At 36.6% G+C, this 72,089-nt stretch overlaps 1 protein-coding gene across 1 annotated transcript; it reads left to right on the top strand.

Annotated features, from left to right (window-relative positions):
- Positions 1-18,400: 18,400 nt before the first annotated feature.
- Positions 18,401-49,071, top strand: LOC145121501 (mitochondrial inner membrane protein OXA1-like). Its single transcript, XM_079057237.1, has 7 exons — positions 18,401-18,525; positions 47,822-47,903; positions 48,274-48,332; positions 48,444-48,519; positions 48,627-48,758; positions 48,849-48,932; positions 49,051-49,071. Exons 1-7 carry the CDS (start codon positions 18,401-18,403, stop codon positions 49,069-49,071), a joined length of 579 nt encoding a protein of 192 aa, XP_078913363.1.
- The last annotated feature ends 23,018 nt before the right edge of the window (positions 49,072-72,089 follow it).

The raw sequence follows: 72,089 nt of genomic DNA, 5'->3' as shown, positions 1-72,089 counted from the left end.
AATCAACTTAATACTTGAACAAAAACAACAGTCGTCCCATGCTCCTAGCATGTACACTTTGTTTTTCTAAACAATAGTTATGCCATACTCCAAGTATGCACACTATGTTTGTCTATGATCTTTACTTTGTGAAATAGATCAATTGAACATGATTCCAATGATGCTCATTTCACAATCCCAAATCCTTATTGTAAATGTAAGAATTCCTAATTCCTACCATTTACCAAAAAACTGTTAGATTTTAAACTTATATGCACTGATCCTCTCGTAATGATTATGCACAAGGTCACCAAAACCTTGTCATCAGTCATTACAGAGGATTCCAAAGGAGATCAACTCTATGGAAACGAACTCTCATATTCAAAGTACATTGCTTTGAACATCCTTCTTGCACTAAGGTTTTCTAATCTTACACAGATTGAACAACTTCCACCTATGGAGACATTTCCATAGTCCCATTTCGACTATCACTTCCGAACAAGAGTCACCTCTTTTCAGAATATGTCAATATGGTCCTTTCCAACAATTTACATCATACTTCCAACTGTCCCTGAGCAACCAATCTTTGGTGAACCTTAGATTGTCCTCGACAATTGCTTAATCATTTTAGTCATATCCGGTTCTATTCCTTTTTCCCTCTTAATGCTCTAAGCATTTTGAAAAAAATTTAGAACGGATGAATATTATAGCACATGTGACCGATCCTATACCCGAAGCATATAGGACACGATTCATGATGTCTCACATAAAGACCTGATACTAGATTAGTCTTTTGCTACAATATTTTTTATTTGCCATGTTTTCAAAAATCGACTATGAAGAGGGATGCCGTAATCATAATCGAATTTGAGAACGCAATATATATAGAATTTCCTTATGTTGAACCATTCCAAAATAAAATTCATATATATATCCTTGACTAAAGATGATTAAAAACTCAATCTAAGCTTTTAGAATTGAAATGAAGTATAATTTCCTCTCCCTTAATTATAGCAAAACAACTTTTTCAACCCCTACAACATTACGAATTGAAACTTTTGTTTTTCTATAATTAACATTGCTAACTTTCAACACTAAACATAATAATCATGCTCCCACTAACATGATGATTATCAGCATAACACTTATGCTCCCACTAGCTCTGACATATTTCCAGAAATCAGCTGGACTTCTGAAATTTAGATTCGTACACCCTTTCTTAGATAGCTCACATGTGTGTCTAAACAATTTCCAGAACTATGAAAAGTGATGCCGTAATCATAGTCTTAATTGTTTAGACCTTTGCCATTTCTCACAAGTCCATGTTAGTGTGCCGGTTAACCACACACGCTCCACTAACGACTTTGAGAATTCAAACATCACAATTGCTATCTACTTAAAATCTTCTTAGTGAAAGCATTTCCTCACCATCATTTTCATGAATCGGAGAGAAACCTTATGACACTTAGATTTTATGGTGTATGAGTTCCTATCCATGTGAATTTGTCAAAACCATAATCACAAGACAAGGTTAGTAACAAATTCAGCCTTACATGGATTGAACTTGTTCAATCTTAATTTCTTGTCATCTGGTAGCACAAGGCCCACCAATGCTTCCAAGCTGTTATGCACACAGTTTAGAACTAACAGAACTCATATGCATAGTCAACTTAATAGGAACAGACACAGAAACAAGAATTATGTCAACTTAATAGGTTGCAAACCTTAAGTCGTGTGCTAGTGATAAAACTCAGGTTTTACTCTTAATATCTTGAAATCCTTTCAGGATCTTAAAGACTCCCACTGTCCTCTTTGTTGGGTTTTGAGCATTCTAACACTCCTAAGTGTACATGCAACCCTAAATACCTTGGATCTATGTTTTCTCTATTATACATGCAAATATGATTATCCAAGGTATTATCCTAACTAGCATACCAAAACATTGATACTAGGATAATAAAATGGATAGAATACATACCTTGTTGTTGTTGCTTGACTCCATGAAGCTTGAGAGCCTAGTGCCCCAAACATCATGAACTCTTGGAATAACCATGAGAAGAAGACATACATGTTCAAATTGGCTAGCCCTCAAGATATGTATCACTAGTGCCAATTTCTTGAACTAAAGGGGTTCTTATATAGTGTGGCTATTAGGGTTACACCATGTAACTCATGACTTTACCCATTCCTTATGCTCCATGGGTTTTAACCTCCATGGAGTATCCATGGATCACCACATGGGTTAAACCCAACATAAAGGAATCTTGGATCATAAGCCCACATATATAAGAATGAATGATTTACACAATCAATCCCCATATATTTAATTAGTCTCTTTTTGATCACTAAATTAAGTCCAAATTAATTCTTGATCAATACTAATTAAATAACATGATTTCATATTAATATATTAGAACTTATAATATATTAATATGTCACAAAATGTCTTTTCCTCATAAACGGTCTATCCAAATGTTCTGATGCCATGCAACCCAAATGGACCATGCCGAGTCGGGTCAAGTACATACCAATTATAGTTATGGACTTAGACACTAATCCAACAGTCTCCCACTTGGATAAGTCTAAAACTATTATCGCGTATGACTTCAGGAACCAACTGGCAATCGTAGCTCTCAAAAGCCGATGTCGAACTTTGACCTTGTAGATGAACTCTGACCTTTGTCAATGACTTGTCCATTAGATAAGGGATCATATATTCCTCCATTCTAGATATCATATGGATTGAGACATGGATTATAATCATTCTCTCTGTCCATTTGTTGTTTCCCGATTTCCGATTTATGACGACTGACTAATTGAACAAATCAAATCAGTCCAGGCCCGGCCGAGCACTTACATTTGTCATCACCAAATCATCGAGGGGCCCACAGATATCGCTTTTATCCCGAAGGTAAAAGGAATGGATAAACTTCAACTCATATGGCTTGTTCTACTACTTGTTGAATCATACACAAAGGCACGTTTTATAACACCGAGTTACCGAATGCGTTTTCGTGCAATCAATGTACAACCAACTCATAGTAACAACTCATATCTCTAGGTTTGAAGAATATAAGATATTATCGTCTCATGATCACTCGTGATAAAATCTATGAAGTGATTCCAATGAGCGCGGGTTGAATCCAATACTCAGAACTTATGAGCACTCATGAATGTTGTAGCAACTCTTGCTATGTCTAATGCACATTAGACAAATCATACAAGCCAAATTCATGACAGTCTTGATTCATATCTACTTCCAACATATGACTGACTGTGGATGGTTTGAATAACTTAGTCATTCAGGGAGAACGACCAAGTTATTCTGGAAGTCAAAACATGCAAAGTGAAACACAAAATAATACTAATCCTATATGGCCCCAACACTTTGAGTGTAAATAAAAGATCTTTTATCTAAGCACCATATTGATTACTCATTATTCATGTTTCGATTAATCAACTTAATACTTGAATTGAAACAATAGTCATGCCATGCTCCAAGCATGCACACTATGTTTTCTAAACACTAGTCATGCCATACACCAAGTATGCATACTATGTTTGTCTATGATCTTCACTTTGTGAATTAGATCAATTGAACATAACTCCAATGATCCTCTTTCACAGTCCCAAATCCTTTTTGTAAATGTAAGAACACCAAATTCTTGTCATTTACCGTAATCTTGTTAGATTCTAAACTTATATGCAATGATCCTCTTGTAATGAATATGCACACAAGTCACAAAGACTTGGCAACAGACATTACAAGGTGTTCCAATGGAAAGCAATTCCATGGAAGTGAAGTCTCAAATTCAAAGTACATTCCTTTGAACATCCTTCTTGCATTAAGTTCTTTAATCTTACACTTATTCAAATAATAACTTCCACCTATGGAAACAATTCCATATTCCCATTTTGACCATCACTTTGAACAAGAGTTGCCTCTTTTCAGAATATGTCAACATGGTCCTTCCAGAATTATCACTATACTTCCAACTGTCCTTGAGCAACCAATCTTTGGTAAACCTTAGATTGTCCTCGACAATTGCTTAATCCTTTTAGTCATATCCAGTTCTAGACCTTTTCCCTTCTTAATGCCCCAGGCATTTGGAAAATTTAGAAAGGATGAATATAGCACATGAAATCGATCCTATATCCGAAGCATATGGGACACGAGTCATGATGTCTCACATAAAGACTAAACCAGTCTTTTGCTATAACATTTCCATTTCTATTTGCCAAGTTCTCATAATTCAGATTATGAAAAGGGATGCCGTAATCATAATCGAATTTTAGAACGCAAATAATGGACCCATATATAGAATTTCCTTATGTTGAGCCATTCCAACATGAAATTCATATATATATCCTTGCCTAAATACGATTGAAATCTCAATCTAAGCTTTTAGAATTGAAATGAAGTATAATTTTCTCTCCCTTAATTATAGCAAAACAACTTTTTCAACCCCTGCAGCCTCACGAATTGAAACTTTTGTTTTCTATAATTAACATTGCTAACTTGCAACCTTTATCATAATTATCATGCTCCCACTAACATGATGATTATTAGCATAACACTTATGCTCCCACTAGCTTTGACATGTAATCAGAAATAAGCTGGCCTTCTAGAAATCAATACTTTATTGACTTTCTTACCAAAGTTCAGATTTCTGATACTAGATTGCTTTGATAAAACTTTATCAATATCATACACCTTATCTTAGATAGCTCACAGGTGTGTCTAAACAATTTTAAGAACTATGAAAAGGGATGTCGTAATCATAGTCTCAATTGTTTAGACCTTTGCCACTTCTCACAAGTCCATGTTAGTGTGCCGGTTAACCACGCACGCTCCACTAACGACTTTGAGAATGCAAATATCACAATTGCTATCTAGCTAAAATCTACTTAGTGAAAGTGTTTCCTCACCATCATTTTCATGAATCGGAGAGAAACCTTATGACACTTAGATTTTATGGTGTATGAGTTCCTATCCATATGAATTTTGTCAAAACCATAATCACAAGACAAGGTTACTGACAAATCCACACTTATATGGATTAAACTTGTGCAATCTTAAATTCTTGCCATTTGGCAGCTCAAGGGCCTGCCATTGCTTCCAAGTAGCTGTGCAACCAATTGAGAACTCTAAGAACTCATATGCAAAGCCAACTATAATTGGAATGGACACAGAAATAGTCAACACGATAGGTTATAAACCTCAAGTCGTGTGCTAGTGAAGAACTTCAGGTTTTATTCTTGATTAGTTCTTGAGACTTTCAAGACTTTTAAGACTCCCACTGTCCTCTTGACATATAAGACTTTCTTGTCAGATATTCAAGAGATAGTGTGGATTCTAATCAAGACAAAACACTTCACACAATTGGCCTTAGTTGGTCTTTGTTTTATCCAAAACATCACAACTTACCAATTTCAAATGTACAAGAGTAGAAAACTTTTACTCTTACATTTGACAAGTGTTTTAAACCTTCTTTAAGACATGTCACTCAAGTTACAATCTTAGAGTATAACTCTAAGAATTGTTTTTGGAACGAAGTATAAATCATCTTCTTGATTTAACCACTTCAACAATTCATAGCTCCTCTTCTTAGCTACCAGAATGCACTTAGAGGATGAATTGTGATAAGGTCTCTTAATCATTAAGATGATTATATAACATGATACTAAAGTACTCTCCCATCTTTTCAGATTTGAGAAACTTTTATCTTTCTGCCTAAGTTGATTCTTCTTATTCGCTCTGCCATACATTGAAACCTTTTTCCAATGATTCAGAATTATACTTAAGCCTGTAAGTATAACCATATTTACTAAACTTTAGTAAATAATGACGAATAGTCTTAACGATTATTTGTGGTGGGCTTGATCAGTACACAATAATGTGTACTCGATCCTTTACTTGACTCACACATCCATGTGAACAAGTAGTTAGTCTTAATTTTTTCAATGCTTGAAAGTTCTTATTCATCATGCTATACAATTCGCATGATTCCAAGTTTCTATCCAACTGAAACTTAGGTGATGAGAATCTTTCCTTATTTGGTAAATTTAGACACTACCACAAATGAAAGAATCAAATTCATATTTCCACTCTTGCTCTTAATGGAATCTTATAAGCAACAATTTTTTCCTCAAATGCCATTGTAAGGATATTTTAAAATAAATAAATAAAATCATCATTTTTTCCTTTTATTTTAAAAACTTTGCGGAAAAACTATCCTTACAATGCAAAAGCACATGAAAACTTTGTTGTTATCTAATCCTATGCAATATATCATAACTCCTAAGATGTAGCTTAAGAATCCGATCTTCAAACTATGCGATAGAAATCCATCTACGCGATCAGATTCAGCACAATCTTTCTTTAAGTTTCTTCACTTTTTTCTTTGATTCTTAAAAAATCAACATGTGACCCAGTCACATCATGTATCAAGAATCTCAGAATAGAAACTTAGTAGAGTTAGATAGTGGACTTTACCTGAAGTTGAGTCAAACTTATTGATTTTAACATCCTTAGGTAAATTTGGCAGCTTCGCAACTAATGCCCCTTTCTTTGGCAATGGACCCTTGATAATGGGACTATCTCAGACTTAGCCTCTCTCTTTACCATTTGGTCAACCGAGTTGACTATGGGCGATCCCTTTCCATTGGGAAGAGAGAGCTTTACTGGATATCCAACGTCATCATTGTCAATGTCCATAAAGTTTTAGGAAGTTGATCTTAGCAAATAGATAAGATAATTAAGGGTCTTGTCATAGTCTGTTTCATAGGAGTCCCAAAGGAACTCACTATGTGACTTAGAAAGTGATTGATCATCAGCTTCCTCTAGACTTTGACACCCAACTCTCCCGGCTTGTCAATATGTGACTACATCTCCAAGATGTGATCACACATAGACCTTTGCTTGCCAATAGGGCTTGAGTGACCTTAAAATTTTCAGGAACTTGTGGGTTAGGGAGAATAATTGGAGGAGGTGAAAGAAGTATGATTTCCATGGGGGATCATCTTCATTTAGGAAAGCTTGTTTCAAGAGATTTGGGAAGATCATAGATGTCTGAACTTAGACATCTTTTGGGAGATATTCAAGTTAGTTGATTTAGAGTCTTTAATATAACACCCAATATGAAATATTAAGGCTAGGACCCAATAACCTATTTATAACTGGAAGAGGGATGCCGTAATCCAAGTTATAAAATAGTTAAAGGTAGGTAAATGACGATTTACCAATTTCCACCATAGAAAAACGAAATATAATTAAGTTTTAATTGGATTTGAAACTCCTAGATCTTTTGAGATACATTGAACTTTCAATGGCAAGTTTGAATCTCGATTGTGCCCTCTCAAGTTTGTGACTGGGATGCCGAGGATCACAAACAAGGTGTGAATAACCATACAAATTGACTTGGTACCCTCAACAATATTACCTAATCGATGTGCCGGTTAACCACACACGCTCCACCGATCTATAATAAAGTTAAGTTACCCTTTGCCACTCTTACTAGTCCATGTTAGTGTGCCGGTTAACCACACACGCTCCACTAACGACTTGGTAAGGTACAAAGTGTAATTTTATGGGCTAGCACCAATTTCACATTTTCCTAAGTAACTAAGAATTGGGAATTTATAAATGTTTAGTTACTTAGTATTTATCATTAATGCTTCCAAGCTGTTATGCACACAGTTTAGAACTAACAGAACTCATATGCATAGTCAACTTAATAGGAACAGACACAGAAACAAGAATTATGTCAACTTAATAGGTTGCAAACCTTAAGTCGTGTGCTAGTGATAAAACTCAGGTTTTACTCTTGATATCTTGAAATCCTTTCAGGATCTTAAAGACTCCCACTGTCCTCTTTGTTGGGTTTTGAGCATTCTAACACTCCTAAGTGTACATGCAACCCTAAATACCTTGGATCTATGTTTTCTCTATTATACATGCAAATATGATTATCCAAGGTATTATCCTAACTAGCATACCAAAACATTGATACTAGGATAATAAAATGGATAGAATACATACCTTGTTGTTGTTGCTTGACTCCATGAAGCTTGAGAGCCTAGTGCCCCAAGTGTGACACCTCAAATGGTTCACACAACATCATGAACTCTTGGAATAACCATGAGAAGAAGACATACATGTTCAAATTGGCTAGCCCTCAAGATATGTATCACTAGTGCCAATTTCTTGAACTAAAGGGGTTCTTATATAGTGTGGCTATTAGGGTTACACCATGTAACTCATGACTTTACCCATTCCTTATGCTCCATGGGTTTTAACCTCCATGGAGTATCCATGGATCACCACATGGGTTAAACCCAACATAAAGGAATCTTGGATCATAAGCCCACATATATAAGAATGAATGATTTACACAATCAATCCCCATATATTTAATTAGTCTCTTTTTGATCACTAAATTAAGTCCAAATTAATTCTTGATCAATACTAATTAAATAACATGATTTCATATTAATATATTAGAACTTAGAATATATTAATATGTCACAAAATGTCTTTTCCTCATAAACGGTCTATCCAAATGTTCCGATGCCATGCAACCCAAATGGACCATGCCGAGTCGGGTCAAGTACATACCAATTATAGTTATGGACTTAGACACTAATCCAACAGTCTCCCACTTGGATAAGTCTAAAACTATTATCGCGTATGACTTCAGGAACCAACTGGCAATCGTAGCTCTCAAAAGCCGCTGTCGAACTTTGACCTTGTAGATGAACTCTGACCTTTGTCAATGACTTGTCCATTAGATAAGGGATCATATATTCCTCCATTCTAGATATCATATGGATTGAGACATGGATTATAATCATTCTCTCTGTCCATTTGTTGTTTCCCGATTTCCGATTTATGACGACTGACTAATTGAACAAATCAAATCAGTCCAGGCCCGGCCGAGCACTTACATTTGTCATCACCAAATCATCGAGGGGCCCACAGATATCGCTTTTATCCCGAAGGTAAAAGGAATGGATAAACTTCGACTCATATGGCTTGTTCTACTACTTGTTGAATCATACACAAAGGCACGTTTTATAACACCGAGTTACCGAATGCGTTTTCGTGCAATCAATGTACAACCAACTCATAGTAACAACTCATATCTCTAGGTTTGAAGAATATAAGATATTATCGTCTCATGATCACTCGTGATAAAATCTATGAAGTGATTCCAATGAGCGCGGGTTGAATCCAATACTCAGAACTTATGAGCACTCATGAATGTTGTAGCAACTCTTGCTATGTCTAATGCACATTAGACAAATCATACAAGCCAAATTCATGACAGTCTTGATTCATATCTACTTCCAACATATGACTGACTGTGGATGGTTTGAATAACTTAGTCATTCAGGGAGAACGACCAAGTTATTCTGGAAATCAAAACATGCAAAGTGAAACACAAAATAATACTAATCCTATATGGCCCCAACACTTTGAGTGTAAATAAAAGATCTTTTATCTAAGCACCATATTGATTACTCATTATTCATGTTTCGATTAATCAACTTAATACTTGAATTGAAACAATAGTCATGCCATGCTCCAAGCATGCACACTATGTTTTCTAAACACTAGTCATGCCATACACCAAGTATGCATACTATGTTTGTCTATGATCTTCACTTTGTGAATTAGATCAATTGAACATAACTCCAATGATCCTCTTTCACAGTCCCAAATCCTTTTTGTAAATGTAAGAACACCAAATTCTTGTCATTTACCGTAATCTTGTTAGATTCTAAACTTATATGCAATGATCCTCTTGTAATGAATATGCACACAAGTCACAAAGACTTGGCAACAGACATTACAAGGTGTTCCAATGGAAAGCAATTCCATGGAAGTGAAGTCTCAAATTCAAAGTACATTCCTTTGAACATCCTTCTTGCATTAAGTTCTTTAATCTTACACTTATTCAAATAATAACTTCCACCTATGGAAACAATTCCATATTCCCATTTTGACCATCACTTTGAACAAGAGTTGCCTCTTTTCAGAATATGTCAACATGGTCCTTCCAGAATTATCACTATACTTCCAACTGTCCTTGAGCAACCAATCTTTGGTAAACCTTAGATTGTCCTCGACAATTGCTTAATCCTTTTAGTCATATCCAGTTCTAGACCTTTTCCCTTCTTAATGCCCCAGGCATTTGGAAAATTTAGAAAGGATGAATATAGCACATGAAATCGATCCTATATCCGAAGCATATGGGACACGAGTCATGATGTCTCACATAAAGACTAAACCAGTCTTTTGCTATAACATTTCCATTTCTATTTGCCAAGTTCTCATAATTCAGATTATGAAAAGGGATGCCGTAATCATAATCGAATTTTAGAACGCAAATAATGGACCCATATATAGAATTTCCTTATGTTGAGCCATTCCAACATGAAATTCATATATATATATCCTTGCCTAAATACGATTGAAATCTCAATCTAAGCTTTTAGAATTGAAATGAAGTATAATTTTCTCTCCCTTAATTATAGCAAAACAACTTTTTCAACCCCTGCAGCCTCACGAATTGAAACTTTTGTTTTCTATAATTAACATTGCTAACTTGCAACCTTTATCATAATTATCATGCTCCCACTAACATGATGATTATTAGCATAACACTTATGCTCCCACTAGCTTTGACATGTAATCAGAAATAAGCTGGCCTTCTAGAAATCAATACTTTATTGACTTTCTTACCAAAGTTCAGATTTCTGATACTAGATTGCTTTGATAAAACTTTATCAATATCATACACCTTATCTTAGATAGCTCACAGGTGTGTCTAAACAATTTTAAGAACTATGAAAAGGGATGCCGTAATCATAGTCTCAATTGTTTAGACCTTTGCCACTTCTCACAAGTCCATGTTAGTGTGCCGGTTAACCACGCACGCTCCACTAACGACTTTGAGAATGCAAATATCACAATTGCTATCTAGCTAAAATCTACTTAGTGAAAGTGTTTCCTCACCATCATTTTCATGAATCGGAGAGAAACCTTATGACACTTAGATTTTATGGTGTATGAGTTCCTATCCATATGAATTTTGTCAAAACCATAATCACAAGACAAGGTTACTGACAAATCCACACTTATATGGATTAAACTTGTGCAATCTTAAATTCTTGCCATTTGGCAGCTCAAGGGCCTGCCATTGCTTCCAAGTAGCTGTGCAACCAATTGAGAACTCTAAGAACTCATATGCAAAGCCAACTATAATTGGAATGGACACAGAAATAGTCAACACGATAGGTTATAAACCTCAAGTCGTGTGCTAGTGAAGAACTTCAGGTTTTATTCTTGATTAGTTCTTGAGACTTTCAAGACTTTTAAGACTCCCACTGTCCTCTTGACATATAAGACTTTCTTGTCAGATATTCAAGAGATAGTGTGGATTCTAATCAAGACAAAACACTTCACACAATTGGCCTTAGTTGGTCTTTGTTTTATCCAAAACATCACAACTTACCAATTTCAAATGTACAAGAGTAGAAAACTTTTACTCTTACATTTGACAAGTGTTTTAAACCTTCTTTAAGACATGTCACTCAAGTTACAATCTTAGAGTATAACTCTAAGAATTGTTTTTGGAACGAAGTATAAATCATCTTCTTGATTTAACCACTTCAACAATTCATAGCTCCTCTTCTTAGCTACCAGAATGCACTTAGAGGATGAATTGTGATAAGGTCTCTTAATCATTAAGATGATTATATAACATGATACTAAAGTACTCTCCCATCTTTTCAGATTTGAGAAACTTTTATCTTTCTGCCTAAGTTGATTCTTCTTATTCGCTCTGCCATACATTGAAACCTTTTTCCAATGATTCAGAATTATACTTAAGCCTGTAAGTATAACCATATTTACTAAACTTTAGTAAATAATGACGAATAGTCTTAACGATTATTTGTGGTGGGCTTGATCAGTACACAATAATGTGTACTCGATCCTTTACTTGACTCACACATCCATGTGAACAAGTAGTTAGTCTTAATTTTTTCAATGCTTGAAAGTTCTTATTCATCATGCTATACAATTCGCATGATTCCAAGTTTCTATCCAACTGAAACTTAGGTGATGAGAATCTTTCCTTATTTGGTAAATTTAGACACTACCACAAATGAAAGAATCAAATTCATATTTCCACTCTTGCTCTTAATGGAATCTTATAAGCAACAATTTTTTCCTCAAATGCCATTGTAAGGATATTTTAAAATAAATAAATAAAATCATCATTTTTTCCTTTTATTTTAAAAACTTTGCGGAAAAACTATCCTTACAATGCAAAAGCACATGAAAACTTTGTTGTTATCTAATCCTATGCAATATATCATAACTCCTAAGATGTAGCTTAAGAATCCGATCTTCAAACTATGCGATAGAAATCCATCTACGCGATCAGATTCAGCATAATCTTTCTTTAAGTTTCTTCACTTTTTTCTTTGATTCTTAAAACATCAACATGTGACCCAGTCACATCATGTATCAAGAATCTCATAATAGAAACTTAGTAGAGTTAGATAGTGGACTTTACCTGAAGTAGAGTCAAACTTATTGAGTTTAACATCCTTAGGTAAATTTGGCAGCTTCGCAACTAATGCCCCTTTCTTTGGCAATGGACCCTTGATAATGGGACTATCTCAGACTTAGCCTCTCTCTTTACCATTTGGTCAACCGAGTTGACTATGGGCGATCCCTTTCCATTGGGAAGAGAGAGCTTTACTGGATATCCAACGTCATCATTGTCAATGTCCATAAAGTTTTAGGAAGTTGATCTTAGCAAATAGATAAGATCATTAAGGGTCTTGTCATAGTCTGTTTCATAGGAGTCCCAAAGGAACTCACTATGTGACTTAGAAAGTGATTGATCATCAGCTTCCTCTAGACTTTGACACCCAATTCTCCCGGCTTGTCAATATGTGACTACATCTCCAAGATGTGATCACACATAGACCTTTGCTTGCCAATAGGGCTTGAGTGACCTTAAAATTTTCAGGAACTTGTGGGTTAGGGAGAATAATTGGAGGAGGTGAAAGAAGTATGATTTCCATGGGGCATCATCTTCATTTAGGAAAGCTTGTTTCAAGAGATTTGGGAAGATCATACATGTCTGAACTTAGACATCTTTTGGGAGATATTCAAGTTAGTTGATTTAGAGTCCTTAATATAACACCCAATATGAAATATTAAGGCTAGGACCCAATAACCTATTTATAACTGGAAGAGGGATGCCGTAATCCAAGTTATAAAATAGTTAAAGGTAGGTAAATGACGATTTACCAATTTCCACCATAGAAAAACGAAATATAATTAAGTTTTAATTGGATTTGAAACTCCTAGATCTTTTGAGATACATTGAACTTTCAATGGCATGTTTGAATCTCGATTGTGCCCTCTCAAGTTTGTGACTGAGATGCCGAGGATCACAAACAAGGTGTGAATAACCATACAAATTGACTTGGTACCCTCAACAATATTACCTAATCGATGTGCCGGTTAACCACACACGCTCCACCGATCTATAATAAAGTTAAGTTACCCTTTGCCACTCTTACTAGTCCATGTTAGTGTGTCGGTTAACCACACGCGCTCCACTAACGACTTGGTAAGGTACAAAGTGTAATTTTATGGGCTAGCACCAATTTCACATTTTCCTAAGTAACTAAGAATAGGGAATTTATAAATGTTTAGTTACTTAGTATTTATCATTAATGCTTCCAAGCTGTTATGCACACAGTTTAGAACTAACAGAACTCATATGCATAGTCAACTTAATAGGAACAGACACAGAAACAAGAATTATGTCAACTTAATAGGTTGCAAACCTTAAGTCGTGTGCTAGTGATAAAACTCAGGTTTTACTCTTGATATCTTGAAATCCTTTCAGGATCTTAAAGACTCCCACTGTCCTCTTTGTTGTGTTTTGAGCATTCTAACACTCCTAAGTGTACATGCAACCCTAAATACCTTGGATCTATGTTTTCTCTATTATACATGCAAATATGATTATCCAAGGTATTATCCTAACTAGCATACCAAAACATTGATACTAGGATAATAAAATGGATAGAATACATACCTTGTTGTTGTTGCTTGACTCCATGAAGCTTGAGAGCCTAGTGCCCCAAGTGTGACACCTCAAATGGTTCACACAACATCATGAACTCTTGGAATAACCATGAGAAGAAGACATACATGTTCAAATTGGCTAGCCCTCAAGATATGTATCACTAGTGCCAATTTCTTGAACTAAAGGGGTTCTTATATATTGTGGCTATTAGGGTTACACCATGTAACTCATGACTTTACCCATTCCTTATGCTCCATGGGTTTTAACCTCCATGGAGTATCCATGGATCACCACATGGGTTAAACCCAACATAAAGGAATCTTGGATCATAAGCCCACATATATAAGAATGAATGATTTACACAATCAATCCCCATATATTTAATTAGTCTTTTTTTGATCACTAAATTAAGTCCAAATTAATTCTTGATCAATACTAATTAAATAACATGATTTCATATTAATATATTAGAACTTATAATATATTAATATGTCACAAAATGTCTTTTCCTCATAAACGGTCTATCCAAATGTTCCGATGCCATGCAACCCAAATGGACCATGCCGAGTCGGGTCAAGTACATACCAATTATAGTTATGGACTTAGACACTAATCCAACACTCTTGACATATAAGTTTCCCTAGTCAAGAACCATTCCTTGACAAAACAAATATTCAAGGGATAGTGCAGATTCTTATCAAGATAAACACTTCACACAATTGGTCTTAGTTGGTCTTTGTCTTATCCAAGACATCACAACTTACCAATTTCAAATGTACAGGAGTAGAAAACATTTTACACTACATTTGATAAGTGTTTTAAACCTTACTTTATGTCACTCAATGTTACAATCTTGGATTATGACTCTAAGAGTTGTTTTGGAACGAAGTATGATCCATCTTCTTGATTTTAACCATTCCAACAATTCATGACCCCTCATCTTAGTCATAACAATGCACTAAGATGTCCTTAGAGTATGAATTTTTGATATGGTTTCATAATCATTAAGATGATCATAAAAACATGTATGATCCATTTTTTTGATTTTAACCATTCCAACAATTCATGACCCCTCATCTTAGTCATAACAATGCACTAAGATGTCCTTAGAGTATGAATTTGTGATATGGTTTCATAATCATTAAGATGATCATAAAAACATGATACTAAAGTACTCTCCCATCTTTTCAGATTTGAGAAACTTTTATCTTTCTGCCAAATTTGATTCTTCTCATCCGTTCTGCCATACATTGAAACTTTTCCAATGTTACAGAATTATACTTAACCTTATAAGTATAACCATATTTACTAATCTTTAGTAAATCATGACGAATTGATCTTTGTGGTGGACCTTGACCAGCACACACAGAGTGTACCTAATTCCTTAGTCCTTCAATTGACTCACATATGCATGTGATCAATGAATTAGTCTCAATTTTACAAAGATGAAAATTCTCATTCATCATACAATACAACTTGTATGATTCCAAGTTTCTGTCTAACTGAAGCTTGGGTGAAGAGAACCTTTCCTCATTTGGTAAATTCAGACACTACCACATATGAGAGAATCAAACTCATATTTCCAATATTGCTAGAAACATACAAACATCAATTTTCCATAAATGCCATTGTAAGGGGATATAATATAAAATAAACTAAACAAAACTTTTATTTCTTTATTAAAATGCGGAAAAATATTCCTTACAATGCATCTTCAAATGAAAACTATGATATTACATATTTCCTAGCAATCTATCATAACTTTTAAGTAGTAGCTCAAAAATCCGATCCTCGAACCATGCGATAGAAATCCATCTTCGTGATCAGATTCAGCACAGTCTTATTTTAACCTTCCTTTTGCTCGATCCTGCTTAACATCAAGATGCAACCTAGTCACATCATGTAATAAGAATTAACAATTAGAAATTTTAACAAAGTTAGATAGTGGACTTACCTGAAGCCGAGTCAAACATTTTGTCTCTACTTGCTTTCAAACATTTCAGGTATTCAGGGCAGCTTCGCTTCCAATGTCCCTTCTCATGACAATAAAAACATATAGACTCTTTGGGAATGGTACACGAGACAATCACAGACTTAGCCTTTCCCTTTACCTTTTGGTCAACCGGGTTGACCAAGGCCGATCCCCTTCTATTGGGACGAGAAAGCTTTTCTGGACTTCCAATGTTACCATTGTCCATGTCCATGGAAGTTTGAGAATTATACCTTCCATCAATATTTGCTTGACCATTGCGCCAAATCATTGCTGATTCAGCAGCAACAAGCAAATAAGAAAGATCTATTAGGGTTATGTCAGGATCTGTCATATGGTATTCTTTAATAAACTCACCATACGACTCAGGAAGCGACTGAAGAACCCAGTCAACAGCGAACTTCCTTGGAATAACAGCACCCAACATTCTCAACCTGTCTATGTGTGACTTCATTCCTAAGACATGAGAGCACACAGGTCTTCCATCTTTATGTTTCATTTCTAGTAGAGCTTGAGTGATCTTGAACCTTTCAAGTCTTCGGGCTTGTGGGTCAGGGAGAATAAATGGAGGAGGTGGGGGGAGTGAAGCATGATGTTGAGGGACATCATCTTCAGGAGGAAAGCTTGTTTCAAGCGATTTGGGAAGATCATAGTTGTCTGAACCAGACATCTACAATGGGAGAAAATCAAGTTAGTTGATTCAAGTCCTTAATATAACACCCAATATGAAATATTAAGGCTAGGACCCAACACAATATTTTATAACTTGGAAGAGGGATGTCGTAATCCAAGCTATAAAATATTTGAAGGTAGGTGAATGACGATTCACCAATTTCCACCATGAAAAACGAAATAATTTATTAGGTTTTAATTGGATTTGAAACTCCTAGATCTTTTGAGATTCATTGAACTTTTCAATGGCATGTTTCAATCTCGATTGTGCCCTTCAGGTTTTGTGACTGGGATGCCGAGGATCACAAAACAAGGTGTGAATAACCATGCAAACTCACTTGGTACCCTTAATATTATCACCTAATCGATGTGCCGGTTAACCACACACGCTCCACCGATCTATGATAAACATTAAGTCACCCTTCGTGATCCTTACTAGTCCAAGTTAGTGTGCCGGTTAACCACACACGCTCCACCAACGACTTGGTAAGGTACAAAGTGTGAATTTCATGGGTTAGCACCATATTCACATTTTCCTAAAGTAACTAAGATTGGGAATTTATAAAAGGTTTAGTTACTTTATAATATTCATTATACTTTTAATGAGAATTTAAAGTCATTGTCCTACCCGTTCGGCTAACGACCCTCCACCGATCAAGGAAGCGGTGGGTGAGAATGGACACCCATTAAGTTGCCATTTTATAGGCAACAACCTTATACCCCCCTTATAGACCGGCTTCGTGAATGAGGCCTACTAACGGTAAAACGACTTGATCTTATACATATATATAATAATTAACCATTAATGTTATAAATAGTATAAGGGTTGAATTTTAACTTTTAAAACTCTAAGGGTTTGGAATTAAAGTTTATTAAAGTGTGTGAAACTTTACAAATTCCAAAACTTGAGGGCAAGTTTTGTAACTATCCAAAACTTTTCATTTCATAACTTATGAATTAAAGGTTCATAAAAATGAAGACTCTTCATTTTATGTAACTTATGTGTTTTAAGTGTGTGTTTAAAAGAAGTGACCTTTGGATATCCATAACTTGAGGACAAATTATGGACTCCATTAAAACACATAAATGATCAAGAATTAATCCTAAACAATTCAGCAAATAATTCCCATCATCTTCTAAATTCATAAGAACATGAATATGATCATCAAAGTTTCAAGAATTATATGAACACATACAAAGCATGAAATTTTGATATAAGCTATTGTAAATGGATTAGAACAACCATTACACCAACTAAAACAAGTTTTAAAACACCAAAACAGTTTAAGGTAATGTTTCTAGTCCATTTCCAGCAGCAAAAGTCGAAAATCTGCATTCTGAGGCTCCTACTCGCCGAGTGCACGAACCTACTCGGCGAGTAGGATGAGTTTACACATGAACTCGGCGAGTCCCCCCATGGACTCGGCGAGTTCATCAGTCAGACAGCAAAAAATCGACTTTTTATCACTTTTTTGCATCAAGTATCAAACAAACAAGCCTAGGCTCTGATACCACTGTTGGGTTTTGAGCATTCTAACACTTCCTAAGTGTACATGCAACCCTATTAAACCTTGGATCTATGTTTGTCTAAGATACATGCAAAATATTATTTCCCAAGGTTTATAACCTATCTAGCATGGCGTGGGCGGCTGCCAAACACTATGACCGCCGCTTTGTTGCTGTTGCTGCCGGAAAAACCCAAGGAAAAACCACCATGGCTGCCGGCCATGGTGGCTGTCGCCTTAAGGACAGCCACGGCGGGTGTGTATGCTGCTGTATGGTGTTAATTTTATGTGTGTGTGTGTGTCGTGTGTGGGTGGTTGTCTTAGCCAGAATTACAAGAGGGCCACCACCACCACCGTGAGGTGGTGGCTGACACCATCTACCACCACCTTCCACCACAAGGGTGGTTGTGGGTGTGTATTTATTATGTTATTTTGAGTGTGTGTGTGTGTTATTGTATTGTTTGTAATCGTGCCGGAATAATCAATAGAAAAAACCATAACCACCACCGTAAGGTGGTGGCTGCCGCCACCAGCCGCCGCGTTGGGTGGCGGTGAGCCTCGTTCGCGTTTTGACTCATTTGAGATGCTTGGACAAAATGGGCCCAATGAAACCCTAGTGGGCCAAAATGAAACCTTAGTGGTGTAACGCCCGTAGATCCGGGCTAGTCAATTTAGAGACGATAAGCATCAAAACTAACTTTTTGATGGAAGATTATTTAGAAGGATTAATCTTAACCAAGTTGTAGTATATGTCTCGAGGTTTCCGAAAATATAAAGAACGCCGAAATCCGAGTTATAACGAAGAAGTTATGACCTGTCGAAGTTTCGCGACAAAACCGGCACGGTGCCGAATGTCGTAAAAAGTGAGTTTTTGATAAACTGCTTTTTAGCCTTAGTGATCTAAACAAAAGTCGTAGTATTCGTTAAACCGAGAGTATGTATAAAAATAACGTCCAAATCTGACTTCGTATGAGAAAGTTATGATTTTTCGAAGTTTCAGCTTAGCAGTAGACAGCTAAAAACTCGAATTTTAGATCGAGTGATTTTTAGCCGACACGACCTAAACGAGAATCGAAGGTCTCGTCAATAGTAGCACAACGGTAAAAAGTCTGACGAACACGGACGTCAGATGAAGAAGTTATGAATTTTTAACGAATTTCCTGTCCCGGTCTGTTAAAAATAATAATATAAAAAATAAACTCAAATGTAGCCGACGGAGTCTAAACGAAAGTTGTAGAGCGTAATTTTACCTACGCGTGCATATAAAGAACGTCAAAAACGGAGCTCGTATGCGAAAGTTATGGATTTTAGAAGTTTTGGCGCGAAAATTGGTAAAAATCCCCAAAACCGAGGAATTTCGCATAGGTGGACTTCGGCCACGTGTCCTCGCTTAGAACATGCCACGTGTACGAAATGGTGTTGAGTCATCCGAGCTGCTGATCTGATCCGAAGTGGTCCAGTGAGAAGGCGACACGTATCCTCTATCACGTGTCCGAACCCTCGTATGAAGCCACGGAACCCCCTACTTCGGACCTAGACCTCGGTCCAATCACAAGAGGACAGCAGCCCCTTCGCATGCGCAGCCCATGTGCGAGCCCTCCCTGCGAGCCCTCGGATCTGCGCCACCTGGAGCCTTCTCAGCCGTCCGATCAGAAGCTTCCCCCTATAAATAGAAGGCTGCGAGCCTTCTCAAATATTTTTAAGGAATTGCCACTTTTAGCCCATTTCTTCATATTTTCTTCATTTTATCATCCCCCGAAGCCCCGGTATCGATTATAACCCCGGAATACGCCACGAAGTGCCCGAGAAGCCCGGAAAATTTATCTTTTCGCTTTCGAAGCCCGACCCTTCGCAGAGCCCGGTTTCTCAATAAAACTTTCGGTTTTATTAGAAACGATCGTTTTAGGAAACGAATTGCTGCCCGATTTTCATTAAATCAGGTGAGTGTGTAGTCACTTTCATCTAACACATAGATATGAAGTATTTTATATAAAATACGTGCTATGTGTATATATGTTGTTTGTTTATTCGAGATGGGTGTTAAATGAATGTTTTATACATGTTTAAAATGATTTAAAATGTATATATATTTTATCTTGAAATATGTTGGGTAAAACATGGATAGATAAAGTATGAGAGATAAAAGTACAGTATAGATGTACGTTAGTAGCCGTGAATTTAGTACATTATAGATGTACGTTGGTAGCTATGTATTTAGTAAGTTGGCAGCTATGGACTTAGTGCCTGTTGTATAAACCGTGGCGACGATGTAACTTCGTGCCTATTAGATAAACCTTGGCGACGATGTGACTTCGTGCCTATTGGATAAACCTTGGTGACGATGTGACTTCGTGCCTATGAATTTAGTACAGTATAGATGTACGTTGGTAGCTATGTATTTAGTACATTGGCAGCTATGGACTTAGTGCCTGTTGTATAAACCTTGGCGGCGATGTGACTTCGTGCCTATTAGATAAACCCTGACGACTATGAGACGTAGTGCCTATTGTATAAACCCTGGCGACTATGTGACGTAGTGCCTGTTGTATAAACCTTGGCAACGATGTGACTTCGTGCCTATTTGACATAAATTGCTGAGGGAAAGCAATGTTGTCACCCTGGTGTTTGTTTTATTTGACATAAATTGCTGAGGGAAAGCAATGTTGTCACCCAGGTGTTTGTTTTATTTGACATAAATTGTTGAAGGAAAGCAATGTTGTCACCCCGGTGATCATTTTATTTGACATAAATTGCAGAGGAAAGCAATGTTGTCACCCTATTGGTTGTCTTATTTGACATAAATTGCTGAAGAAAGCAATGTTGTCATCCCTAGTGAAAATCCTTAGGCTAGGTCCCTTGTGATTGTTGTTTTAGGGACGTAAAGTGAGGATAATGGGAATGGGTAATTAGGGTTATTTTGGTTGATGAAATTAATAAATTTATTGTTGATTGAGAACTTAATAAGTTTATTATTTATTGTGGGTTGAAAACCCTATATGCTCACCAGGCTCCCAAGCCTGACCCACTCAGTTTAATTGTATCACAGGTATCGATACGAAGTTGCTTTACACTGAGAGATTAAAAGAGAAGTAGATCACTAGTGTAAATGAATGTAAGTTTTGTTTATGCTTATGTTTTTGTATTGACAATGACATCCCAATGGTTTTAGTGAATAAAATACATTTCTTCGGAAATAATTTGATAACATTTTATTCATGTTTTTCTGGGAACAAATTCCGCAACACTTTTAATCAAATGATTACTCTGAAATTATTTTAAAAGCATAAACGAAATCGGTCTTTTCTGGCCGTGAAATTGGGGATGTCACAAGTGGGCCCAATGAAACCCTAATGGGCCCAATGAAGCCCTAATTGACCTAAAATCCCAACCATTTGATAAATGGGCTAGTATTTGGGTTGGAAAGCCTAATGCCATGAAACCCTAATTTTGGGATTGATCGGGACCGCACGGGAATTATGTATTAAACTTAAAATAATAATTAATAATCATGTGCAAATTAACCTAAGGCAATATTGGACTTAATGGATTAAGTCCTTAATGGATTAGGTCCTTAATGAGTTAAGTAGGAACACTTAACCCTAGTCGTCATTTCATATGAAAACCCTAATTTCACTTGGGCCTTGAATTGGGCCTTTTTACTGGACTTTGGGGATTGGTCTATTATGGACTATCCAAGAACAAGTAAATGAACTAAAATAATTAGATGAGCTTTAGGGTAAGGCCCATGTGAAGGACTTGGGGCCAATTTGGAAAATTGGGCCATAGATGGGCCGTAATTGGGCCATTATGATTATGTGATATTGGGCCATGTGAATACCTAGAGTTTGGACTAGAATAACTGGAAGGGCCTTAAGGAAAGACCATGTAGAGGTCTGGGCCCAATTTGGAAAATTGGGCCATATATTGGGTTTTGGCCCATTACTTGACTTTTGGGCCTTTGGAGTGTGAGTTGGACCTTGGGATTGGAACCCAATTATTAATTGGGTATTGTTTGATGTTGACAGTTCGGGAATCTGTCAACCAGCAGCTGTAGTTTTATCTGCGGGACTTCAGTTGTGCCAGGTGAGTTCTCCTCACTATATCAACAGGGTCTACGGCATCAAGGTCGGCCCTTTATGATTTACATCTTGGTTTAGGATGGTTGTTTTGTTATTGATCTTTTAGATTTCATCCTGGTTTTAGGATGGTTGTTATGCTAGTAATCTGTTAGATTGATATCCTGGTTGTAGGATGGTTTCTATATTAGAGATCGGTTAGATCGGTATCCTGGTTATAGGATGGTTGCCATGAAAGTGATCTGTTAGATCTGTATGACTATCTGTTATTGCATGCTAGCGTATGAAATTTATGTGCACATGTTTATTGGTTTAGGGAAAGGGTTGAGGCAGGTCCTACTGTGTGCAGTAGGCCAAAACACCCTGGGCGGACGGTGTAGACTGCTGGCCCGGGTCGGGCAAATCTAGTCAGGCCGAAGGCCTAGCGAGCGGTCCGGATAGGCTGAAGGCCCCGAGGAGGGCGGTCCAGACGTGTCGAGGGCTCGGAGAGCGGTCCAGATAGACTGAGGACCGGGATTCGGTCCAGTCAGACTGATGGCTCATTATGCATGTTGTTTGCTTATATGTTTATATGATATGGTTATGATTACATGGAGTTGGTATTTTGGGGGTAACTCACTAAGCCTTCGAGCTTACATTTATTGATTAGTGTTTCAGGTCCTTCTGATGATCGCGGGAAGGCAAAGGCGTGATCGCACCGCTCCTCACACTTTATGATTTTATGTTTTGATTCTGGGATACTCTGACAATATACTATTTTGAAAACAAGTTTTGTAGTAATCATGGGTTTTGAAATGTTTTTAAAAGTTTAAATTTGGCATGATTTTTGTGGATGTTACACCAACTGCAATGTAATCCTTCTCTTCGTTCCTCTCTGTTCTTGGGTCAATTACACTCCATGGCTTATGAATTATGAGAACTACCTTCATTCGTAGAGCCCAAACAGTATAGTTGGTTGATGATAGCATGGGACAGACAACTGTGGTGGATCCAACTTCCTTCATATTCACCGGAGCAGCTCCTTCGTTTCCCCCTGCATTCGACATGTTGACCCAGCTCGTCAACAAGTAATAAATTCGATCTCACTGCTTCATGACTCAAGCTCTGATACCAAATCTAGCTTAGAAAACGTAATTGCAAAACAATATATAATCAAACAACTCTTTGATTAATTGGAAAATAACTCAAAACCAATATTGAATACAAATAGTTTCTATGATCCTAAACTTGATCTAGACATGTATATATAGTTTGTAATTACGGACTTGTATTAGAATATAATTAGGAAACTATGACCGAATTGCTATAATCCCAGGTTTACTTGGTCTCCAAGTCCTACTCGACTTACGATTCCAATAGACGATACAAATGACGAATCAAAATTTTTTTTAGATGATTTGGGCGGGGATTATGGTGACATTATTATTGAAAATGATTAGGTGTGATGTATTATTCTATTATGTTTCGATTATGTTTTTTTATATCTTTTTTAGTATGTATTTTTTTAATTAATGAAATAGTTTCTTTTTATTAATATTATATAATTACATTTTATTAAATCAAATTTTATTTAATTAAAAAAAGAAAGAAAAACGTGGTGAGGTGTGGTACGATTTCATATAAGTTTTATGGAGTGAAGGAAAAATGATGTCGCACTAACGTGGCAGGCCAAAAGTATGGTAAGGTGAGGTACTGCGTCTACAATTTTAGTCTAATCATTTTTCTTCTCCTTTAGTTTAGTCTTAGAAAACACACGACAAGGACATGGTCAAGGTCAAAACAAAAGTAATTACAGGGACCGGTGCAACAGTCATGGTGGTCACCGCCAACCCTACTTAGGGAACGGGAAGCCGAAGAAACAACCATAACTGTAGTTATTGCCAGGCAAGAAACACCCCACTTGGGGTTACACCTAGGCTTTGTTTCCATGCCCCTCCGTGCATGTTGGTTGTCGCAAGGCCACTGTCAGCCATCCTTCCTCGCTTGGGAATAATGTCGCTTTCTGATCATAGGCCTAATTTTATGGACCATTATCATATGATACCACTCATCATTAATGGGCCAACACTCTACTGTACCACTCGGTCCAACCACTCGTCCTCTAGCTCATCACATCCATAAATGTTCAACAGTTCCATAAATTTTGTTTAATAGTAACACTTTGAGGACAACATATCAAGATACTACCTTACCTCAAATATTTAGTTTCATGTCTCTTAACAAGTTAGGGAACACTAACTAATACGACTTAGGTGCCACTTCTCATATCCATGTAGACCTTGGTATACTCCAATCAATTAGTAATAATTGCAAATCACATATTGTATTAGTTTGTGATAGATCTTTAGTTTTTTGTAACTAAAACATGGGATACAAACCTGTAACATCCCATTTTTCAAACCAAATTTTTTATTTTTACATTAGAATAAATACCGATTTTCATAAAGTTATAATCAATAGAAAAGCATTTGTTAATAAACTATAATCCAAAATCATAGTTATAAAGAAGAGAACTATGGAACCTCAAATCATAAAACTTGTTGATATGTGTGTACAGTCACGTCTTCGCCTTCCCACGATATGAAGAAGTACATGGAAACATTTAATCCACAACTATAAGCATAAAGTGAGTTACATACAACAATATACCTACAATGCATATAGACAATGGCCTTTAGCACAAAGCTGGTCTGTCCCATTTGTTGCGTTTTAAGCACTATAACACTCCTATGGTGCACATACAACCCTAGATGCTTTGGATCTATGTTTTCTCTAATTATACATGCATTTTTCAATTTTACAAAGCATACATCCTAACTAGCATACAAATTAAGAATTGAACAATACAACTAGTTAGATAACTTACCTCTTAGTAGGACTTGTAGTTCTTGGCCTTTGAAAGCTTGAGCACCTCAAGTGTGATGCCTCTAATGTGTCACAAACACCAAATACAAGAGGAGGCTTGAGAGAATAAGTTACTTAGCACAAAATCAATAGCAAACTCTTAGAATGATGGGGTAACCGATTTTGGCTCTAGGGAGGTCCTTTTATAGTGTAGCAAATGCTAGGGTTACACCTTGCAAACCCTAATGACCTTTCATATTACTTAGGCTCCATGGGTTAAACCTCCATGGAATATCCATGGACAATCTCATTGGTTTAGCCCATCCTAAATAACCATGGATCATTAGCCCACACTATAAGAATCATTGATTTACATAATCAATCCCCATATATTCAATTAGTCTCTTTTGATCACAAAATTAATTCCAAATTAATTCTTGATCAATACCAATTAAATAATATGATTTCTCAATTAATATATTATACTTATAATATATTAATAAATCATAAATAACCTTATTCTCAAAAGTCCATCCTATCAAATTGCACTGATGAAGGCAACCCAAAAGGACCTTGCTACTATCAGGTCAAGTACATCCCAATTATAGTTATGGGCTTAGACACCTAATCCAATAGTCTCCCATTTGGATAAGTCTAATAACTATAATTGTCAATGCAACTTCAAAATCCGATTAGCAATCGTAGCTCTCAAAAGCTGCTGTCGACCTCTAACCCAGTCAGTGACGCGTCCTTTAGATAAGGGGTCATATATTCCTCTGTTCTCAAGATATCTATGCAGACAAATACATGGAACATAGTCATACTTATTGTCCTGCAATTTGTTTCCCGATTTCCAATTCGTCTGGCATAGAACATAACTGAACACATCAATTTAGTTCTGACCGGGCCCGACACATAGTCAAAAACAGAATCATCGAGGGGCCCAAGATATTGCTTTTAATCCTCTTAGGATAAAAGGAACAGATAAACTTCGACATTATATGCTTGAATTAACTACTCATCAAATCATGCACAACGACACGTTTTATAACATCAAGTTACTGATGCGTTTTCATGCCATCAATGCACAACCAACTCGTAGTCAATAACTTATATATCTTGGTTTGAAGATTATATGATATTATTGTCTCACAATTACTTGTGATAAATTCCATGAAGTAATTCAGGTGAGCGCAGGTTGAATCCAATACTCAAATCTTATTTCAGGAGCACTCATGAATTGTGTAGCAAACTTTTGCTATGTCTAACGCCTTAGACAATCTGTAAGCCAACTCATGACAGTCTAGCCTCATTACCTACTTCCAAAGTATGATCGACTGTGGATGGTTTGAATAATCTTATTATTCTGGAAGTCAAAACATGCAAAGTGAAACAATAGTAAACAATTGACACAAGACAGTAACTTTACTTATAAATAAAACTCCTTTTATTTAATCATAAAATGTCAATTACAATTTAGCTATTACAAGTTTCTATTTATCTAAATACTAAAACTAATATCGTCTGTTAGCCCAATGCCCATTGCATGCTGCAAGTGCTTAACCCTAGTCAGTGCTTTCGTAAGGAGATCTGTTGGGTTGTCCTCCGACGATATCCTCTTCACCACGAGGTGTCCTTCTTCTACTTGATGTCTTATGAAGTGGTACTTTCTGTCGATGTGTCTGGATCTACCATGATCTCTCGGTTCCTTGGGTAAGGCAACCGCCCTTCATTATCGCAGAAAATCTCCACAGGCTCCTTTATGGATGGTATGACTCCAAGGTCTCCGATGAAGTTTTTCAACCATATTGCCTCCTTCGATGCTTCGCTTGCTGCTATGTACTCTGATTCGCGCGTTGAATCAGCTACAATCACCTGCTTGGAACTTTTCCACGTTACTGCTCCTCCATTCAGGGTAAACACCCAGCCCGACTGAGAGCGGAAATTATCTATGTCGGTTGAAAGCTGGCATCACTATACCCTGTCACTATCAAGTCATCAATCCCACCGAGGATAAGGACCCAGTCCTTAGTCCTCCGCAGGTACTTAAATTTTTTCTTAACCGCAGCCCAATGAGCTTTACCAGGATTCCCTTGATATCTGCTGACCAAGCTCAAAGCAAAGACCACATCAGGGCGAGTACAAGTCATATCATACATAATCGAGCCAACTGCGGAAGCATATGGTAGTCGACTCATTTCTGCTATCTCAACCTCTGTACTCGGACTCTGAGTCTTACTCAGTTTAGCATTGCCTTGGATAGGTAAGTTACCTTTCTTGGAGTTCTCCATGCTGAAACGCTTCAACACCTTTTCCAAGTAGGTACTTTGACTAAGTCCTATTAGTCTTTTACTCCTGTTTCTCAATATCCTTATCCTTAGGATGTAAGCAGCTTCCCCAAGGTCCTTCATAGCGAAACACTTCCCAAGCCAGGACTTAACCTCCTGCAAGGTTGGGATGTCATTTCCTATGAGCAGTATGTCATCTATATACAATACCAGAAAGCTTACTATACTCCCACTAGCCTTGACATACACACAAGACTCATCCCCGCTTCTCGAAAATCCAAACTCTTTGACTTTCTCATCGTAACAAAGATTCCATCTGCGAGATGCTTGTTTCAATCCATACATGGATTTTTCAAGCTTACACACTCTTTTAGGGTACTTTGCATTGACAAAACTCTCTGGCTGACTCATGACATCTTCAGCCAACTTTCCATTAAGGCAAGCTATTTTGACATCCATTTGCCATATTTCATAGTCTTGAAATGCAACTATGGCTAGCATAACCCTTATAGATTTAATCTTCACTACTGGTGAGAAGGTCTCATCATAGTCAACTCCATGAGTTTGAGTAAAGCCCTTCGCAACCAGTCACGCCTTATATGTGTGTACTTTCCCATCCATGTCGGTCTTCTTCTTGAAGATCCATTTGCATCCGACTGTCTTACGACCCGGTACATTGTCAACCAAGTTCCAAACTTAATTGTCATACGTGGACTGAATCTCGCTGTCCATAGCCTCTTTCTATTTTGCAGACTCGGGGCCTGCCATGGCTTCCTTGTAGTTGTTAGGTTCATCCAGATTTACCAGTGTACTATCACTGATAAATGTATCACCTTCAGCTGTTATATGAAAACCATATAACACAGGTGGAACACTAACTCTACTGGAATGCCTCAGAGGTACGGACTGGTCAATTGGTTCACCCGGAGTTTCCTCTTCGGGTTGAGTGCTAGTGTTTGGGGTTCCTTCATCGTTTAACTCTTGAAGCTCTTCAAGGTTAGTTTTCCTCCCACTGTCCCCTTGGCCTATGAGTACTCTCTCTCGAAAGACTCCTCTCCTCGCAACGAAGACAACATTGTCACTCGGTATATAGAAGAGATATCCAAAGGATTTCTGTGGGTAGCCGATGAAAATACATCGCTCACTCTGAAACTCCATCCTTTTGCATGTGTCATCCGACTTCAAGTCGAATGACTCCAAAACTCCATCCTTTTGGAGCTGGGTTATGTGCTTCTTGTTGACATGTCCAAGATGACAATGCCACAAGCATGCCTTGTCCAAAACATTGGGCGAATCATTATTCAACACATTATTTCCTAGATTATCTACAACCATTATAGTTTCATATATACCATTGCAAGGTAATGCTTCAAAATAAAATACACAATTATAATAAGCATTGTTACTACCAACTTTATTATTAAAAGAAATAGTAAAACCTTGTTTATACAAACTGTGAAAGGAAATAATATTTCTCGCCATATCGGCCGAGTAACAACAATTACTCAAATCTAAATTTAAACCATTACTAAGAAATAAAGAATGAACTCCAATCTTGGTTAAAGGCGACACTTTCCTATTTCCCATGATTAAGTTTATCTTCCCGTGCTCCACATCCCTACTTCTTTTTAGTCCCTGCAAATTAGAACAAATGTGAAATCCACAACCTATATCAAGGACCCAAGAATTATCATGTGATGAGTTATTAGATTGAATAGTGTAAATACCTGCAAAGGAGGGCTTGATCTTGCCATCCTATATGTCCTGCAAGTACTTGGGGCAGCTTAGTTTCTGTTGGGTTTTGAGCATTCTAACACTCCTAAGTGTACATGCAACCCTAAATACCTTGGATATATGTTTTCTCTATTATACATGCAAATATGATTATCCAAGGTATTATCCTAACTAGCATATCAAAACATTGATACTAGGATACTAAAATAGATAGAATACATACCTTGTTGTTGTTGCTTGACTCCATGAAGCTTGAGAGCCTAGTGCCCCAAGTGTGACACCTCAAATGGTTCACACAACATCATGAACTCTTGGAATAACCATGAGAAGAAGACATACATGTTCAAATTGGCTAGCCCTCAAAATATGTATCACTAGTCCCAATTTCTTGAACTAAAGGGGTTCTTATATAGTGTGGCTATTAGGGTTACACCATGTAACTCATGACTTTACCCATTCCTTATGCTCCATGGGTTTTAACCTCCATGGAGTATCCATGGATCACCACATGGGTTAAACCCAACATAAAGGAATCTTGGATCATAAGCCCACATATATAAGAATGAATGATTTACACAATCAATCCCCATATATTTAATTAGTCTCTTTTTGATCACTAAATTAAGTCCAAATTAATTCTTGATCAATACTAATTAAATAACATGATTTCATATTAATATATTAGAACTTATAATATATTAATATGTCACAAAATGTCTTTTCCTCATAAACGGTCTATCCAAATGTTCCTATGCCATGCAACCCAAATGGACCATGCCGAGTCGGGTCAAGTACATACCAATTATAGTTATGGACTTAGACACTAATCCAACAGTCTCCCACTTGGATAAGTCTAAAACTATTATTGCGTATGACTTCAGGAACCAACTGGCAATCGTAGCTCTCAAAAGCCGTTGTCGAACTCTGACCTTGTAGATGAACTCTGACCTTTGTCAATGACTTGTCCATTAGATAAGGGATCATATATTCCTCCATTCTAGATATCATATGGACTGAGACATGGATTATAATCATTCTCTCTGTCCATTTGTTGTTTCCCGATTTCCGATTTATGACGACTGACTCATTGAACAAATCAAATCAGTCCAGGCCCGGCCGAGCACTTACATTTGTCATCACCAAATCATCGAGGGGCCCACAGATATCGCTTTTATCCCGAAGGTAAAAGGAATGGATAAACTTCGACTCATATGGCTTGTTCTACTACTTATTGAATCATACACAAAGGCACGTTTTATAACACCGAGTTACCGAATGCGTTTTCGTGCAATCAATGTATAACCAACTCATAGTAACAACTCATATCTCTAGGTTTGAAGAATATAAGATATTATCGTCTCATGATCACTCGTGATAAAATCCATGAAGTGATTCCAATGAGCGCGGGTTGAATCCAATACTCAGAACTTATGAGCACTCATGAATGTTGTAGCAACTCTTGCTATGTCTAATGCACATTACCAAAGTTCAGATTTCTGATACTAGATTGCTTTGATAAAACTTTATCAATATCATACACCTTATCTTAGATAGCTCACATGTGTGTCTAAACAATTTTAAGAACTATGAAAAGGGATGCCGTAATCATAGTCTCGATTGTTTAGACCTTTACCACTTCTCACAAGTCCATGTTAGTGTGCCGGTTAACCACACACGCTCCACTAACGACTTTGAGAATGCAAATATCACAATTGCTATCTAGCTAAAATCTACTTAGTGAAAGTGTTTCCTCACCATCATTTTCATGAATCGGAGAGAAACCTTATGACACTTAGATTTTAATGGTGTATGAGTTCCTATCCATATGAATTTTGTCAAAACCATAATCAGAAGACAAGGTTACTGACAAATCCACACTTATATGGATTAAACTTGTGCAATCTTAAATTCTTGCCATTTGGCAGTTCAAGGGCCTGCCATTGCTTCCAAGTAGCTGTGCAACCAATTGAGAACTCTCAGAACTCCTATGCAAAGCCAACTTGAATAGGCACAGACATGTCGACACGACAGGTTATAAACCTCAAGTCGTGTGCTAGTGAAGAACTTCAGGTTTTATTCTTGATTAGTTCTTGAGACTTTCAAGACCTTTAAGACTCCCACTGTCCTCTTGACATATAAGACTTTCTTGTAAGATATTCAAGAGATAGTGTGGATCCTAATCAGGACAAACACTTCACACAATTGGCCTTAGTTGGCCTTTGTTTTATCCAAAACATCACAACTTACCAATTTCAAATGTACAAGAGTAGAAACTTTCTACTCTTACATTTGACAAGTGTTTTAAACCTTCTTTAAGACATGTCACTCAAGTTACAATCTTAGAGTATAACTCTAAGAATTGTTTTTGGAACGAAGTATAAATCATCTTCTTGATTTAACCACTTCAACAATTCATAGCTCCTCTTCTTAGCTACCAGAATGCACTTAGAGGATGAATTGTGATAAGGTCTCTTAATCATTAAGATGATTATATAACATGATACTAAAGTACTCTCCCATCTTATCAGATTTGAGAAACTTTTATCTTTCTGCCTAAGTTGATTCTTCTTATTCGCTCTCCATACATTGAAACCTTTTCCAATGTCTCAGAATTACACTTAAGCTTGTAAGTATAACCATATTTACTGAACTTTAGTAAATAATGACGAATAGTGTTAACGATTATTTGTGGTGGGCTTGATCAGTGCACAAGAATGTGTACTCGATCCTTTACTTGACTCACACATCCATGTGAACAAGTAGTTAGTCTTAATTTTTCCAATGCTTGAAAGTTCTTATTCATCATGCTATACAACTTGCATGATTCCAAGTTTCTATCCAACTGAAACTTAGGATATGAGAATCTTTCCTTATTTGGTAAATTTAGACACTACCACAAATGAAAGAATCAAATTCATATTTCCACTCTTGCTCTTAATGGAATCTTATAAGCAACACAGTTTTTCACAAATGCCATTGTAAGGATATTTTAAAATAAATAAAATCAAAAGATTTACCTTTTATTTTTAAAACTTTGCGGAAAAACTCATCCTTACAATCCATATGAAAACTTGTTGTTATCTATTCCTAAGCAAAATATCATAACTCCTAAGAAGTAGCTCAAGAATCCGATCTTCAAACTATGCGATAGAAATCCATCTACGCGATCAGATTCAGCATAATCTTTCTTTAAGTTTCTTCACTTTTTTTCTTTGATTCTTAAAACATCAACATGTGACCCAGTCACATCATGTATCAAGAATCTCAGAATAGAAACTTAGTAGAGTTAGATGGTGGACTTTACCTGAAGTAGAGTCAAACTTATTGACTTTAATATCCTTAGGTAAACTTGGCAGCTTCTCAACCAATGCCCCTTTCTTTGGCAATGGACCATTGATAATGGGACTATCTCAGACTTAGCCTCTCTCTTTACCATTTGGTCAACCGAGTTGACTATGGCCGATCCCTTTCCATTGGGAAGAGAGAGCTTTACTGGATATCCAATGTCATCATTGTCAATGTCCATAAAGTTTTAGGAAGTTGATCTTAGCAAATAGATAACATCATTAAGGGTCTTGTCCTAGTCTGTTTCATAGGAGTCCCAAAGGAACTCACTATGTGACTTAGAAAGTGATTGATCATCAGCTTCCTCTAGACTTTGACACCCAACTCTCCCGGCTTGTCAATATGTGACTACATCTCCAAGATGTGATCACATATAGACCTTTGCTTGCCAATAGGGTTTGAGTGACCTTAAACTTTTCAGGAACTTGTGGGTTAGGGAGAATAATTGGAGGAGGTGAAAGAAGTATGATTTCCATGGGGCATCATCTTCATTTAGGAAAGCTTGTTTCAAGAGATTTGGGAAGATCATACATGTCTGAACTTAGACATCTTTTGGGAGATATTCAAGTTAGTTGATTTAGAGTCCTTAATATAACACCCAATATGAAATATTAAGGCTAGGACCCAACAACCTATTTATAACTGGAAGAGGGATGCCGTAATCCAAGTTATAAAATAGTTAAAGGTAGGTAAATGACGATTTACCAATTTCCACCATGAAAAACGAAATATAATTAAGTTTTAATTGGATTTGAAACTCCTAGATCTTTTGAGATACATTGAACTTTCAATGGCATGTTTGAATCTCGATTGTGCCCTCTCAAGTTTGTGACTGGGATGCCGAGGATCACAAACAAGGTGTGAATAACCATACAAATTGACTTGGTACCCTCAACAATATTACCTAATCAATGTGCCGGTTAACCACACACGCTCCACCGATCTATAATAAAGTTAAGTTACCCTTTGCCACTCTTACTAGTCCATGTTAGTGTGCCGGTTAACCACACACGCTCCACTAACGACTTGGTAAGGTACAAAGTGTAATTTTATGGGCTAGCACCAATTTCACATTTTCCTAAGTAACTAAGAATTGGGAATTTATAAATGTTTAGTTACTTAGTATTTATCATTAATACTTTTAATGAAGGGAGAATTATAGTCCTTTCCTACCCGTTCGGCTAACGACCCTCCACCAGTCAAGGAAGCGGTGGGTGAGAGTGGACACTCATTAAACTGCCATTTTATAGGCAGTAACCTTATACCCCCCTTATAGACCGGCTTCGTGAATGAGGCCTACTAACGGTAAGATTGACTTTTCTTATACATATCTATATAATTAAAATTATAATAATAGTATAAGGGTTTGAATTTTAACTTTTAAAATTCTAAGGGCTAACTTGGAATTAAAGTATTCATAAGTGAAACTTTTCAAATTCCAAAACTTGAGGGCAAGTTTTGAAACTATTCAAAACTAATTAATTCCATAACTTATGTGTTTAAATTAGTTTTAATTAAAAAACTCTTCAAGTTCCATAACTTGAGGACAAGTTATGGAAGACTTTAAACTAATAAAAGAATGTAACTTTTCTTTATTTTATAACTTATGGAATTAATTAAGGTTACACATTTTATTACTTAATGAAGTGACTCTTGAACCTCCATAACTTGAGGACAAGACTCTTCATTTTTTTGTAACCATTGCCAACTTTTATGAGTTTTATGAAACTTAAATGTGACTTTTCATATAACTTGAGGACAAGTTACAAAAACACATTTTAGAATCAACTCTTAGATTAAAATGGATTGAAAACACATAATCAATTAACTTTTCTATTAATCTAAGCAACTCATAAGAACAAGATAATTCAAATCAAACTTTTTCATGTAATTAGCCTAATCACTAAACTAATACAAAACATGAATCTATTGACAATTATCTTTGAAATTGGATTAGCATGAACATTACCACATCAAAAACAAGTTTATAAGTCCAAAAACAGCTTAGGGTAATGTTCCTAGTCCATTTCTAGCCAAAAACCTCGAAAATATGCTGTCTGGGGCTCCTACTCGTCGAGTGTATCAACCTAATCGCCGAGTAGGATGATTTTCTTCATGTACTCGGGGAGTTCATCAGTGGACTCGGCGAGTACAGTGCCCAGAATGCCCGAAATTCGACTTTTTCAGCATTTTTCAGCAATTTGCATCAAGTATAATTGAAAACAAGCCTAGGCTCTGATACCACTGATGGGTTTTGAGCATTCTAACACTCCTAAGTGTACATGCAACCCTAAATACCTTGGATCTATGTTTTCTCTATTATACATGCAAATATGATTATCCAAGGTATTATCCTAACTAGCATATCAAAACATTGATACTAGGATACTAAAATAGATAGAATACATACCTTGTTGTTGTTGCTTGACTCCATGAAGCTTGAGAGCCTAGTGCCCCAAGTGTGACACCTCAAATGGTTCACACAACATCATGAACTCTTGGAATAACCATGAGAAGAAGACATACATGTTCAAATTGGCTAGCCCTCAAAATATGTATCACTAGTCCCAATTTCTTGAACTAAAGGGGTTCTTATATAGTGTGGCTATTAGGGTTACACCATGTAACTCATGACTTTACCCATTCCTTATGCTCCATGGGTTTTAACCTCCATGGAGTATCCATGGATCACCACATGGGTTAAACCCAACATAAAGGAATCTTGGATCATAAGCCCACATATATAAGAATGAATGATTTACACAATCAATCCCCATATATTTAATTAGTCTCTTTTTGATCACTAAATTAAGTCCAAATTAATTCTTGATCAATACTAATTAAATAACATGATTTCATATTAATATATTAGAACTTATAATATATTAATATGTCACAAAATGTCTTTTCCTCATAAACGGTCTATCCAAATGTTCCGATGCCATGCAACCCAAATGGACCATGCCGAGTCGGGTCAAGTACATACCAATTATAGTTATGGACTTAGACACTAATCCAACAGTTTCCAGTGCCCTTTTTCATGACAGTGGAAGCACTCTGCATCCTTCGGATTGGAAGATGGATTAGCAAAACCAGATTTGGTCCCACTGGAAGAGGATCCATCAAGAGACTTTCCCTTGTGGCTCCTGTAGGGAGCCTTCCTCTTCTTTCCCTTCTCATGTCCAATTGCCAAAACAGGTTCAGAAGTAGTAGTAGTAGGATCAGAAACAACCGACTTGCCTTTCAAGTTGCTTTCTGCAGTTCTTAGAAGGCCTTGAAGCTTGCTAAGAGTGACCTCCTCCTTGTTCATATGACAGGTCATACGAAATGGATCATAACAAGAAGGTAAAGAGTGTAGAATAATATCTATGGCCAACTCTTCATTAAAATTGACATTCAATTTAAGCAAGTGGTCCACATATCTCTGCATCTTTTAGAAGTGGGCCGTGATCTAATACCTCTCATGCCGAGCACTTTGATATCTATGGCCAACTCTTTTGGAAGTGGTCCACATATCCTTCATTTTGGTTGTGATCATGAAGGCATTGATCTAATACCTCTCATGCCGAGCACTTTGATGGTATCTTTCCATCAAATCTTGATACATTTCAAAAGGATAGTAGTCCTCATAGGACTTCTGCAGCTCAGCAGTCATGGTAGCAATCATTAGACACGACACCTTTGTCACATCCCTCTCATGAGTAGTATGTTCAGCGATCTGTTCGGGAGTAGCAGTGGTGACATCAATCTCCTTAAGCTCTTTATCTAGGACATATTCTTTGTCCTCATAGCGAATAGCCATTCAAATGTTTCGAATCCAGTCATTGAAGTTCGAGCCATCGAAAATGACCCTCCCACATAGGTTTATGAGGGAGAAAGAGCCTGAAGGGATTGGGTTGGAAGCATTTTTTGGGATAGACATCTGAAAAGGAAGAAGAACAAAGTTTAGATTAGATGATAATCCTTAATATTACACCCAAATGAAATATTAAGGCTAGGACCCAACACAATATTCTACAATTGCAAAAAGGGATGCCGTAATCCAATTGTAAAATTTTTGAAGGTAGTTAAATGTCGATTGACCAATTCCACCATGAAAAACGAAATAGATTATTAAGTTTTAATTGGATTGAAATTCCTAGATAATTTGAGATTCATTGAACTTTTCAATGGCATGTTTAAATCTCGATTGTGCCCTTCAAGTTTGTGACTGGGATGCCGAGGATCACAAACAAGGTGTGAATAACCATGCAAATTAGCTTGGCACACTCAATGTTACAAATCACCTAATCAATGTGCCGGTTAACCACACACGCTCCATTGATCTATGATTAACATCAAGCTACCCTTTGCCACACATTATCAGTCCCAGATTTGTGTGTCGGTTAACCACACACGCTCCACTAACAACTTAACAAGGTGCAAAGTGTAATTTCATGGATTAGCACCATTTTCACCATTTCCTAAAGTAACTAAGATTGAGAATTTAATAAAAGTTTAGTTACTTTATATTTATCATTATACTTTTAACGAGAATTAATGTCCTATCCTACCCTTTCGGCTAACGACCCTCCACCAGTCAAGGAAACGGTGGGTGAGAGTGGACACCCATTAAACCACCATTTTATAGGCAGTAACTTTATACTCCCCTTATAGACCAGCTTCGTGAATGAGGCCTACTAACGGTAAGACTGAATTGTCTTATACATATATATATATATATATATATATATATATATATATATATATATAAAATTAAACTTATAATATTATAAAGTATAAGGGTTGAATTTTAACTTTTAGAACTCTAGGGATTGGAATTAAAGTTTCATTAGTGAGACTTTACAAATTCCAAAACTAGAGGGCAAGTTTTGAAACTTGTCAAAACTCTTCATTTCTATAACTTATGAGTTTAATTGCATTTTAATGGATGAGACCTTTCATTTTTCATAACTTGAGGACAAGTTATAGAGATCATTAAAAGCATTAAGATCAACATTTTAACTAACAAAAATTATCAAATAATTTATCTATGATCTAGTTAAACTCATTGGTTAAGATAATTCAAATCACCAATTTAAGAAATTAGCCTAATCATATAAACTAATACAAATTTTTAAATTTTGACAATTATCTTGTAATTGGACGAGCATGATCACTACCATATGAAGAAAACAGATTATATGTTTCAAAAAACAGTTTGTGGTAATGATCCTAATCCAATTCTGGCCAAAAACTCGAAATTCTGCACTCAAAACCATCAACTCGGCGAGTGCAAGAACATGACTCGTCTAGTTGGTCATTTACTGAGTGGACTAGTCGAGTCATCCAGTGGACTTGGCGAGTTCATCAGTCAGAAGCCAAAAAATTGATTTTTTTTCAACTTTGGAAAGCAATAAGCATCAAGTATAACAGAAAACAATCCTAGGCTCTGATACCACTGTTGGGTTTTGAGCACTATAACACTCCTATGATGCACATACAACCCTAGATGCTTTGGATCTATGTTTTCTCTAATTGTACATGCATTTTTCAATTTTCCAAAGCATACATCCTAACTAGCATACAAATTGAGAATTGAACAATACAACTAGTTAGATAACTTACCTCTTAGTAGGACTTGTAGTTCATGGCGTTTGAAAGCTTGAGCACCTCAAGTGTGATGCCTCTAATGTGTCACAAACACCAAATGCAAGAGGAGGCTGGAGAGAATAAGTTACTTAGCACAAAATCAATATCAAACTCTTAGAATGATGGGGTAACTGATTTTGGCTCTAGGGAGGTCCTTTTATAGTGTAGCAAATGCTAGGGTTACACCTTGCAAACCCTAATGAACTTTCATATTACTTAGGCTCCATGGGTTAAACCTCCATGGACTATCCATGGACTATCTCATTGGTTTAGCCCATCCTAAATAACCATGGATCATTAGCTACACTATAAGAATCATTGATTTACATAATCAATCCCCATATATTCAATTAGTCTCTTTTGATCATAAGATTAATTCCAAATTAAGTCTTGATTAATACTAATTAAATAATATGATTTCTCAATTAATATATTATACTTATAATATATTAATAAATCATAAATAACTTTATTCTCAAAAGTCCATCCTATCAAATTGCACTGATGAAGGAAACCCAAAAGGACCATGCTACTATCAGGTCAAGTACATCACAATTATAGTTATGGGCTTAGACACCTAATCCAACACCTTTAGCCTTCAGCATAAAGTTGGTCCGCCCTTTTTGCCTTCAACATAAAGTTGGTCTGCCCCGAGGGTATTAGCCTCCACTACATACTTGGACCGACCTCAACTCATCATAAAATATGTTAACATATATCAAATAGATACACAAACAATCCAACACTATCAGTAACTTACTAACTAGTCTAGCTGCTAACAGAATACCACAACATAATCACATCCTATCCTACAAAGGACACATATTGTGATATATACTATAGTGAGAAAACTCACCTGAATCAAGAAGCTGAAAGATAAACACTCAACGTCTGACCAAGATAGCTACACGAACCTCCTAACCTGAAAGAGGTCAAACCTCAATCTACTCGAAATCCTCGGTTTGACCAAAAGTCAAACTTGTCAAAAAGTCAAAGGTCAACAAAATTCAATGGTCAACAAAAGTCAACGGTCAACAGTAATCATATCGTGACCAGATAATGGTTATGCCATGATAGGAGACAAGATCATCGGGACATACCCAAAAGTTTCCCGAGACACTTTGGTCGCTGCGTTGGGAAACTCAACTTAACAACATCCTTATTCAATCCTTAATCCATGACGACAGGAGTTCCAAACCTCAGATCTGAAACTCCAAAACTTCTAAATGGATAAAGTTTGAAACTTTATCCATCCTAATGACTTAATCAACTTAAAACACAAACCTTAAGTCTAAATATCCACCAAAGAGTCAAAGCTAAGTGGATGGCTAAGTGTAGAATCATCAACTTAAAACACAAACCCTAAGTCATTTCCTCCAAGACCAAGGTGTAGAAGCATCATAATTCAACCAAAAAAGGTTCTGGAGTTCTCCAAACTTTAAGAATACAAGGATAAAGAGGCAAGAACAACTCAAGGGCCATAAAACACTTAGATCTATCAAAGGAAATGCATAAAGGTGAGAACTTTAAACACACAAAAGGTCCAGAAGATGATTGCTTTGTTGGAAAACCAATGAAACACACATCAAAACCTTGTTTCTAACTTCTTCCTCTTGAATCTTCACAAAAGAGCACCAAAGAACATAAAGGATCAAAAGGGAGGCTAGGATTAGGTGGGAGAATGTTCTATGGGGTGGAAGCAAACAAAAATGACGAAAGCTAGGGAAAAGTGTAAATAGTCCGAAATCCTAAGGCCTAAGGCCTAAGCCCACACAACAAAATCGCATTGTGACACCTTACATGTCGCGCCTTGAAAATCTCGATCCAACAAGGCCCAATTTAACTCCATTTTAGTCTGAAACCTCATTCTCTTAGCCCACAAACCCCATTTCTTTAGGTCCAAAACTTCATCCTTTAAAGCCCGAAACCTTCTCTTGATAAATTTTAAAGTCTTATTTCCAAATAAAGAAACATCTTGAAACCGGATGTTAAAAAACCTTTTGTTAATCTAATAACCACGACTGACTTCCTTATAATCGTTCTATGTCTATAGTTTCTTTTCTTTTGAGTTACAACTTTGATATCACCATTATCTAGTCTTAGTAGTTTTACGTATTATATTATTTTCTTAAATTATATTTTTTTTAATTTTCTTTAGGTTTATCCACTTATCTGTAATATGATTTTTTTTTCCAAATTTCTTCACTTATGTTCTTATATTAAAAATCAGGTTGGTTTTAGCCTTAAATATTTTCAATTTGACAATAGTGATAAGTTTGGCAATGCTCTGTTCCATAATTATTATGACTCAAACAACAATATTGTTAGGGAAAAATAGGCGTTACTTGTCAAGACTCAGAACAAATCTAATGTCACTTGCCAAGTTCTGATGAACCTTGTTAGGAAGTAATGTGGATAACAAGCAAAACTATAAGCACATAAAGACACGGTATTTACGTGGTTCGGTCAAGGTGACCTACGTCCACGGGCAGGAGAGAAATATTCTTTATTTCAGAGTTCTCAAATAGAGGTTACAAGTACAATTCGCCAGAGATTCATCCTACTCACTAAGGATACAAGATACAAGACAAGACAAGATGTTGTATTAGGTGTCTAAGCCCATAACTATATTTGGTATGTACTTGACCCGATTGTAGCATGGTCCTTTTGGGTTGCCTTCACCAAAGCAACTTGACTGGATGAATAATTGAGAAAGAGGATAAATGTGATTTTTTAATATATTATGTGAATAATATATTAAAAGAGAAATCATGTTATTTAATTAATATTGGTCAAGAATTAATTTAGAATTAATTTTGTAGTCAAAAGAGATTGATTGAATAAAGGGGATTGATATTGTAATTATGTGATAATTGCAAAATGGGCTGAGGACCTCTTGGATAAGAGGTGGACGAAATCTTATGGGAGCCCATAAGGATTTCGTCCAAGGCTAGGGATTCTGGAAGATTCCTATGGGCTGCTTAGAGCCTAAGCAACCGGATTAGGTCTTTGACTGAAACCCTAATTCCTCACCTATATAAAGACTCCTTGGGCATCTAATTTTCAGCCACTCGAACCCTAAGGATCTTAGAGGCGAAATTATTATCCCTTCCCTCTCTTTATAACATTCTCCAATTGCTTGTAGTGTTTGTGATCAATTAGATGTATTACATTTGTGATACTAAGCTCTCAAAGGCAAGGATCTTCAAGCTACAATTGAAAGGTAACATTCTTACTTGTTTAATTATGTTGATTTCAATTTCTATATGATAGATTTAGGGTTTACAAGCTTTGGATGATTATTGCATGTATAATTAGAAAAACCTAGATCCAAAGCTTTAGGGTTTGCATGCATACCATATGATTGTTGTTTTGCTCAAAACCCAACACAAGACGCTTCAAATGACTCTGCATGCATCCCTATTTATACTTGAGGGATCAGACCTAAAACCCTAATGGGTCACGCCCATTGGCCCATGAATGGTGGCAAACCAATCATATTCCGCCATGCAACATCTTCTGTAACATTCTTCCATGTCATACAACCCATGACCATCAGCAACACACATGATGGAGCACCTTGTGCCATAGTGAAGCATCATGATGTACAAGTGGCGCATCATGAACACTAATGGCCCAACATCCATCATGGTGGCACAACATGCACTAGTACAAAAGTGACCTACGGTCACACTTTCCGAAAAACGGCCTGTGACACTTTTTATTAAAAGTGTGGCCAAAGGTCACTAAAAAAATTTAGAGACTGTTTTTGGATACATTTAAATTATTTTGTGTGGCCATTATATAGATAATCAGAACTTTAACCACACTTAATTATACTAAATGTGACAAATATTAGTCACACTCGAACACTTAGGCCATAGGTCACAATCAGCCACATATATCGATCAAGATTGTCATACTTTTTTTATGAGAGACAATAGATAAACGTATTGTCACATGAGTCAGTTGTATGTGTGTCTATAACCTGGTTCCTTTTTAGCCACATAACAGACAAAGTAGCTAAAAGGTGATACATATGGTCACACTAAATATTTGTGTGTCCATAGGGCGGTTCTGTATTAGTTGTACTTAGTAAACGCAAGAAAACAAGTTTGTATTGGTTATTTATGGTCATTTACTTTTTATTAGGTGTGTCAAAATATGATGAATTGGCTTTGAGAAGAAACAAATATTGTGAGTGTAGGTAGCATTTAGTTATGATTATAGTTATTATATGTGTCTATATGTAAATATAGTTATAAAAGAACAATAATTTCTTATCGGTATAATTATGGGTCGTTTATTGAATATGTTACTATATTTATGTAATGTTCATTCTGTTTGAACTATTGTATTTATAAGTTTAAATAATAGTCTTCATAAAATGAAAATTTGTTGATGTAAAATTGAAATTGTTTCCTGGTTAAGTTATTATACAAAAAAATGACAATTTTAGACTTTTTGGATGACTCGTAAATTTGACTATTTTTTTCTTTGATATCATTTGGCAGAATTAAAAATGAACAAAAAGGTCAATCACGCCATTTTACAAAATTACATTGCTTTATTTGCAATTAAAGGGTTGTATAAATTAATGAAAAAAATTGAATGATAGTTTTGTAAAGTTACCTGAACAGAAACAATTTCTGAAAAAACCAAAAAAAATAATAAAAATAATAAAAACAAAAACAAATAACAATATAGTTGTATTGAATAACAGCTATAAGAAAGGACCAAATTGCCCTTTTTGTCATCTATTCTTTTAATTGCACCAGATCATACACCATTAAAAAATGAAAATAATACAACTTTCTTTAACATAAAAGTATGATAAATAAATGAAAAGAATACAACTTTGTCTAACATTGCATAACGAAAGTACATTGCTATAATATGGAGTTTATGTTATAACATGTCATCTACCATTACAGTAAAAAACTGAAAAATTAACTTTGTGTTATAACAATATTACACCAGAAAAGTTTGATGGTATAATATGGTAAAAAGATATTCGGTAAAATCTTTAGTTTTGGGTTCAAAAAAAGTTTTATCCCACTCAATGAGTTTCCAGCAAGGGGTCCTCCCAATTATGCCTTTTGGGTTCAACAAAAGTTTTATCCCACCCATCAGATTATCATCCATTATTGGTGAATTCATAGACAGGTTATAGGCCCTACATGTAGTTCTTCCCAACAATGCAGTTCATCAAATTCCAGGTGTTGATTCAGAAGAAAGTGTGAATCAGGGCTCTTTTGTACTTGTCCAATAAAGAAGAAGGCTTTTCCTTCCAAGTGTATCTCTCCCAAACCATATTACTTTTGACCTCTCCAAGACAATTCCCATATGCTAACTACATGTAAAGAAATTATACAATCAAACACATCATTCCAGATTCTAATAATAATTTGCAACTATTGTTTTTTTATAATAATCTAAGTATCAAGTCTATCCCATAAGACCAAGAATAACTTGTCACAGGTTCCTATCTACGTTTTAGCCCCTTCAAATCGCAGCAATGAGACTAAAAAATAGAGATGAGGTAACATAGAGACAAACAAGACAAAAACAGAGAAAGACCTTAAGAACAAGAAGCATACCTGAAATGGAGAGGCGACAAATGGTAAGTCTGAAAGGAAAGAAAGAAAGAAAACACAACTTTCAGCATCCCAATTATGGATATTCTCCCAATACAAAGTGAACTATTGACTAATAGCAAGAAAACACAACTAAAAGTCTGAAAGGAAAGAAAGAATAACTTGTAGCTAATGCAATGGTGGAGGTGGTACCCGGTGCCGCTGCTATGGTGGCTACACCACTGTAATTGGGGGTATGTGTCACTGTGATGTGGGGCTATGGTTGTGTAGTGATACAGAAGCAGGAAGATAAAATTGATTTGCCAATGGCTGCGTGAAGAGACAGGAACTGAGGATGCAATGAGACAGTGATTTGTGATTCTGTGAATACAGTATCTATAATAATCGAATATATACATATTGATTGCAATCTATTGCTTCAATCCGATTTTGAATAGTTATGGTTATTGAAGGAGATGTATGTGAAAAAGGTAGGAGGCGGGGTAACGGGCCATCTGGTGAAGGTGAGGGCGATGGGCGTCATGTAGGGTGACTACAAGAAACGTCAATCGTTGGTGAGGAAGGTGGAGTCGGCCATCAGTATCCGCAAAGGGGAACACATGCATGGGAGGTAGTATATGGCTTCGATATTTAGAGACATGTAGGTTGCAATAAGGCGAGAAGTGGTGGCAGATGATTCACAGAGAGGTGCTAGCAATCAGGAGATCGTATGGTGGACATGTCGGCGACGTGTGATTTGTATGGAGAGGCCGACGAACTGATTGGAATGTTAGAGCCAATTTTTAGGTGGGAAATATAATTGGGGCTTTTAATTTTTTGTGGGAAGAGTGAAATTATACCGGGAAACTAAAATTTTGAGGAGAAATTTAAAATAGTTTAGAATATATATATATATATATATATATATATATATATATATATATATATATATATGTATATATATGTGTGTGTACGTGTATGTGTGTGTGAGTTTCTTTGAGACCATTGCAATATTATGATACAAAGGATGTGTTTTGTGACTATTCATTCTGGATGCAAAAAAAAAATGGAAATATTAAATAAATTAAAGCGAAGCCGTAAGTCATAAACCTTACGACATATATAACTCTAAAACCCCAATTCATACATGAGAAGTTATAAGCTTGTGGGAATAAGTGTACAAGCCATTGGACTAAACTCGCAACAAAACGAAACTATTGGACCATCCTTGCAAGCCAAACCTATTTTGGACCAAACTTGTAGCTTTTGGTTAATGGTTTAGGGTTTGGTTAATGCTTATAACATATTGCTTATAGATTAATACTTATGGTTTAAGGCTTAGGTGTACGACTTAGGGATTATGTTGTAGGACTTAGGGATTTTGGCTTATGGTTTATGGTTTATGGGTTACTAGATATTTCTTATGGCACCTTGCTTAAGGCGTAAGGTGTAGGGATTATGCTTATGGCCTAGGTTTTATGGTTTATGGATTATAGATTATGGCTTATGGCTAAAGGCTTAGTGCTTACAACTTAAATCTTATGATGTATGGAATATCGCTCATGGCTTATAGCATATGGTTAAAGGTGGTATAGATTAGGGCTTAAGGCTTATATTTTATGTGTTAGGGATTAGGGCTTAGGGATTATGGTTTGTAACTAAACGCTTAGGGCTTACAACTTACGTCTTATGGTTTGTTGCTTATTGCTTGTGGCTTATATCTTATGGTTAAAGGTGGTATGGCTTAGGGCTTAAGGCTTATAGTTTATGTATTAGGGCTAAGGGCTTAGGGGATATGGTTTGTAGCTTCTGATGTATGGCTTAGGGAATAAGGCTTATGGCTTAGGAGATAAGGTTTAGGGCTTATGACTTATGGCTTATGGCTTATAACTTATGACTTATGACTTAGGGCTTAGGGCTTAGGGCTTAAGGCTTAAGGATAAGTGCTTATGCTTATGGTGTTTAAAGACTTATGGCTTACAACTTATGGTTTAATGCTTAAGGCTTATGTTTTATGCCTTATAACTTAATGCTTAAGGCTTATGACTTAGGGTTTAAGGCTTGGGGCTTAGGTGATTAAGGCATATGGCTAATATGTCATGGCTTATGGCTTATGACTTATGGCTTATGGCTCATGTGTCATGGCTTATGGTTTAGTGCTTATAAGTCAGGGTTTAGGGCATATTGCTTATGGTTTATGGCTTATGGCTCATATTTCATGGCTTATGGATTATGTACCAAGGCTTAGGGTTTAAGTCATATGACTTTTGGTGTATGAATTATTTATTATGAGTTAGGACTTGATGTATAGGACTAAGGGCTTAAGCATTGAACAAATCGGTATGGTACGGAGTGCACATTGTTTAATTTTGTCTTTGTTGAAAGAATACTCCTATTTAGGGGCGAAGCCCCTGAACCAACGGGGGTCCGGGGGCAGCGCTCCTGGGAGTGGGGTCCAAGGGGCAGAGCCCCTGGCTGGGATCGAGTTCTAGACCCGGTTTTGTTCCCGGTTTTTGATAAATGTACCCGGTTTTGTGATCCATATTCTAGACTCGGATTTAAGTTGGTTTATGACCGTTTGTGGACAGTTTTAGGACATAAAACTGTCATGTGGCAGTTTTAAGACATGAAGTTTTTTTGTTATATGATCATATCCGAAATCTGTTGTTGGTACACTTCTTCTTCATAACATCAAAACATTCTCTCTTCTGTTTTTTTCTCTCAATTCTGAGTCTTATCCGATTAAAGATTGGGAGTACCACCCAAATACTTTAATTTGAAAGTGTTATACACGATTCTCAGAATTCCGAACCTTTCTATACACACACACACACACGCATATATATATATATATATACATATATATATATATATATATATATATATATATATATATATATATATATATATATATATATATATTAAACACCATCATTCAAAATTTCAAATGAAAATTTCAATTTCCCACTCGAGATTTTATTTTAACTTCACTTTCACACACATTAAATTTAAACTCCCTCCCAAATATTAATGCATTTTATCTTTATTTTCTCTTAATTTCTTTTTTTTTATTCGAATTCTTCCCAAATATACAAGGGCGAGGGCTTCGTTCTCTCATATCTGTTTCTACGCTCAAGAATCGCCGTTCTCTCATATGTGTTTCTTCGCTCAAGAATCGCTCAAAATCTGCTTTTGCTCTACGATCTACGCTACTGACTCGGTGATTAGTCTTCGATTGAGTTGATTTCAGCCGCTGAACGAGATTGTGTAGGTTTTCCTTCCTAATTTCTTGCTTAATCGGCGCACATGTAGGTGAATTTCAAGGAACCTCGGGTAAAATTAGGTCGTCTGTCACCAGAAATTCGAGAGAAACTTGCTCTATCGATGAGTTCTTGTCCGACCGATAGGAGGTGGTATATAGATTTGTTGTTCTGCCACCTCCGATGAATAGAAGCCACCGTCACCAACCTTCTCTGGCTCTTCGTGGTCGCCTTCTACTCCTCCAGATATCCTCCGACATCGTCTGCTCCTCCGGAATCCCTCCAACATCTATCGTTGTCATTTGTGAAAGTAAGTTCTTCTTCCATTCTAAAAGCATTTGATTAATTGATTTTAAATAATATTGATTTTACCTTATCAGGTAATACCTTCTAATGGGTGCCTTTATGGTGTAGAAGTATTCAAACACCATGTTATACTCTGTTCTGACATAATTAATAGGCTTTTAATGACAGAGGCATCTGCTGGCTCGTAGTTTGTATGTCATGACTCATGTATAACAATGAAGTGTGAATGCCTAGTTGAAGTTGTTACAGTTCCATGATCGATCATGTTATGTGCTATACTTCCGATGCATATGTATATTGATTATTGCAAGGTTGCCTCAAAGTTAATTGTGAGCTCTACTCATTTGCCTAACATATTTATTAGTTCATACATTTGAATTTGAAAGCCAATATATGTAAAACATCAGTCAACATCTCTCCCCATCTCTCTCTGGGTGTGTGTCCTGACTCCTGAGTCCTGAGTATAATAGTATATTGAGTTATATTGTTCAGAGGTAGCATTGATATGTTGACATTTTGCATACAGATTTTGGGGCCAGAATTGGAGCAGAATCAACAAAAGATGGAAGATAAGGTATGCCCATCATCAAACTTCTTCTGTCATTTGTCATCTTACATGTTACATAGATGAAAAGTTCATGTTTATGCTGGTGCACTATGTATAAAGAGCCACCTTTGTCTAAATTATAATATATTGTTTCAAAACGGAAGTTAAAGCTATTGAATAACATGCTGTGAATCAATATCCTTAATTTGATGCTACCATATAACTTTTGGTCATGAATAATTAATTATTGATGCAAATAGAAGGCTGGGGGACTTCTTGCATGTGCAGTGCTCTTAATGTTTGTTTATTGAATTCGACATGCTTATCCTTTTAAGAAGATGAAACTCTTTGGCCCTTCATTATTTTTATGATTAAAAATTATTAGTAACCTTTTCAGAGCATGAGTTCAACGGCTGTAGCTGAAGTTGAGGCACAAAAGAAGAGAGTATATATGGAGTAAGCACTTTCCATTGTTCCTTATTGTGAGCTTCTGCTTGACATGATCAATGTTAAGCCTTTGTTTTTGCATGATAATAATGTTATAATTGAAACTGAATATTTGTGCAGGTATTCCACTGCTATGTATACTCAATTGACCAGGCTTTTCATCCAAGTCCCTGTCTTTGTCAGCTTTTTCCTTGCTGTAAGTAAAACATATTATATCCCAAATGGCAGCTTCAATCTTTTAATAATATATAATACCACATTTTTGGAATGTGTTGTAAGTTTTGAGTAAGTAGTAATATGCAGATTGAGAACATGGTGGAAAAGGTTCCATCTTTTCAAACTGGTGGGGCATTTTGGTTCATCGAACTTACCACTGTTGATGCATTCTATATTCTTCCTTTATTGGCTGTCATTTCATGTTGGATAACTATCGAGGTAAAAACATTGTTGTTGATTGTTTCAGTTGCCTTTTGGATTCCTTTGTCCTTATTGTATATATGTTGTGTTTCTTAGTTTACCATGCAGGAAGGTAAGCGTGGTGGTGTCTGGAAAAATATTGCAAGGGATGGTGTTGCTCTTACGCTTCCTCTTACAGCAAGTTTCCCAAACGTATCTATCACATCACAACTCTTTTTCTTAATTATAAAAATTCCAACCTTCTCACTTGTTGAAACTTTGTAGGAATGAAACAATTGGTTGATAGTTGATACTGGTCTGAATGAAACAGAGGAAGTTTTATCTTGATTGATTTCCAAAAGGTACCCATTAGAAGGTATTCCCTGATAAGGTAAAATTAGTTATCATGTATAACTCTATATGTATTTTTATACAAATAAATTTATGAAGATTCATTTGACTAGTTATCATTTATAACTCTATATGTATTTTTATTATTTGTTATACATACATACTTCTCCTTTAAAGTTGCCCAAGATGTCGTGATTCTCTTTCATTTTAGAGTAGGAGATAGTGATACATAAGACAGTTGAGTAAAGTGAATTATTTCACAAAGGGATCAGCTAATTTGCTTAGTGAGGCTAGTGAACTTTGTTCTTTTACCTTTCTTCATACCACATTATCCTTGATTTTTGCATTGCTTCATTTTGAATCTGTTCTTGGTGTTTATGCTAGACATACACAGGAAGCATCCTAATTGCTGTCAACCCGTTCACAAAGCTTCCTCATCTGATGCCCTTCTCAAGAAGACAAGGAGCAATACAAACAAGATGAATGCCTAGTTATGTTTAGGTTTTCGTTTATGATGTGTTTGATTTTTTAACAATTATTTAAATTCTTGAAATGAGGACAATTTTCTTTTCTTTGATATTTTAATTTGGAATGTAATGTATGGATTTGGATTTCAATTATTAGTAATATCAAATTATGAATTTTGTTTTTGTTTCATATTGTTGAGTTTCGTTACTTTAATTTAAATTATTTTGATGTGTCTACAATGAATAAAAAGTAACAATAAATAGTAAGTTAAAGTGGCTGTAATATAAATTTTGCCATGTTTTATAGGTTTTTAATGTCTCTAAAAATATACAATGGTTACTTTACATCAATTTTTAGCGTGTGGCTAAATGGTTAACAATAGCCATAATATACAAGAATTTTGAGACTACAATTGATTTAAAATGATGTTTATTCTAAAGTTCTTGTGACTAAGTTAAACAATAACAACATGAAAAACAATTTATGTGGCAAATAAATACCATAATTGATTGTTGTTGAGACTAAATACTAGCTAATCGTCACTTACATCATTAATTATATGTGTCCATTTACCGAACATGGACATGTTCACCGTAATTATATGTGTCTAAAATATACCCAATAGTCTTAATACGATACCAAATAGTCCTTAATTTTAACAAAATGTGTGTCTTTATAATACTTATGATTGTATTTCACTTAATTGTGTGTCTCTATATGATAAGTTATAGTCACAAAAATTGATTGTTTTTTGTGACTAATAATTACCAATTCGCCACTTATGGAAGTAATTACATGTAGCCATTTAGCAAACATGGTCACACTCACCATAATTACATGTTTACAAAAGATACACAATAGTCTTAATAAAATTTAAACTGTGTGACAATATAGAAGAAAACAACTACACTAAAACATCATGAATGTCGCAAGTTGGTGATATACAGTCACAACGTTTACTAAATATATGTGACTACTGACGGTTTAATGCTATAATATTGGATATTTAAGGAACAAAATTTCGTACACATTTGCCACACTTTTATAATACGGCCACATGTTTTCATATCATACGGACACTACATTTTAAAGTGACCATAAGAGCCATACGATGGCGTCACCTTCCGTTACACTTTCAGTGAAAAAATAAAATGTCACTATACGCATATGGTTACACTTTTTTGGTGTGACTGTAAGTCATTTTTCTTGTAGTGATGGTGTAATCCTTGAGCAATACCAAATTCTGAGCACCATTGAATGATCTTGAGCATCATAAAGGACTTCATAGCATACTTGGTTCATCAGGGACCAAGATGGTCCATCTTGCGCCATGATGGCGCAACAAGTATATAGATGGTGCAACAGGCTTTAAGTATGGCGCAAGAACTTCTAGGTTGGAGCAAGATCACCACCTTGGCGCAACAGGAACATGCATGGCACAATAAGGTCATGATTGGCACAACAACATACTCCATGGCGCAATAGGAGTACCCAATGGCGCAAGAGGGAGCATTATGGCGTAAGAAGGAATGTCATGGCGCGACAACATCCTTCTTGGCTCATCCCTTTATCATATGGCGCAACAAGGTCCCCTTGTTGCTCCATATCACTCCCAAGTGCTCCAAACCTATTACAGGTGCTCCAAACCCCCTTCTATATGATCCGTTCCTTTGGCACTTGATCTGTTCCTTTCTCAGACGATCCATTCCTTTCTCAGATGATATGTTCCTTTGTCACATGCTCCGTGAACCCCAAGTGCTCCATTGAGTTCCAACTGATCCAAATGCTCCATAAACATGATCCAAATGCTCGATTCACATTTAACAAATACTCTTTGTTTTTCATGCCCACACACCTCACAACGAAATGGTAAATCCGAAAGAATGGTTCACACAATTAATGATATTGCATAATCATCCATTTTCATGGCCATTTACATTCCACTTATTAGGCTAAATCCCTTAACATGTCTTCTGTAACATCCCCCTCTACAGTTAAACATTCTCGGGCGGGAGTAGTACCGGGATAGGTGACCCATGGGAAGTCCTCGTGCCGAGTGGCCCAAAGCGGACAATATTGTGATACGTGCCAGAGGGGGATGTTACAAATGGTATCAGAGGTAGGGCACGGCTCGATGTGTTCGACGGGGACGTCGAACCCTATAATGGGTGTGAAGATGGGTTGCACCTGATCCCACATCGGCTTGGAAGGAGAACTAAACACTCCTTATAAGGGGTGTGGATACCTTCCTTGTCACAACGCGTTTTAAAGTCGTGAGGACAGCAGATCCCATAAGAACTCTGCAGTTAAGCATGCTCGGGCGGGAGTAGTACCGGGATGAGTGACCCCCTGGGAAGTCCTCGTGTCGAGTGGCCCAAAGTGGACAATATTGTGATACGTGCCAGAGAGGGATGTTACATCTTCTCATATGCTCAACATTTTACCTTCCACAACCATCCAAAATGACACCAATATGAAAAACGGTTTTGCAAATAACCTAAATAATCTTATATTTGTGTCTATGGATACATATGCTACCATATCCCACCACCATTTACAAGCTTTCACATGTCCCATTCTGTACGTTTATCTTGGTTATTGTTCAAATCATAATGATTTTCAGTGTCTCTTATTGCCTCTAAAAAGTTTATAATATCATATCATGTTGTATTTGAACAAAATATGTTTCTTTTAGCTCTATGACATTTAGCTGAACCCCAGCCTATAAATTATTTGATGACCTTTTTAGTCCTCCGCATATCGTTACCATTTATACAATCCAACCAAGCACACTAAATATTGGCCTACCCTACCCACTCATGTTGCCACAACTATATTTCTTTCTTCCCCTTCTATGTTGTCTGTAATGTTAGCAATGGCATCCAATCAACCATCACCTACTGCCACCTCAGTAGTGTCGACCCCACCATCTATGCCAACTTCTACAACCTCAGTTATGGCGATATATCCCTTCCCTTAAAAATCTCATTATTAAATGACAACACACAACATTATATTATCAAGCCCCTCTATCGCATTAATGTTCACACACAAAGAGACTCTTTGTGCCTCACTGTTATTAACAAGGTTTGAAAAATCCTTATTAGATTAATGTTATGGATGACTAATATAATGCTCTTATTAATAATGGTACTCGGGTTCTTTTACCACAACCAACAAAGTTAAACATTGCATTATTTATTTTGATTTTAAAAAGAAACATAATTTGAATGGCTCTTTGGCTTGCAAAAAAATTTGATTGGTTGTGAAGGGTAAAAGCAAAGGCCCAAGAATTATTGTTATGAGAAATTTATTCTAGTGGTATAACCGATAATGATCTATGTTGGTATTAGTCTTAACTCATCCTATCATTGGTGTATTCATTAGTTGGATCCAAAGATTGTATTTCTATATGTTCATCTATAAGAAACTCTTTTATATGCAATAGTCTCCCTATTTTAGGGATCTTATCTAGGTGTATCACTTATAAGGCTCTTTATACATCATATCCAAGTATGTCACTCAAACGTTAAACAAATAAAAATGTTTCTCAAAGACAAAATTGCAAAAACGGTCCCTGTGGTTGGCAAAATTATGTGGTTTTGGTCCAAAAAGTTTTGGTAGTGCATCAATGGTCCAAAATTGGATCTTTTTATTGGTTTTGGTCCCTGTACACTTAAAAAGATGATTATGCCCTTATAATTTTTATTTTTCATTTTCTATAATTATTGAAATACAAAAATAATTTAATTTATATTTTTTAACTTACAAAAAAAATAAAATAGGGCCCACCCACCCTTTTTCTCTTCCGTCTATCTCAACAGAAACATACACACACACACTCACTCAAGAAACATCACCCCTAATGGATGCTAACCACCATCATTCGCCACCAACCACCACCATTCGCCGCCAACTACCACTATCGGCCGCCAACCACCTCCATTTTCATCACCCTTACCCCCATCTCTCAATCATTGAACCGGTAAAAGTTCACCAACGGCCACCACCATCGTTCGCCACCACTATTTTCCATAATCCACCCCATCCATATCGTTCTTTCTCGCCATGCCTTGCCGGAAACCACTAAGAAAGTTGAAAACCACCATTAACAGCTCCCTTTCTTTCTTAGATCTAAACCAAGTGATCATAAACATACTCAGTGCCCAAATTAGTGTAAGGGGTGCTCAAAACCAAAAATTAAACCCCACCCCCAACGTTGTTCGTCACCACCATTTGCCTCAACCACCTCCACCCCCCTCCCCACATTCACCCTCACCTCTCATTCATTAACCTGATGACCCTCTACCACCACTATTCGTCGAGCTCCACCATCTTCTCACCATTCACGAAGACCTGAGTTTGCATCCCGTCCCAGTCTCAATCGAACATATCGACATGTTTAAAGGACAGATCGGCGGTGCTAGATTGTCGTAAATCTCTGTCGATGGCTATCCCCACTAGGTACTATCACATCCCTATGGAGAACCAAAACCAGACCTCGAACCAAAACCCTTATCGAAGGGCGGCGACATTAGGGTTTCAGAAAATGAGAATGGTGGCAGCGAAAGGAGATTTACAGAAGCTGAAAAAGGTGGTGTTGGCGGCAGAAAACCCTCGTCATTAAAAGGCGAAGAACGACGGTTGAAAACCCAAAAGCTCCATCGAGCTCCACCATCTTCTACCATGAAAGCATATCCCATTTTTATGACTTTCCATTACATATCTCGTTTTTCCGGAAGGGCGCTAGGTTGTTTGGGTAAATGACGGTGGCGGTGGAAGTCTAACAGGTGGTAGTGGTGGTTCGATAACGATAGTGGTCCAATCTCCAACACAATGAAGAGAGAGAGAGAGTTAATGTATTTAAGAGTGATGAAATTTTATTTTATATTTATATTTTAATTATATAATAACTATACAATTAAAAGAAATCAAAAAAAGAATCAGTTAAGGGTATTTTTCTCATTTCACGTAGGTCATGGACCAAAACCACACAAAAATGTCAACCATAAGGACCAAAAGCACATGTGGTATCTAAAATTGGACCACTGATACACCACCAAACATTTTTGGACCATAATCGCAGAATTTTGACAAACACAGGGACCATTTTTGCAATTCTGTCTTTCTCAAATATAAAACAGTTACAAGGGATGTATCAATCTCTCATAAGGCATCAAGATATCATAAACTCTAAGTTTAAATGCAAAAAGGTTTAATAACAATACATATGATTACATATATCATCTCTCGTGTCAACATGTGTCTCTAAATGTAATTGTCTCTAACTTTCTGCTTGCAACACATATGAAAACAATACATGAAGACTAGACATCCTGGTGAGAAAAATAAGTTTTGACCCCATAATAATAATAATAATAATAATATAAACATCATATGACTATAGCATGAATATGAGATCACGTCAAAATCTAAAATTAATGGCACGTTAAATCATCAAAAACATATCTAGTGTCATATAATCTAACATTGTATGCATATTTTTCCTACCCCTAGGAAAACTTACATCTCATATATTATATATCTTATAGTCATGGGTGACTACATGACTTTCGGGATTCCTAATTATGTGGTACATCAATAGGGAAGAGGAACATCAAATAGAATACATAAAGGAAACCAAACAAGGGAACATCAAACGAAAATCTATAAAGGAAACAAAAAAAAGTAAATGGAACGGATATCCTTAGATTACATCTTACGCTTAGGAAATCAAAAAACACATAAGGGTTGTTGGATTAGGTGTCTAAGCCCATAACTATAATTGGTATGTACTTGAATTGATAGCAGCACAGTCCTTTTGGGTTGCCCTCAAACCTAGCAACTGGACAAGGAAATTATGAAAGGAGAGACATTGATTTATTATAAGGTTAATAAATTAATGTAAATGATTTATTAATATATTAAAAGGTTAATATATTAATTAGAAATCATAATGTTTAATTAATAGTTAGCCATAAATTAATTAGAATTGATATTAGGGTTAGTTGTATTAATTATAAAGTGCAGGGACTAGTTTGCAATTATCAAATAGTTGAGTGGAAGGTTCCAGAACCTCCTTGGAAGGGGGTGGACGAAATCTATAGGGGAAACCCTAATGATTTCGTCCAAGGGGCTTGGATAAGGCCTTTGGATAAGCTTAAGCCCTAAGCAAAGGAACATTAGGGTTTTCCTTAAACCCTAGATACCTCAGCTATATAAGGAGCCTCCTGGCTCCAAAAATTGGCACTCCTTCTCTTGAAGAAACCATAAGCCGAAATTGCATACCCTAACCTCTCTCCTCACAAGTTTCCTTCTTGCTAGCTCTTGGGTGTGATTCCATTAGAGGCATTACAATTGTGGTGCTAGGCTTCCAAGAAGATCAAAATCAAAGGATTAGCAATTGTTTGCTATAACAATTGAAAGGTATGTTAATCTAAAACCCTAGTTGGTTAATTTCGAAAATAGCCTCTCTCCTTAGGGTTCTTGTTTTGCAATTCAAAGTTATATGTTCAATAGTTAAAACATAGATCCAAAGTAGGTTACATGTGAACTTAGGAATTGTTTTTCTAGTTTATTTGTTTCACCTAAAACCTATCAGTGGTATCAGAGCAATTGGTTTTGTTTTAAATTGAATAGCTATAATAGTTGAATTTCAAATTAGGGTTTATAGCTATTAAACCCTAAAAGGCCATGTTTTTCGTTTTTAGGGTTTTTGGTTCAAAGGGTTTTTCGAAAAAACCCAAGCCTCCATGAACCCTAATTGAAATTAGGGTTAGGGTTTTGAAAAACCTAGCCTCCTCCCTTGAATTTCGAAATTTACATATAATATTAGGGTTTTATTTTAGTTTGGATAATTATTTCCTAATTGGATAATTATTGCTTAGTTGGATAATTGAGAAAAATAAGGAAATTATCCTATACCCTAATTTTCGAAATCTAGAGGGATATTGATTAGGATTAAATTAATTGTTTAATTTGATTAGATAATCCTTACAAGATTTAATAAATTAATTAAAAGTTAATTAATATATAATTATTAAATCTAGTTTTTTTTTTGGTTTATTTTAAATTTAAAAATTAATGCTTTAATTTTCGAAAATTTTATATAAACCCTAAAGTTTTAAAAAGTTTAAAACGCACCTTATATATATATATATATATATATATATATATATATATATATATATATATATATATATATATATATATATAGATTAAAAGTTAAATATTATATATGTATAAGAATTGGTCAGTCAAATCGCTAGTATGCCTCATTCACGAAGCTAGTTTATCAGGGGGATATAAGGAAACTACCTATAAAATGGTAGTTGAATGGGTGTCCATTCTCACCCACCGCTTCCTTGATTAGTGGAGGGTTGTTAGCAGAACGGATTTGATAGAACAACTAAATCTCATTAAAAGTATAATGTTATTAATGAAGTACTAGAACATTATTTTACAAAATCCCAACTCTAGTTACTTTAGGAAAAATGTGAAAAGTATGCTAACGCATGAAATTGCACATTATGATTTATTGGTCGTTAGTGGAGCGTGTGTGGTTAACCAGCACACTAATAGGCACTAATAAAGAGTAGTGATGGGTATCTCATAATTATCATTTTGATGGAGCGTGTTTGGTTTACCAGCACATCAATAGATAATGATAAAGACAATGAGCTTACCCACATTTTCATGGTTATTCACATCTTGTTTGTGATCCTCGGTATCCCAGTCACAAATAGAAGAGCATAATCTGAGACTAAAACATGCCATTGAATAGTTTCAATGTATCTCAAAAGAATTAGGAATTTCACTTCTTTGTTTCGTCTAATGGTGGAATTGGTGAATCGTCATTTATCTACCTTTGTGAAATTTACACTTGGATCTCGGCATCCCATTTCTAAATTGTGAATCTTCATAGTTGGATCCTAACCTTGATATCATATCTTTGGGTTATTATATTGAGGTATCTTGAAATCTAACTAAAAATACCTTTCTTTTCAGATGTCTACTCCTGGAAACACTTCTGCTTCATCATCTTCCAACCACAACTTCTCTTCGCTCAACATTTGCTCCAAAGTCGTTATGGATGGCTCAAACTATACCGATTGGATGCGCAACATCAAAATGGCGCTTCGTTTTGAGGACAAAGAGTATGTCCTTCAAAAGGAGCTCAAAGAAATTGATGAATCCAAAGCCACTCCTGAAGAATATGCTGCCTACAAGAAGCACTATGACGATGCCACCAAAGTGGCATGCATCATGGTCACAACCATGTCCCCAGAACTGCATAGGTACTATGAGGACTACTGGCCTTTTGAGATGAACAATGAACTTATGGAAAAGTACCATAAGCGAGCTCATCAAGAAAAGTTCGAGGTAGTCAAATCACTCATGGCTTGCAAGATGAAGGATGGGGAGTCGGTTGTTAGTCATGTGCAAAGAATGCAACGCTACATAGATCGTTTGGTCAAGCTCAACATACACTTTGATGAGAAATTGGCCATTGATATGGTCTTGAACTCATTGCCCGATTGTTATGGTCAGTTTATCCTAACTTACCATTTGAACAACACCAACCAGACATTGGCCCAATTGCACAACTTGTTGCAGACAACAAAGGAAGTAATGAAGGGTAAAAGTATAGCCTCCACTCCTGCTAGTGACCCTGTCTTGGCTATTGGACAGGGAAAGGGGAAAAGAGGAAAGGTCCTCCTAAGCAACATTGGAAGGGCAAGGCCCAAGCTGGGTCATCTAGTAGTGGCCCAAAGGCCAAGCCCAATGCTGTCATTCCCTATGTTTCCAGCCCAAAAGATGCCGATTGCTTTTACTGCAATGACAAAGGGCACTGGAAACGAAGCTGCCCAAAATATCTGCAAGATATCAAACATGGCAAAGTGAAGCCATCTTCAGCAGGTATTTACACTATTTCTTCTAATAACTCATTATCTTCTCGTTCGTGGGTACTTGATACAGGAACACAAAGTCTTCACCAGTGACCCAGATCGGAGTTTATCAACTTTTGCTTAATAATGATGTTAGATTAGATTTATTGAATTGTTGCTATTCGTCTGAGATGACGAGAAACATTATTTCATTTCATGCATTGTTCAGACAAGGTTTTAAGTATTCTTTTAATGATTTAAATGGTTCGATTTCTGTTTATAAGAATTGTGTTTTTGTGTTTGAAGCTTTACCTTGTGATGGTGTGTATGAAACAGTGACTTGTGTTGATAGCTGAGGTAATAGTGTGTTTAATATTGACTTGTCTAATAGTGTAGACAAGGCATGCTTGTGGCATTGTCGTCTTGGACACATTAACAAGAAACGCATAGCCCAACTCCAAAAGGATGGAGTGTTGGAATCATTTGACCTAAAATCAGATGATATGTGTGAATCTTGTCTTTTGGGAAAGATGACAAAATCACCTTTCACGGGATCCTGTGAAAGAGGTGAAGGTTTGTTGGACGTCATACATACTGACGTGTGTGGACCCTTCATATCAACCACAAGGGATGCTAATCGATTCTATGTGACTTTCACTGACGATTATAGCAGATATGGCTATATCTACTTGATCAAACATAAGTCAGAAACCTTTGAAAAGTTCAAAGAGTTTAAAAATGAAGTCGAGAATCAATTGTGCAGGAAGATAAAGGTACTTAGATCCAATAGAGGCGGAGAGTATCTTAGTATCGAGTTCAACGACTATCTAAAGGAATGTGGAATAGTTTCACAATTAACTCCTCCTAGGACACCAAACTTAAATGGTGTAGCTGAGAGGCGTAATCGAACCTTGTTAGACATGGTTCGTTCTATGATGAGTCGTGCTTCGCTTCCTATTCACTTCTGGGGGTATGCCTTAGAGACAGCGGCCCACATCCTCAATCTTGTCCCTACAAAGAAGGTTGCAAAAACACCTCATGAAATGTGGACGGGGAAAGTTCCCTCGTTAGTACATATTAAAGTCTGGGGTTGTGAAGCTTTCGTAAGACGAGAGACTCACGACAAGCTAGCAGCTAGAAGTGAGAAATGTGTTTTCATTGGTTACCCAAAACAGTCTTTTGGATATTTGTTCTACAGACCTAGTGAAAACGTGGTCTTTGTGGCACGAAGAGGAGTCTTTATAGAAAGAGAGCTCATATTCAAATAGGACAGTGGGAGCACCAGTGACCTTGAAGAAATTCAAGAGTTAGCCAATGAAGGAACCTTAGATGACACTAGCACTCAACCAGAGGAAACAGTTCCTATTGAACCAGTTGATAACTCATTACCTCTTCAAATATCCACTAGGGTGAGTGTGCCACCTGAGTTGTATGGTTTTCATATTACTTCAAATGGTGACACATTCATCAGTGATAGGACACTGGTAAATTTAGATGAACAAGTTACTTACAAGGAAGCAATGGCAGGCTCAGAGGCTTCCAAGTGGAAAGAGGCAATGGACAGTGAGATTAAGTCCATGTATGACAACCAAGTTTGGAATTTGGTTGATAGTGCACCAGGTCGTAGGACAGTTGGGTGCAAATGGATCTTCAAGAAGAAGACAGACATGGATGGAAATTTTCACACATTCAAGGCTCGACTGGTTGTAAAAGCTTTCACTCAAACCCCAGGGGTTGACTATGATGAGACCTTCTCGCCAGTATCTAAGATTAAATCTATTAGGATATTGCTCGCCATAGCTGCCTTTCATGACTATGAAATCTGGAAGATGGATTTCAAGACTACTTTCCTTAACGGGAAATTGGCTGAGGATGTTTATATGAATCAGCCAGAGGGTTTTGTTGATCCAAAGTTTCCCAATAGAGTGTGCAAGCTTGAGAAATCCATTTATTGATTGAAACAAGCATCTCGCAGCTGGAATCTTTGCTTCCATGAGAAAGTCAAAGAGTTTGGTTTCTCTAGAAGTGAAGATGAGTTTTGTGTGTATATCAAGGCTAGTGGGAGTATAGTAACTTTTTTGGTATTATATGTTGATGACATACTACTCATTGGTAACGACGTTCCAACCTTGAAAGATGTTAAATCTTGGCTTGGAAAGTGTTTTGCCATGAAAGACCTTGGAGAAGCTGCCTATATTCTTGGGATTAGAATATTGAGAGATAGAAAGAAGAGACTAATTGAACTTAGTCAAAGCACATACTTGCACAAGGTACTAAAGAGGTTTAGTATGGAAAATTCCAAGAAGGAAAAGCTACCTATCCAAAGAAATACCAAATTGAGTAAGACTTAATGCCCGAGTACAGATGAGGAAATAGCTGACATGAGTTGTGTACCTTATGCTTCCGCTGTCGGATCGATCATGTACGCTATGACATGTACTCGCCCTGATGTAGCCTTTGCTCTGAGCATGGTCAGTCGTTATCAGGGAAATACGGGTGGAGCTCGTTGGATAGCAGTTAAGAATATACTCAAGTATTTGCGAAGGATAAAGAACTGGGTCCTTGTGCTTGGTGGCAAAGATACTTTGAGAGTAGATGGTTACAGTGATGCCAGCTTTCAAACGGATAGAGATAACTTCCGTTCTCAATCAGGCTTGGTATTTCTACTGAATGGAGGAGCAGTTACTTGGAAAAGTTCCAAGCAAGATACGGTGGCTGATTCTACTTGTGAATCAGAGTACATAGCAGCAAGTGAAGCGTCGAAAGAAGCGGCTTGGTTAAGGAACTTCATCGGAGATCTCGGAGTTGTTCCGACCATCCAGGAGCCTATGGAACTGTTCTGCGATAACGAAGGAGTGGTTGACTTAACAAAGGAACCCAGAGATCATGGTAAAATCAGACACATCGACAGAAAGTACCATTTCAGAAGACATAGAGTAGAAGACTGTCATGAATTGGATTGCAGATTGTCTAAGGATAGACATAGCAATAGAATTGCTGCAATGATTCATGAGTGCTCAGAAATTAAGATTTGAGTATTGGATAAACCCTTGCTCAGAGTATTACTTCATGGAATTCATCACGAGTAATATTGAGACGATAATATCTTATAATCTTGAAACGGAGATATATGAGTTGTAATTTGCAAGTCGGTTATACATTGGTGATAGGAAAACACATCAGTAACTTGGTGCTATAAAACGTATTGTCATGTATAATTTGATGAGTAAAAGATACAAGCATATGAGTCAACGTTTATTCATTCCTTTTTCCCTAACGGGAAAAGCGATATATGTGGGCCCCTCGATGAATTGGTGTTGACTTATGTGTTGGGCCCAGCCAGGACTAATTTGATGTGTTCAATTAGAAGTCCTGAATCATCACAAATCAGAAATCAGGAAACATAGATTCTGGACAAAGAGATTAATTACATTCCATGTCTTATGTCTAGGGATATCTTGCAGAACGAAGGATTATATGATCACTTATCTTAGGACACATAACTAACTGGGTTAGAGTTCGGCAGCAGCTTTTGGAAGCTACAATTTGCTGGTCAAATTTAGAAGTCTTACTAGCAATTATAGTTACAGACTTATCCAAGTGGGAGACTGTTGGATTAGGTGTCTAAACCCATAACTATAATTGGTATGTACTTGAATTGATAGCAGCACAGTCCTTTTAGGTTGCCCTCAAACCTAGCAACTGGACAAGGAAATTATGAAAAGAGAGACATTGATTTATTATAAGGTTAATAAATTAATGTAAATGATTTATTAATATGTTAAAAGGTTAATATATTAATTAGAAATCATAATGTTTAATTAATAGTTAGCCATAAATTAATTAGAATTGATATTAGGGTTAGTTGTATTAATTATAAAGTGCAGGGACTAGTTTGCAATTATCAAATAGTTGAGTGGAAGGTTCCAGAATCTCCTTGGAAGGGGGTGGATGAAATCTATAGGAGAAACCCTAATGATTTCGTCCAAGGGGCTTGGATAAGGCCTTTGGATAAGCTTAGGCCCTAAGCAAAGGAACATTAGGGTTTTCCTTAAACCCTAGATACCTCAGCTATATAAGGAGCCTCCTGGCTCCCAAAATTGGCACTCCTTCTCTTGAAGAAACCCTAGGCCGAAATTGCATACCCTAACCTCTCTCCTCACAAGTTTCCTTCTTGCTAGCTCTTGGGTGTGATTCCATTAGAGGCATTACAATTGTGTTGCTAGGCTTCCAAGAAGATCAAGATCAATGGATTAGCTATTGTTTGCTATAACAATTGAAAGGTATGTACCTCTAAAACCCTAGTTGGTTAATTTCGAAAATAGCCTCTCTCATTAGGGTTCTTGTTTTTCAATTCAAAGTTATATGTTCAATAGTTAAAACATAGATCCAAAGTAGGTTGCATGTGAACTTAGGAATTGTTTTTCTAGTTTATTTGTTTCACCTAAAACCTATCAAGGGTAGCGAGCGCATTATTGTTTATCGACCCATTTAGAATGGTTTTTCTTCATCATTGCACTCCAATAGTAACACATCTATCATCGACATTGCAATAAGGTAACACATTGTTAGTTATCACATCACCCTATCATGTCAACCCATATCCCCTAAACAATATATAATGACCCTACGTGTGTCTCCCTCTAGAAAAGTGGCATGCAAGATGATCATCATATGCAATAACTTTAGTATGGAAACTAGCATAACGTATATCATTGTCATCATCAATTTATGCAAATAGACCTAGGAGGACCACTATAATAGCATGTCATCATCAGGTTATACATACAAACCTAACAATAGAACTGATATGATTTGGTCCAAGAACATCAAAGTGAGATCACATCAATAACAAAAATAGTGTATCACCATCATCATCATCATCAAATCATCTAAACGTTTTAGTATCAATCCTAGCATGACAACTAGGCATAACATCAGTATACGGTATATAGTTATATCCTTGCATTAAGTAGTACATATACTATAAACACAAATAACCAAATGTAAACTTAGAAAACATTTAGTTTTTCATGGGATGTGTGCTAATAAAATCAACTATATATTCCACTTACAAGAAATCTCCACACACATCTTTACCGGATGTCATAGGAATCTAGTTTGAATGTAGTCATATCATAACATCTAGAAAGGTAATAACCTAATGGTTGAAAAAGATTTTCATAACCCTTTTATGTAAATCGATCCACCTTAGCCCTCAAAAGTAAAAACATTTATAGAAAACAGCAAAAACGTAAACTTTAAAATTGGGTAACTCGGTAACCATTAATCAAGCATGCGGAGCTAGTCGACTAACTCATGTCAACTTGGTTGTCCCAGTGATACATTTCTTTATATTTTTCGGTTTGTCAATATCCTTGATATCCTGTCTCACTTGTTTTATATTTTAGTGTCCAGTTTATTCCCAGATTCGGTTTTAATGCATAAACTTATAGTTTTTTGGTTTAAACCTAATCTGGAGATGATTTTCGACTTCAACCATTCCCTAAGGTTAAGAGTTCACAATTTTATATGGATATATACTCTTTAATTTAAATATATGCAAGTATTATGGATAAATCCTTACCAATTGCGTGAAACCATAAGAGATAAAGTAACTGAGATACCCTTCTCATCTTCTTCCCTTATTGATTTCTTTGCATTGGTCCTTCTATTCTTGATCGATGGTTATGAGGAAACCCTTGGGTTTCCTCCTATTTATAGGACACAATTATCACTTGTTGACAGTTTTAACCCAAAGGGATAAGTTAAGTTTTTTCACTTGCCAGTCGGGGTCCTTCATTTTGGAGCAAATCGATTTTCGCCCTTTCCCTCAAGGAAACCGATTTCTATCATCATCATATAGTTAATTGTTTAATGATGCGTACCTAAAAACCATCCAACTTTTCCCATTATAATCATATGATTCTTACACCTTTTAACTTATTAAATTAAATTTCCAATTAATAATCAAATTAAAATGAATTAAATATCTCAAAAAGGTTAAAACATCTTACCTACAGGATGGCCCATCACACAATTATCCACATCCAATCACCCTACGGTTCTTGACACCAACCTTCTATATTGTTCCTCCAAGCGACATGGAGTTATATCTCATTCCAGTGTCAAAGTCGAGTCTCATAGGGTGGCCATCATAGTCGTTGCAGTCCTTGAGACTTGTCGGCTTCAAAAATTCTACCAGAACTTCATTTTTTCCCCGCCTACCATAGCTACAATGTGCGTGGTGTCTACCTTTCAACCAACCTGATTGAGCATCAATGAATGAAGCATGTCCAGATTGAAATACATTTTATTGGTAGTGGGCCATTTTCGAGTTATCCAATGCCATCAAACTACATGTACGCCTTCATATTCATTAATGGGCTTCCAACAGTTTTATTTCATTAATTTCAATCTAGTTTAAACGTTTCGATCTTTCCTCATTGTGAAACTGTGTGAGGAGGGGGTGTTAATGCACGTATATTTGATGGGATTGACTAAAAAGTCGTCTCATTTTACCTTATAGACACCCTATTTAGTTTTTGAAGTATTTTTATTAGTTGAAATCGTATTGTTTTTCGAAAAAGTTAGTTATAAGTAGTTAATTATAAGTTGACTTTTGATAAAAGTGTTCATAGATGTCTAAAGGAGTATCAATTTAATAGCACTTTGGCACTTTGGTGTATAGCACTTTGGTGTATAGAATGTCTTGTATACAACCAATTATTGGTCCTTTTGTGTATAGCTAGAGACCTTCATTTGACCTAATTACCCCTTGAATATTTTTCTTCCTAATCTAGATGCTATTAGGGAGAGATAACATGTTTCCTACAAGTATTTGACCATTTATAATATTGAATATAGATTTCCATCCGTGAGGGGAAAAACAAAAAATATGCATCCCCCATCCATACTTTGTCAAACGACTTGCTATTTGTTTTCTATCTTCATTTGTTGAATATTTTCTCCCACTATATATTTTTGTCGAGTAATCTTTTTGATCTTGCTCTTGCTCTTGCATCGAGATTTTTTTTTTATTTTTATTATTATTATTATTATTTTTTTGAAGATGAAGAAAAGTTGCACACCATTCGTGCTTTTAATTGAATCTTAATTTTAGGTTAGATGTTTTCTACGTTTTTATGTGGATTTTGATTTTGTGTTACTTCAAGTTTCATGTTTGGGTTTTGTTGAACTTTAGAGTTTAAGGTGAAAGGATTTTGACGAATATTTTTTGGGGTTTTATTGAAGAAGACCAAGATAAGGACGAAATAGCCATTTTGATAAGGTTGTTGAGCCTTTGTCATGCCATCCAAACCATAGACCAACTGTGCACCAAAATTAAACTTTGAGGATAATATGTACAAAAAATCAAACATCTAAAATAAATCCATATCTTTTACATATCATAAACGACAAAAATTTTGATTCACACTTCATAAAGAATTATATATGTTGATATAAAAAGAGTTTAAAATTTAACTAATCTTTATAAGCATACACATTTTAGATGAGTTATATAAAAAACTAGAAACGGAACAAGTCAAGAAAACGAAACAAGTCACATATTGTGTATATATGATTCCATTTTTTCCATTACAACCAAAGATTAAAAAATCTCATTGTTCATCACGCATCACGCAATATGGTTTGGATAAAAAACCATTTCAATTCTTTAATTTCAATTTCATATTATCAACAACGGCTTTGGTTAATTGGGATATTTATAAAAATGACCATTATAAATGAATCAATAAAAAAGATAATCAACTTTTTCAAAATTTGAAAAAATAACTATCAACCGGAATATCTTATTTAAAGGTAATTGGTATTTATTTCAGATTGTCAAAACGCTCAAAGCGGACATAAATTGGTCTGGAATTCGACATGATGTACTACGGTTCATTTTGGACCGGCAAGTTGAACATTTTGGTCCTTTATGAACTCACCTAGCAATCTTGGTTATTTATCACATGCCATTTTATTCAAGTACTATACAAACATGTTAACTAACACTCTTTTATTCATACCAGAGTAAAACTAACTCATTCACTTATCTATAAAATCATCTGAAGTAGCTCAATCAATTTCCTATAAGCATGAGTTCATCCAAGTAATCCAATGAAAGGGAAGTTAGTTACAACATCACATGAAGATTGTATTTGGCATTGTGAATATGATAAATGTTATTTTTGTTCTAATCTTAACCTATTTCCTAAAGTAGGGATGAAATCATCTAGGCTCCTATTGTGGTGACCATAGTCACCTAAGATATGTGATTATATATTTGAAACAATTAAGGATGCTAAAGAGACCAACAAATGGACTAAGAAAAGAATAGCATAGTTAATGAATGTGTAGACTTTGTTTTAGGTGGTGTTTGTTTTTTCTGCAAAAGCTATTATTGATCTCTTACGTCTGCGTCGTGCAGACAACACACAGACATTTGGTCTCGAAGACTGTTTGTTTTTTAGAAGATCGCATACCTGAAACGGTCTGTGTGTCCTCTTCTTGGCACAGATATGGACATATGTCTTCTAAAATATTCTAACATTTTATTACCTCTTCCACAATGTATATATAACTTTTAAAAAAGAAAATATTTTTTTTGGTAATTATTAGTGTTGATTTTCATTTTTTATACTTTTGTCATCCTCTTTTCTTTTTATGTAATTATTTGTTTTTTTATTGTTTTTTATATCATAATTATGTATTAACCCAAATATTTATGTATATGATTATGTACATGCTTTTCTATTCGGATAATATATTTATCCAAATAATTTTGACATAGTTTTGTAGATATTTTATTTTTTGTGCACGTTTACATTTAGTAGGTAAATATGGTAACTTTCTTTTATGTTATTTATGATAGAAACAATATCATCGATTAATTAGTTCATATATATAATATCTAAAATCTTAATGAAGTTTATTTTTCAGTTATCATAATTTATACCACGTTAATAACTAAGTTCATTTAGTTTTTTGATTATTGAATCCCAACAAAAATTTATCTTTTCGAATCTCAATCACATCGTCGAATTTTATATCGGTTTCAGTTTATTGTTTTCGGTTTGTTGCGTTTTTATCAGTTTTTTTATCGGTTCGGTTTTTGCTCAACCCTAACTATATTTGTGAATTAGTTATAGTTGATGAAAATTAGAGTTTGTTGTAATATTTTTATGTTTAAAAAAACCGATGTATCTAAATCTCAGTTTATTTTAATAGAATGCAGACGTTAAAAAGCAGCCTTCTTCTTGTAGACTGCAGATATTTAGTTCACCTCTTTTATTGTAGAGGTTTGCAGATGTGGTCTGCAAACTGTAAATCTTTTGTCTAAAAAAAAATAACAAACAACATCATAGTAGAGACGAAAGAGAAGATGAAATGGATTACTAATACTAAGAAAAGTGATAGAAAAGTGGTTTGGTGGTGCCGATGAGGAGGTTGAAAAACTTATTGGCCATCTTGAAAATGTTATTATTAATATGCAAGGTTCTAGTGATTATGAAAAAACAATTTAGTTGTCATAATTTTCAGACTTGTGACCGAAAATATAGTTATTTTATAGTAAATTGTAATTTATTTTACATCTACAACTGTTAAGGTTACCATGAACGGTCACGTTAAATGTAACGTAAATCATAAACGAGACATTATCTCATCAGGATCTTGGCCAAGGCCCGGTCTTGGCAAAGGCAGTCTAGCACCGGGGTGGCAGTTCGTTTCCCTCCACAAGGGACGAATATCCCCCACGATTTTCTCATTCACTTACGACCAATCAGGACGTGACAGTAGGCTTAGGTGACGCCCAGAACTGACGTCACCAAGTAGATAGTTAACATGGGCGTGACCCTCCCAGTCAGAGGAGGCCACGTCTCACGTTCATCGGACGAGGTCCCCACGATCCGTTAGAAGCAAGTATAAAAGGATCTCTTCCGCCTCAAGGAAGGGATCCATCTTCTCTCTCACGAATACTACCCTAAAACTACTTCTCTCAAAAAACTAACTTGATCGTCGAAGCGACATCCCGGGAGAACACTCGGACGTCCTTTAACGATTCTTCTTTGTGTTGTTTTCTCAGGAGAGCTTCCAGTACAGATCCATCATCCAACATCCAAACCCCTGTGAACATGTCACAACATTTGGCGCCATCTGGACGTATCCTCAGAGTGATACAGCCATTTAACGACACTGGTTCTTCGCAAAACGGCGATCAAAGCCCAACATCACCTACGACTGCAGTAAGAGATTTGTTTCAAATATCGGTGGCGATAACTAGAGGACACCACCGCGAGTATAAGTCACAGACCCCAATCCAAGTGCTCATGGCACAGATCTCACTGGCTACGAGGCCAGTACTCTAGAGCAGTTTCCGACAATTGTCATCGGACGGTTCATCTCCTCAGACGGCGATATCGCATCCCGATCTGATGCAAGGACCTCCGCATGACGGCATGGAAGTACTTACTATCTCTAATCCTCGTAAGAGAAACACAACTCATCAGGCGGAGGACGAGATAGAGGTACTCTCGATAAATCTACTCAATATCAGTTTTTCGAGTAGAGATCCCAGACCATTGAACTTGGATCCGCGGGACCCATTCCTTATATCTGCATTCATTCGCAACACGAAAATCCATCGAATATACATCGACAATGGTAGTTGCTCTGATATACTCTATGAGCACTGTTTTAGGCAACTACGAGATGGGTGGAAGGAGGGGCTACGGCCCCCAACCAGAGGACCATTAGTGGGATTCACCGGTCACAATATGTGGCCACTAGTCATTATTCGACTGCCCTTAACATTGGTCAGTCACGACGAGAGGGATCAAATCACAAAAACAATTAAATTCTCTGTGATCCAATTTCCAGCAGAACACGATATCTTGTTAGGACGGTCGGCAATCTCCTTACTACACCTCGTGCCATTGACGATTCATGGCATAGTTAAATTCAGCACGCGCCAGGGATCAGCGACGATCCTCGCCACAAACACCAGGGCATAGCATTGCCAGATCATAGCCGCTCCCGAATTGGTGCGAGCCCCAAAGAAGTCAAAGGAGGGAGGTTCAACCGAACAACATCAAATAAACATGGAATATCTCGAACAAGTCGTGCGAATTGCCGCTCACCTATCAAACGAGACCAGGGCACGACTGGTAGCACTTATGAAGCAACATTCCACCGTTTTCGCCTGGAAACCAACAGAACTGACAGGTGTGGATCGACATGTTATAGAACACAGCCTCAATATCGCACCTAGAAGTAAGCCTGTAAAGCAAAAGAAGAGGGGCCAGGCGGCAAACCGGAACAGGGCTATAAACGCTGAAGTGGCCGACCTGGTGAATGTCGGCATACTCAGGGAAGTAATGTTCCCATCATGGATAGAAAATCCTGTCATGGTAAAGAAAGCCAAAGGATCGTGCCGGATTTGCATTGATTACTCAAATCTCAATAACGCCTGTCAAAAGGATTGCTACCCTCTCCCGGAAATCGATCAGAAAGTCCAATCGCTTGAAGGTTTTCAACTCAAATGCTTCCTCGATGCGTACAAGGGTTATCATTAAGTACAGATGAAGCGAGAGGATGAGGCAAAAATTGCCTTCCATACCGAGAAGGGTACCTTCTGCTACCAAAAAATGCCTTTCGGACTCAAAAACGCGGGCGTTACATACCAAAGGCTAATAGATAAGATATTCGCCGACCAAATTAGTAGGAATATTGAGGTCTATGTCAACGACATGGTAATTAAGAGCCACGTCGAAGAAACATTGCTCCATGATGTGGAGGAAACCTTCAAAATGCTAGCTAAAGCGCAGATGAAGCTCAACCAGCCAAATGCACTTTTGGAGTAGAGGAGGGGCAATTCCTTGGGTATCAGATATCCAAGGAAGGAAGTCTGCCCAATCCCACCAAAATACATGAGTTCCTTGAGTCAAAAACTCCCCACATTCTCAATGGGGTACAGGAAATCAATGGTAGGTTGACAGCACTGGGAAGATTCATTGCCAAATCTGCAGAAAAGGCACTTCCTCTATACTAAACACTCAAAGGATGCCTAGAAAAAACAGTTCAAATGGACAGAAAAAACAAATGCGGCATTGCAACAATTGAAAGATGCCTTACACCAACTGTCGGCCCTCGCCTGCCCGTTACCAGGGGAAACACTGGAGATGTACTTAGCGGCATCCGAAGAAGCTATCTCCTTTGTGTTGGCGGTGAAGAGGGAAGGCAAGCAGGTACCCATCCATTTTTCTAGTAGAGCCCTACAAGGGCCAGAGATCAATTACCCAGCCTTAGAGAAGCTGGTCCTAGCCCTGGTATATGCTGCCAGACGGCTACAGAGATATTTTCAAGCCCACAAGGTGGATGTTCTACCAGTTACCCGATAAAGCAAGTTCTGCTGAGGCCAAAAAAGTCTGGACACCTGGACAAGTGGGCCATCGAACTAGGCGAACATGATATCCATTATCACCCCCGGACTAGCATCAAATCCCAAGCCCTGGCAGACTTCCTGGTCGAAATCCCAGATACTATCAAGGGAGTGCCGACGACAATCTTCGTCGACCCACTCGAGCCTGAAGTCGACAAGGAACTTTGGAAGTTGTACACCGATGGCGTGGCAAGCAAGGAAGGCTCAGACGCAGGCCTGATCCTTCAAAGCCCCAAATACACATTGCGATTTGAATTTCAAGTATCCAACAACGAGGCAGAGTACGAGGCACTTCTGACAGGTCTGAGGCTGGCCAAGGAAGTTGGCGCAAAGCGATTGGCAGCCCTCGGTGACTCACTAATTATCATAAACCAGATAAACAGAATGTATGAGGCTAAAGACTCAAGAATGCAGAAATACCTAGACGCAATCCAAAGTCTAACCAGCACGTTCAAAAGCTTTTCCATAAAACAAATCTCCCGGGGAAAGAACGCAAGGGTGGATGCCCTCAGCAAGCTAGCCTCAACTTTCTATGATCACTTAACAAAGAAAGTGCTAGTCGAAGTGCTCCCGGAGAGAAGTATCGACAACCAAATGGTTAATACAGTATCGACTACACCAGAATGGACCAAACCGTATGTCGATTACTTGCGTCATGACATACTTCCGGACGACCCTGAGGAGGCAAGAAAGGTTAAGATCAGGGCATCGCATTTTGCAATCAGAGACGACCATCTGTACCGGAGAGGGTATTTAAGCCCATGGCTAAAATGCATCTCTAAAACAGAGGTACAAACGTTCCTAGAGGAAAGCCATTCTGGGGACACAGAGGCACATGAAGGCGCTCGAGCGCTCACGGGCAAAATACTCCACCTAGGAGTATATTGGTCGGACATGTACAACTACACTGCAGCCCTAACCAAGAAGTGCAAAGAATGTCAGGCCTTCGCTCCCTTCCAAAATCAACCGACCATGCCATTGACAAGCATTACTAGCCCCTGGTGTCACAACTAGCAAATTAGGGTTGAGATTGTGATTCTTGTACGAAACAATTTCCTCCTTGTAACCTTGCAACACCCAATTAGCGAAATTCAAACTACAATGTTATTTAAATTCATATGCGCATACATTGTGAATCAAGCCTCACACAAGCCCAAAAACTCGATCCAATAGCTAAGTCCAATCAATTTTGGGCCTTATCCCAAGAATTCTCGGCCC

This window comes from Lactuca virosa, chromosome 6 (genome assembly GCF_052849685.1).
Source record: "Lactuca virosa cultivar CGN04683 chromosome 6, Lactuca_virosa_CGN04683_v6, whole genome shotgun sequence".
Taxonomy (NCBI): Eukaryota; Viridiplantae; Streptophyta; class Magnoliopsida; order Asterales; family Asteraceae; genus Lactuca; species Lactuca virosa.
The sequence above is the reverse complement of the archived record's forward strand: the minus strand, read 5'-3'. Positions and strand labels throughout refer to the sequence as shown.

Coding starts and splice junctions, on each gene's coding strand:
- LOC145121501 (XM_079057237.1), top strand. CDS start 18,401: ATGGCGTGGGCGGCTGCCAAACACTATGACCGCCGCTTTGTTGCTGTT. Junction 47,904..48,273: donor AACAAAAGATGGAAGATAAG/GTATGCCCATCA, acceptor TAACCTTTTCAG/AGCATGAGTTCAACGGCTGT. Junction 48,759..48,848: donor CATGTTGGATAACTATCGAG/GTAAAAACATTG, acceptor TTTACCATGCAG/GAAGGTAAGCGTGGTGGTGT.